Source organism: Saccopteryx leptura, chromosome 10 (assembly GCF_036850995.1).
Source record: "Saccopteryx leptura isolate mSacLep1 chromosome 10, mSacLep1_pri_phased_curated, whole genome shotgun sequence".
Lineage (NCBI taxonomy): Eukaryota > Metazoa > Chordata > Mammalia > Chiroptera > Emballonuridae > Saccopteryx > Saccopteryx leptura.
In genome coordinates, this window is record NC_089512.1 from 80302831 (window position 1) to 80374919 (window position 72089).

The following is a 72089-nucleotide window of genomic DNA, read 5'->3' on the forward strand; positions in this document are numbered from 1 at the left end:
GGATTAGTCACTCGACAGGTTTTTCAACAGTTCCTTTAGATTTTGCTTTCTTTCAAAGCAATTTGGTAAATGTCAGCTGAATCTGGACTTACATTCATGACTAAGAACTTTTTCTGAAGACACTGAGGTGTTCTTTTGCTTTTATTTTTGAAGTAATCTTTGATTTTCATATTAGTTTATTTTTTCAGCGTGTCACTAGCAAAGTACATACACAACACCTCTCCCACACATACATACTTACTTAATAGGGGGAAAAATTTTCCATAAAGCTGAAAGGATGTTTCAGTAGTTTCTCAAATGTTCCCAATCCCATCCCCTGCTTCAGTACCATTTTTAATAAACATCTATTTGAGAATAAATTTGGATTTATAGAAACACTGCAAATTGGTGAGCAAGTTCCTGAATAGCTCTCACTTGAGTTTTCTCTACTGTTTCCACATTACTGTGGTACATTGGTAAAAACTAGGTAATCAACTCTGATACATTATAGAAAGTCCTCAGGTAACAAATGAGACAGGTTCTATAGGTTTGTTCTTAAGTTGAATTTATATGTAAATTGGAACAGGTACATTTACCTATTAAATGCAACTTAGAGAGATGTTTTTCCTTTTCTTTTTAAGTGAGAGGAGGGGAGGCAGATGGACTCCTGCATGCACCATCACCAGGATCTACCCAGCAAGCCCCTACTAGATAATGCTCTTCCCATCTTGGGCCATTGCTTGACAACTGAGCTATTTTTAGTGCCAGAGGCAGAGGTTCCATGGAGCCATTCTCAGCTCCCAGGGCCAACTCACTCAAATGAAACAAGCCATGGCTATGGGAGAGGAAGAAAGAGAGAGAGAGAAAGTGAGAAAGTAAGAGAGAGGAAGAAAGAAAGAGAGAGGGAGAGAGAAAGAGAGAGACAGGGGAGGTGGAAGAGTAGAGAAGCAGATGGTCACTTCTCCTATGTGCCTCGACCAGGAATAGAACTCAGGACATCCATATGCCAGGCTAATTCTCTACCACTGAGCCAACCAGCCAGGGCCTGATGTTTGTCTTAACATAGTGTTTATTTTTGCCTTTCTGTGCATGTAAATACTTAAACATTTTCAAATACATTCTTAAACAATCTTGGGTGATGCAGAAGATGACAGACTTGTCAGAGAGGATGGGACTAGTGTTAGAGAGTCAGGGTTTGATTCTGCTGCTAGAGTCACTTTCTTGAAGTAGGCATCAAGGGAGGATTGTACAGAGCTCTTTCTCATCATAAATGGCCCTGTAGCATCACAGGCCTTTGGTAACTACATAGTAAACTTTGGTGAACTTTTCTGTATCAGGATCTTGCTCCTCTAACTTTGCCATTCCTGCTTCAATGAGACAAAAAACATCAGCTTTTTGTAGAAAGAATTTATAGTTCTAGAGTTTCTAGGTCCTGGTTTTCTTCTCTAAATGCTATCATCTGCTGCTCTAGTTCTTTGCTATGGGAGTCAAGTAACTCTATGATATCATTTTCACTGATGTCCAACTGCAGTTGATGACCAATAGACCTTACACCACTCCATTTGTAAGTATGAGTTGTATGTAAGTCAGATGTGTGTAACTTGAACACTTAGTGTATAGTTAACTAAAATCTAGATTGAATCCAAATGTCACTACTAGTTTTTCTATTTATATCCTCTTTTTGTTCCAAGATTCAATCCAGGGAACCACGTTGCATGTAGTCTTTAGTTTCTCAGTCTTTGTGATAACCCTCACATTCTGCAGTGCATTGGTCAGGGAGTTCATCGGATGTCCCTTGGTGAAAGTAAGTGTGATGCATTCTCATGATTACCTGGGTCTGGTGGGAGAGAGGCTGCAGGAGAACTGCCTTTCTATTACTCCACGTCAGTAGTGCATGCAGGCAAGTTGCCAGCTTTCTTCTCTGTGAACCATTTTTTTAAAGCAGCTGAACCTAAAATATAGTATAATATTCAGGTGGTATTTCTAAACATTGTTACTCAAGACATTAGAATATAAAGTGCCACAATTGTTGGTTTCCTTTACAGTCAGCCGAGAGAAGCTGAATGGGAAGGGGAAAGTGTTAGGGTAAGAAAGGAGGACAGAGGGAAAGGTGTCACGTGTTTCAAATTAAACTTTAATTTTCAAATTCTATACTAAATAAAGTTCTTTCAAATAAGATACTAACCTATGCTGGTCAACTGGTTGGTAAAGCCTTAAAGGATGCAGCATCAAAACCTTCTTCAGTTAACAACCAAGGCAAGCAGATCCACACCTCCAAACTCTTTAGATATTTTAAATTGAAATTAGCAATCACTAGCTTAAAGTGTACTTTACATTTGAAAAAAAATGAGAATATTACTTTTGTCACTGGTTCAGTGACATGGGGGTGGGGTGGAAAAGAATAGTTTAGTGAAAGTCTTATTGCTGTAATGCCTAGTAGATAAATGATGTTCCTTGTCTATTGGTAGAAAAACCTGCCCCATGCTAGAGTGCCTTGAAACCCAGGAAAAAGGCAGGGTCTCAGGTCCCTCCACAGACCTACTGCATCAGAAGCTACCTTTTGGCTAGATCCCTATGTTGTTAGTGTTCGGGGTCTCATGAAGAGGAGCCGCAAAAGAGTGAGACAGCAACAATACTGCAAGTGGAGGACCCCAATCTCTCCAGGATTGAGGTGCCTTAGAGAGATCAGTTATCCCATTTATTAAGTGGAAACATGACATCATGTGTGAGAAACTAACAAACAGAATACAGTGTAAAATCTTATTATTTAGTTTTGTAAAACTAATTAGGTTTTTCTTGTCCTTTCTGAGACATAACACCACACCATCTGCTGATTCCTGACCTACAGAAAACTTCAGCAGGACCCAGCATCCATGTCCTTGGGCCTTCCCTGGACACAACTGCTTTCAGTCAGGAGTGCTTGGTCTTGACCTTCACTTCCTCAGGATGGGAACAGAAAGTTACTCGGTGCTTTGGCTTTCCTGCAACACCCTAGGTCAGAGGTCAGCAAACTCATTAATCAACAGAGCCAAATATCAACAGTACAACGATTAAAATTTCTTTTGAGAGCCAAATTTTTTAAACTTAAACTATATAGGTAGGTATATTGTTATTAACTTAATTATGGTACTCCTAAAATGGCCTTTGCTAAAAAAGTCCTCAATCTGATTAAGCCATATGTGGTTCACGAGCTGCGGTTTGTCGACCACTGCCCTAGGTCACTGAAAGCACATTAAGGTTTGAGGAATACTGCTTTGGAGAATATCACTCATGAAACCTGGAATGTAGAAAATCAACATGGAGTCAATGAAAAGAATATGTGTATGGGCTTTTGTACATCTATCTTCCAGAAAATGATGATACCTGAGTGTTGAAAGTGCAGTTCGCTGAAGAAATTGGTAGTATTAGTCTGTAAATTATGTTAGCTGATTTACCTTGCAGAAGTAAAATTGTTCTTTTGAATAGCTATAATAATTAGTTATATCTTGACAGGTCTGATGCACAAAGATATATCCTTTAACATAATCTTTCTTTTTAAACAAAATGAGTAGAAAAATAAAGATCCAAACAGGACTTTAAAAGCATGCACCATAAAAAATAATCAGAGCCCTGGCCAGTGGCGTAGTAGATAGAGCATCGTCCTAGAGTGCCAAGGTTACCAGCTCAAGCCCAGTGTTGCTAATTGAGCCCCAGTCAGGGCTCACCTCTGAAGGTGCCAGCTCAATCCCAAGGGTCAACCACAGAAGTCGCCAGTTTAAGCCCTGGTCAAGGTACATATGAGAAGCAATTGATGGCACAATTATGTGGATCAACAAGTTGATGCTCTTTCTCTCCCCTTTTCTCACTCAAAAAAAAAAATTAGACCTTAAAATTAATGCATTACTTGCCCTGGCCAGTTGGCTCAGTGGTAGAGCATTGGCCTGGTGTACAGAAGTCCCGGGTTCGATTCCCGGCCAGGGCACACAGGAGAAGCGCCCATCTGCTTCTCCACCCCTCCCCCTCTCCTTCCTCTCTGTCTCTCTCTTCCCCTCCTGCAGCCAAGGCTCCATTGGAGTGAAGATGGCCCAGATGCTGGGGATGGCTCCTTGGCCTCTGCCCCAGGCGCTAGAGTGGCTCTGGTCGCGACAGAGCGACGCCCCCTGGTGGGCGTGCCGGGTGGATCCCAGTCGGGCGCATGCGGGAGTCTGTCTGACTGTCTCTCCCTGTTTCCAGCTTCAGAAAAATACAAAAAAAAAAAAATGAATACATTAAATATGTAGGATATACTTTTATAATCAATATAACTGATAATATATTCAAAATATATAAATAACTATAAATCAATAAGAAAAAAGGAGAGATTCCAATGTTTAAAATGGGAAAAAGATATGACTTCACAAAAGAAGATATTTAAATGGTGCTACACAGCTAAGAACATGCTTAATCTCATCAGAAATAAGGAAACACATTAAAGCCACCAATGCCAAGCCACGACTACTCAATCAATACAAAAATAAACAAACACAAGAACCAATACAATATCTGTCATTACCAAGAGCTGACAGAAATATGGAGCAGTAGAAGCTGTGTTAATATAAGCTGTATAATTTTTTAAAAATAAAATATATATTTTAAAATGGAGATATATAAGTAAGAAGATGGCAGCAGAGTAGGCGGATGCACAGACGCCCAGCTCTCAACACCAAACTGGAATACAAATCAATTTAGGAAAAACCAGCATGAAAAACCAACACTGAACTGCAAGAACAGCTCTCAAAAACCAAGGAGCAAAGAGGAAGCCACAATAATCCTGGTAAGGAGTGCCTGAATCTCCTCTGCTTACAGGAACATAAGGGGGGAAGGGTGAGGCTCAGAGCCCAGAGAGGATATCACAGAGGAAAAAGAGCAGAAACTACTGCTCACAGCCACTTACTTGGCGACCAGAGAGCAAGGTGGGTTGAAAAGACCAGTTTAAAGAAAATACAGAAAGGCAATTTAGGGAGCTCAGAAAACAACTCAATGAACACAAAGAATATATGTCCAAGGAAATTGAAACTATAAAAACAAATCAAACAGAGATGAAAAACTCAATTCACGAGCTGAAAAACGAAGTAACAAGCTTAGCTAATAGAACAGGTCAGATAGAAGAGAGGATTAGTGAAATAGAAGACAAGCAACTTGAGGCACAACAGAGAGAAGAAGAAAGAGACTCAAAAATTAAAAAAAATGAGATAGCCCTACAAGAATTATCTGACTCCATCAAAAAGAATAACATAAGAATAATAGGTATATCAGAGGGAGAAGAGAGAGAAAATGGAATGGAGAACATACTCAAACAAATAATAGATGAGAACTTCCCAAGCCTGTGGAAAGAACTAAAGCCTCAAGTTCAAGAAGCAAACAGAACTCCAAGTTTTCTTAACCCCAACAAACCTACTCCAAGGCATATAATAATGAAATTGACACAAACCAACAGCAAAGAAAAAATTCTCAAGGCAGCCAGGGAAAAGAAGAATACAACATATAAAGGAAGGCCCATTAGATTATCATCAGATTTCTCAGCAGAAACTCTACAAGCTAGAAGAGAGTGGACCCCAATATTTAAAGTCCTGAAAGAGAGGAACTTTCAGCCACGAATACTATACCCATCAAAGCTATCCTTCAAATATGAAGGAGAAATAAAAACATTCACAGATACAGAAAAGATGAGGGAATTTGTCATCAGAAAACCCCCACTCCAGGAATTACTAAAGGGGGTTCTCCAATCAGATACAAAGAACAAAAAAAAAAAACAGAGCCACAAGTAAAAGCTCCAAGAAGAACACAATAAAACCAAATTTAAACTGTGACAACAACAAAAAGAAAGAGGGGGAGAGGATGGAGATTAACAGTAGCAAAGGACGATGGAGTGCAAAAGTACTCACAAAATAGTTCGCTACAATGAACAGGGTAGGGACCCTTTTCATTACTCAAAGGTAACCACCATTGAAAAAACCACCACAGAAGCACATGAGATAAAAAAGATAGCAACAGTGGAAAGATGTATGGAATACAACCAAATAAAAACAAAAGATAGAAAAACAAAAGAGAAGGATCAAACAAGACACAAAACTAACAGAAAGCAAGATATAAAATGGCAATAGGGAACTCACAAGTATCAATAATTACACTAAATGTAAGCAGATTAAACTCACCAATAAAAAGGCACAGAGTAGCAGAATGGATTAAAAAAGAAAATCCAACTGTATGCTGCCTACAGGAAACTCATCTAAGTAACAAGGATAAAAACAAATTCAAAGTGAAAGGCTGGAAAACAATACTCCAAGCAAATAACATCCAAAAAAAAGCAGGTGTAGCAATACTCATATCAGATAATGCTGACTACAAGACAGGAAAAGTACTCAGAGACAAAAATGGCCATTTCATAATGGCTAAGGGGACACTGAATCAAGAAGACATAACAATTCTTAATATATATGCACCAAACCAAGGAGCACCAAAATATATAAGACAGCTACTTATTGATCTTAAAACAAAAACTGACAAAAATACAATCATACTTGGAGACCTCAATACACCGCTGACGGCTCTAGATCGGTCATCCAAACAGAGAATCAACAAAGACATAGTGGCCTTAAACAAAACACTAGAGCACCTGGATATGATAGACATCTACAGGACATTTCATCCCAAAGTGACTGAGTATACATTTTTCTCCAGTGTACATGGATCATTCTCAAGAATTGACCATATGTTGGGCCACAAAAACAACATCAGCAAATTCAGAAAAATTGAAGTTGTACCAAGCATATTTTCTGATCATAAAGCCTTGAAACAAGAATTCAACTGCAAAAAAGAGGAAAAAAATCCCAAAAAAATGTGGAAACTAAACAACATACTTTTAAAAAATGAATGGGTCAAAGAAGAAATAAGTGCAGAGATCAAAAGATATATACAGACTAATGAAAATGACAATACGACATATCAGAATCTATGGGATGCAGCAAAAGCAGTGATAAGAGGGAAGTTCATATCACTTCAGGCATATATGAACAAACAAGAGAGAGCCCAAGTGAACCACTTAACTTCCCACCTTAAGGAACTAGAAAAAGAAGAACAAAGACAACCCAAAACCAGCCGAAGAAAGGAGATAATAAAAATCAGAGCAGAAATAAATGAATTAGAGAACAGAAAAACTATAGAAAAAATTAATAGAACAAGGAGCTGGTTCTTTGAAAAGATCAACAAAATTGACAAACCCTTGGCAAGACTTACCAAGGAAAAAAGAGAAAGAACTCATATAAACAAAATCCAAAATGAAAGAGGAGAAATCACCACGGACACCGTAGATATACAAAGAATTATTGTAGAATACTATGAAAAACTTTATGCTACTAAATTCAACAACCTAGAAGAAATGGATAAATTCCTAGAAAAATACAACCTTTCTAGACTGAGTCAAGAAGAAGCAGAAAGCCAAAACAGACCTATTAGTAGAGAAGAAATAGAAAAAACATTAAAAACCTCCCCAAAAATAAAAGTCCAGGACCTGACGGCTATACCAGCGAATTTTATCAAACATTCAAAGAAGACTTGGTTCCTATTCTACTCAAAGTCTTCCAAAAAATTGAAGAAGAAGCAATACTTCCAAACACATTTTACGAAGCCAACATAACCCTCATACCAAAACCAGGCAAGGATGGCACAAAAAAAGAAAACTACAGACCAATATCTCTAATGAATACAGATGCTAAAATACTAAACAAAATACTAGCAAATCGAATACAACAACATATTAAAAAAATAATACATCATGATCAAGTGGGATTCATCCCAGAATCTCAAGGATGGTTCAACATACGTAAAACGGTTAATGTAATACACCATATCAACAAAACAAAGAACAAAAACCACATGATCTTATCAATAGACGCAGAAAAGGCTTTCGATAAAATACAACACAATTTTATGTTTAAGACTCTCAACAAAATGGGTATAGAAGGAAAATATCTCAACATGATAAAGGCCATATATGATAAAGCATCAGCTAACATCATATTAAATGGCACTAAACTGAAGGCTTTCCCCCTTAAATCAGGAACAAGACAGGGTTGTCCACTCTCTCCACTCTTATTTAATGTGGTACTAGAGGTTCTAGCCAGAGCAATCAGACAAGACAAAGAAATAAAAGGCATCCATATCGGAAAAGAAGAAGTAAAGGTATCACTTTTTGCAGATGATATGATCCTATACATCGAAAACCCCAAAGAATCCACAAAAAGACTACTAGAAACAATAAGCCAATACAGTAAGGTCGCAGGAGACAAAATTAACATACAGAAGTCAATAGCCTTTCTATATGCCAACAATGAAACAACTGAGAAGGAACTCAAAAGAATAATCCCCTTCACGATTGCAACAAAAAAAATAAAATACTTAGGAATAAACATAACAAAGAATGTAAAGGACTTATATAATGAAAACTATAAACCATTGTTAAGGGAAATCGAAAAAGATATAATGAGATGGAAGAATATACCTTGTTCTTGGCTAGGAAGAATAAATATAATCAAGATGGCTATATTACCCAAAGCAATATACAAATTTAATGCAATTCCCATCAAACTTCCAATGACATTTTTTAAAGAAATAGAGCAAAAAATCATCAGATTTATATGGAACTATAAAAAACCGCGAATAGTCAAAGCAATCCTAAAGAAAAAGAATGAAGCTGGGGGCATTTCAATACCTGACTTCAAACTCTATTATAGGGCCACGACAATCAAAACAGCATGGTATTGGCAGAAAAATAGACACTCAGACCAATGGAACAGAATAGAAAGTCCAGAAATAAAACCATATATATATAGTCAAATAATTTTTGATAAAGGGGCCAAGAACACACAATGGAGAAAAGAAAGCCTCTTCAATAAATGGTGCTGGGAAAACTGGAAAGCCACATGCAAAAGAATGAAACTGGACTACAGTCTCTCCCCCTGTACAAAAATTAACTCAAAATGGATCAAAGATCTAAACATAAGACCTGAAACAATTAAGTACATAGAAGAAGACATAGGTACTCAATTCATGGACCTGGGTTTTAAAGAGCATTTTATGAATTTGACTCCAATGGCAAGAGAAGTGAAGGCAAAAATTAATGAATGGGACTACATCAGACTAAGAAGTTTTTGCTCAGCAAGAGAAACTGATAACAAAATAAACAGAAAGCCAACTAAATGGGAAATGATTTTTTCAAACGACAGCTCAGATAAGGGCCTAATATCCAAAATATACAAAGAAATCATAAAACTCAACAACAAACAAACAAACAATCCAATAAAAAAATGGGAAGAGGATATGAATAGACACTTCTCCCAGGAAGAAATACAAATGGCCAACAGATATATGAAAAGATGCTCATCTTCTTTAGCTATTAGAGAAATGCAAATCAAAACGGCAATGAGATACCACCTCACACCTGTTCGATTAGCTGTTATTAGCAAGTCAGGTAACAGCAAATGTTGGAGAGGCTGTGGAGAAAAAGGAACCCTCATACACTGTTGGTGGGAATGTAAAGTAGTACAACCATTATGGAAGAAAGTATGGTGGTTCCTCAAAAAACTGAAAATAGAACTACCTTATGACCCAGCAATCCCTCTACTGGGTATATATCCCAAAAACTCAGAAACATTGATACGTAAAGACACATGCAGCCCCATGTTTATTGCAGCATTGTTCACAGTGGCCAGGACATGGAAACAACCAAAAAGCCCATCAATAGATGACTGGATAAAGAAGATGTGGCACATATACACCATGGAATACTACTCAGCCATAAGAAATGATGACATCGGAACATTTACAGCAAAATGGTGGGATCTTGATAACATGATACGAAGCGAAATAAGTAAATCAGAAAAAAACAGGAACTGTATTATTCCATACGTAGGTGGGACATAATAGTGAAACTAAGAGACATTTATAAGAGTGTGGTGGTTATGGGGGGGAGGGGGGAATGGGAGAGGGATAGGGGGTGGGGAGGGGCACAAAGAAAACAAGATAGAAGGTGACAGAGGACAATCTGACTTTGGGTGGTGGGTATGCAACATAATTGAACGACAAGATAACCTGGACTTGTTATCTTTGAATATATGTATCCTGATTTATTGATTTCACCCCATTAAAAAAATAAAATTATATAAAAAAAAAAAAAAAAAAAAGAAAAGACCAGTTTATCTCCCAAGTGGAAAGGACAGGGAGAGGGACAGACTGTGAGGGGCTAAGGTATGCAAGAAACGAAATAAAAAAGCTGACTCATTTGTGCTGGAGGCAGCCATAGCTGGGGGAGGGACTGAACCTTTCACAAAATAGAGCTGAAGTGCTTCTGGATCAGAGATCTCCGGACATCTATCCAGCTCCAATCAGCGCAACAAGACACAGCTGAAAACAAGAAATGGAGAGGAGGGGCAGTAACTCAGGTCTCCATGGAGATCTGAGATACACCTCCCCCTACTGAAGCTGAGAAAAAACCCTGCCCCCAGTGAGATTAGTTGGTGGAAGAGACCTTCAGAGTCTCAGGTTACACCCACAGCATTCCTGGTTACAGTTTCAAGGAAGCCCCCTGCTGAGATCAGTTAACAAGACTATCACCTGTTAAAAAAACAAACAAATCAAGACTTCAAAGCTGCCCAAACCCGAAAGCGGATTACAAATAATAGCTGATACCAACCCAAGAAGACCTAGAAATAACACAACTGAAAACTGGAGGCAGACAACACAAGCCTAGACTCATCCAACTCTACAAATAAAACAAACACAAAAAGAAGATGAGAAGACAAAGGAGTGCAATCCAAATGAAACCACAAGAGACACCTTCGAGAGATGAACTGAGTGATATGGAAATAATCAAACTTCCAGATGCGGAGTTCAAAATAATGATTGTAAGGATGCTTAGGGATCTTAGAACAACAATGGAGGGGCAGTTTGAAAACCTAAATAAAGAAATAGCAAGTATAAAAAAGACTCAGTTGGAGACGACAAATACAATATCAGAAATAAAGACCACAATAGAAGGAATTAAAAACAGGATAGATAGAGCAGAGGATCGAATCAGCGAGTTAGAGGACAACTGGAATGAAGGCATGGAAGCAGAGAAGAAAAGAGAAAAAAGACTCAAAAAGTCAGAGGAAACTCTTAGAGAGCTCTGTGACAACATGAAGAGAAATAACATCCGCATCATAGGGGTTCCTGAAGAAGAAGAAAAAGAACAAGGGATAGAGACTTTGTTCAATCATATCATAGCTGAAAACTTCCCTAAATTAATGCAAGAGAAACTCTCACAAATCCAAGAAGCACAGAGACTCCATTAAAGAGAAACCCAAAGAAACCTACACCAAGACACATCATAATTAAAATAAAAAAGCTAAGCAATAAAGAGAAAATATTAAAAGCTGCAGAGAAAAAAAAGTTATCACCTACAAAGGAGCCCCCATAAGGATGACATCTGATTTCTCAACAGAAACACTTGAGGCCAGAAGGGAATGGCAAGAAATATTCAAAGTAATGCAGAACAAGAACCTACAACCAAGACTACTTTATCCAGCAAGGCTATCGTTTAAAATCAAAGGAGAAATAAAAAGCTTCCCAGACAAAAAACAACTCAAGGAATTCATTACAACCAAATCAATGCTGCAGGAAATATTAAGGGGCCTGGTGTAAACAGATCAAAGTGGGAAAAGAATACAGGAAAAAAAAAAAAAAGGAATACACCTTTTAAGAAGAAAATGGCAATAAACAACTACATATCAATAATAACTATGGATGTAAATGGATTAAATGATCCAATCAAAAGACATAGGGTAGCTGCGTGGATAAGAAAACAAGACCCATACATATGTTGTCTACAAGAGACACACCTTAGAACAAAAGACACACATAGATTGAAGGTAAAAAGATGGAAAAAAATGTTTCATGCAAACGGAAATGAAAAGAAAGCTGGGGTAGCAATACTTATATCAGACAAATTGGACTTTAAAACAAAGGATATAGTAAGAGATAAAGAAGGCCACTACATAATGATAAAGGGAGTAATCCAACAGGAAGATATAACTATTATAAATATCTATGCACCTAATATAGGAGCACCCAAATATGTAAAACAGACTTTGATGGATTTAAAGGGCGAGATCAACAGCAATACTATTAGAGTAGGGGATTTCAATACCCCACTAACATCACTAAATAGATCCTCAAGAAAGAAAATTAACAAAGAAACAGCAGACTTATTGGAAACACTAGATCAACTCGATTTAATAGATATCTTCAGAACCTTTCACCCTAAAGCAGCAGAATATACATTCTTTCCAAGGGCTCATGGTACATTCTCTAGGATAGACCACATGTTAGGGCACAAAAGTGCTCTCAACAAATTTAAGAAGACTGAAATCATATCAAGCACTTTCTCCGATCACAACGGCATGAAACTAGAAATGAATCACAGCAGAAAAGCTCAAAAATTCTCAAACACATGGAAACTAAATAGCAGGGTGTTAAATAATGAATGGATTAAGAATGAGATCAAAGAAGAAATAAAAAAATTCCTAGAAATGAATGACAATGAGCATACAACAACTCAAAATTTATGGGACACAGCGAAAGCAGTGCTGAGAGGGAAGTTCATAGCACTACAGGCACACTTTCAGAAGCTAGAAAAAGCTCAAATAAACAACTTAACCCTGCATCTAAAAGAATTAGAAAAAGAACAGCAAGTAAAGCCCAAATGTAGTAGAAGTAAGGAAATAATAAAGATCAGAGCAGAAATAAATGACATAGAGGCTAAAGAAACAATACAGAGGATCAATGAAACTAGGAGCTGGTTCTTTGAAAAGGTAAACAAGATTGATGAACCTTTAAGTAGACTCACCAAGAAAAAGAGAGAGAGGACTCAAATAAATAAAATTAGAAATGAGAGAGGAGAAATAACAACTGACACAACAGAAATACAAATTATTGTAAGAAAATACTATGAAGAACTGTATGCCAAAAAACTAGACAACCTAGATGAAATGGACAAATTCCTTGAAACATACAATCTTCCAAAAATCAATCTGGAAGAATCAGAAAACCTAAACAGACCGATTACAACAAAGGAGATCGAAACAGTTATCAAAAAACTCCCAACAAAGAAAAGTCCAGGGCCCGATGGCTTCACAACGGAATTCTACCAAATATTCAAAGAAGAACTAACTCCTATCCTTCTCAAACTATTTCAAAAAATTCAAGAGGAAGGAAGACTTCCAAGCTCCTTTTATGAGGCGAGCATAATTCTGATTCCAAAACCAGGCAAAGACAACACAAAGAAAGAAAATTATAGGCCAATATCTCTGATGAATATAGATGCTAAAATCCTCAACAAAATATTAGCAAACCGAATACAACAATATATGGAAAAAATCATACACCATGATCAAGTGGGATTTATTCTGGGGAGGCAAGGCTGGTACAATATTTGTAAATCAATCAATGTGATTCATCACATAAACAAAAAGAAGGAGAAAAACCATTTGATAATTTCAATAGATGCAGAAAAAGCATTTGATAAAATCCAGCACCCATTCATGATCAAAACTCTCAGCAAAGTGGGAATACAGGGAACATACCTCAACATGATAAAAGCCATCTATGAGAAACCCACAGCCAACATCATACTCAATGGGAAAAAATTAAAAGCAATCCCCTTAAGATCAGAAACAAGACAGGGGTGCCCCCTTTCACCACTCTTATTTAACATAGTCCTGGAAGTCCTAGCCACAGCAATCAGACAAGAAGAAGAAATAAAAGGCATTCAAGTTGGAAAAGAAGAAGTAAAACTATCATTATTTGCTGATGATATGATATTGTATATAGAAAACCCTAAAGTCTCAGTCAAAAAACTACTGGACCTGATAAATGAATTCAGCAAAGTGGCAGGATATAAAATCAATACTCAGATATCAGAAGCATTTTTATACACCAACAATGAAGTCAGAAAGAGAAATTAAGGAAACAATCCCCTTCACAATTACAACCAAAAAAATAAAGTACCTAGGAGTAAACTTAACCAAGGAGACTAAAGATTTGTACTCGGAAAATTACAAAACATTGATAAAAGAAATCAAGGAAGATACAAACAAGTGGAAGCATATACCATGCTCATGGTTAGGAAGAATAAACATCATTAAAATGTCTATATTATCCAAAGCAATGTATAAATTCAATGCAATACCAATTAAAATACCAATGTCATACTTCAAAGATATAGAACACATATTCCAAAAATTTATATGGAACCAAAAGAGGACACGAATAGCCTCAGCAATCTTAAAAAAGAAGAATAAAGTGGGAGGTATCACACTTCCTGGTATCAAGTTATACTACAAGGCCGTTGTACTCAAAACAGCCTGGTACTGGCATAAGAACAGGCATATAGATCAATGGAACAGAACAGAGAACCCAGAAATAAACCCACAGTTCTATGGACAACTGATATTTGACAAAGGAGGTAAGGAAATACAATGGAGTAAAGACAGCCTATTTAACAAATGGTGTTGGGAAAATTGGACAGCTACCTGCAAAAAAATGAAACTAGATCACCAGCTTACACCACTCACAAAAATAAACTCAAAATGGATAAAAGACTTGAATGTAGGCCGTGAAACCATAAGCATCTTAGAAGAAAACATAGGCAGTAAGCTCTCTGACATCTCTCGGAGCAATATATTTGCTGATTTATCTCCACGGGGCAGTGAAATAAAAGACAGGATAAACAAATGGGACTATATCAAACTAAAAAGCTTTTGCACAGCTAAAGACAACAAGAACAGAATAAGAAGACAAACTTCACAATGGGAGAACATATTTGACAATACGTCCGATAAGGGGTTAATAACCAAAATTTATAAAGAACTTGTAAAACTCAACACCAGGAAGACAAACAACCCAATCCAAAAATGGGCAAAAGAGATGAATAGACACTTCTCCAAAGAGGACATACAGATGGCCAAAAGGCATATGAAAAAATGCTCAACATCACTAATCATTAGAGATATGCAAATTAAAACCACAATGAGATATCACCTCACACCAGTCAGAATGGCGCTTATCAACAAAACAACATAGAATAAGTGCTGGCGAGGATGTGGAGAAAAGGGAACCCTCCTGCACTGCTGGTGGGAATGCAGATTGGTGCAGCCACTGTGGAAAACAGTATGGAGATTCCTCAAAAAACTGAAAATCGAACTGCCTTTTGACCCAGCTATCCCACTTTTAGGAATATACCCCAAGGACACCATAGAACGGCTCGAGAAGGAGAAATGCACCCGCATGTTTGTGGTAGCATTGTTCACAATAGCCAAGATCTGGAAACAGTCCAAGTGTCCGTCAGAGGACGAGTGGATTAAAAAGCTTTGGTACATATATACTATGGAATACTACTCAGACATAAGAAATGATGACATCGGATCATTTACAATAACATGGATGGACCTTGACAACATTATACGGAGTGAAATAAGTAAATCAGAAAAAATACTAAGATGAATCCATACATAGAAGGGACATAAAAATGAGACTCAGAGACATGAACAAGAATGTGATGGCAACAGGGGCGGGGGGTTGGGGGAGGGGGGATGGGGCGAAGAAGGAGAGAGGGGTTAGGGGAGAGGAGGGGCACAAAGAAAACCAGATAGAAGGTGACAGAAGACAATTTAACTTTGCGGGAGGGGTATACAGCACAATCAAATGTCAAAATAATGAGATATTTTCTCTCAACATATGTACCCTGATTTATCAATGTCACTGCATTAAATTTAATAAAAATAAATAAATAAATAAATAAAAAGGAGATATAAAAAAGGTAAAGTTACATTATTGAATGTCATCTTATGACTGAGACACACAGGAGAGGTCTCTGGTGCCTAAGGTTTTTGTGACAAATCCTATCATTCTGCCCTGTTGTTACTTGTACTCCCAGCAGGTCTTCCAGACAACACTTTTTGTTTCAAATAATCTTTAGATGAGTTTTAAATGTGCATCAGTACCCCCAGACCCTATTTCCTTGAGAGCCTCTGAACGTTGGCTTCTCATCCCTCCTCAGATACGTCTCCCCTCTCCCCCTCGCTGAGGGAGTTCCTCCTAACACTCAGAAGAAGAATCCAGTCCCTGGGCTAAGACACACTGTTTATCAAAGAGAAATGACAAAAGTCACCCCAGAGACAACTTTTCTTAATAGGCAATTCTCTGGGCACCAGAGAAACCTCAGCTCAAATACCCTGTGGACATCCTGCATTTTGACAGCTATAATTCTTTCTTTTCATTCCAATTCTTATTGATTTTCAAGATTCTCATTTCAGAGATATATGCCATCTTTGTCCTACAGTGTTTAGCAATTTGTCTGAGCCTGCTTTTCTATGCTAGATTGCTTCTTCCCCCCGGACGCCCCCACCAGGCAAGCCTCAGCTGCTTCTCAGGTGCCATCACTGCTCACAAGTTACTAACCCCAGACATTTCAGCCTCTCACCTGAGGAAAATGCTTAACTGAGCCGACCACCCAGGGTGGGAGTGGGGTCACACTTGGTAATGAAACAGCAGAAGTTGGCAATGAACTACTTCTGAGAAGAAAGGCATGAATGGGGGAAGTTGAATCTGAAGTGGGCAAGGAAAACAGAGACATTGCTCTGTGTTCCCATTCAAAATATCCAGGTTTCCCTATGGGAAGATGGTGAGAGAACCATATTAACTAATTAAATACGTGCTTCATTCTGGTTATAGGGCAGAGATGGCAAGCATTTTCTAATAGGTGCAAATAAACAAATAGAAGAGATTTTAGGAAGTGTGGGAAAGACTAAGTAAATTAACCTGGAAGAGAATATGTTTCTTCAGGGACAATTTTTCCAAGAGAGATATTCTCAAATAAATAGTGGGGTTGACTTGAAGTAAATTAAAGCATTCATGGTGAATGTACTGGGAGAAAAAATGCTTCAAAATTTAAAGATTAAAAATTTCATGGACTACAATAATTACTTTTTTTTCTTTAGCCCCATTTCAACTATTTCATCTGTAGTGACTGTCATAACTCTGTCTAACTTTTGTTGGTGGTGGTTCTTCATTTCAAATCTGTTCTTCACACCTTCTTCTGATCCCCATGGGAAACTCTTCTCAAATCCCAGATAGCATTGAAGGGCTGTTAGTCACGGTCCTCCCTGCTCACCACCTAACTCAGTCCCCTCAGAAAAGTATTGCATGGGACATACTTATGCCAAAAAAACCCCCCCAAAAAAACATTGTTTATTAGAGATTCCAGTTTAAACTGGGCATGTTTGTGGTACATTTAAAAATTATTTGTTATCTGAAGTTCATATTCAACTGGGCATATTTGGGACATACTTTTATCAACACACTATTCATCTGAAGTTCAGATTTAACAAGAATCCTGTATTTTATCTGACAACTTTACATTGTACTCACCCTACAGGTGCCTTATTTTCCTTACAAAATGTACCTGCTGGGCTCTTATTCCAAAAAGCAGCAATTATCAAATACCCTCTCAGTGCCAACTGACTAGGAATTTCAGGTGAGCCAAGTTGTTCTTAATTAGCTGGGGAATAGAGTCCTCATTCCACTTTATCTTGTCTGCATCTGTGAGCAGACCTGCCGTGAGGGCACCACCAGAGAGGAGTTATCACCAAGAGGAGATACACACTGACTTAGGGAAGTTACAGTCTATTACTGTCTTACAGACAAAGGGTGGATAAGGTCCCCCAAACCTCAGGATATTTCTACAGCAAAATGGAGACAGTGCTTGGACTAAAGAAAGGTCACCTTTCACACCCAGCACATGCTGGAGAAGAGACTGTGGAACTCTAGGGGCAGAGTAAATGAAGGGCTCGCTAACAGTGCAGTCACCTTTGCTCCTACCCTACTCTGGGGTGACCACTTTGCTCAAAAGTGACCCGTTTCCAGTGCTGTTTAGTTTGGGTGGGAGTAATAAGTTTGCATGTGTGTACATGCTCAGGCATTTGTGTCCTTGGGCCAAGAGTGTCTTAGAACTCCCAACCTCCTCTTTAGTACTCTAAAGTATCCTTTATGGGTCTGGAAATTATGTTTTATATTATATTATATTATATTATATTATATTATATTATATTATATTATATTATATTATATTATACTATACTATATTATACTATATTATACTATATTATACTATATTATACTATATTATACTATATTATAATAGGTCAAGTTTTTTTACTCTTCTCTCAGCATCTTTTATTCAGAAGCATTTTATAATCTACACATGCACATCAAGAAGACATCCTGGGGATACTCTCTAGTCGTCAGCATGGGGAAACTGGCTCAATGGCGTGCATTTTCTTGACCTGCTGCATCCCACGTAGCCCCAGACAAGAAGAGTGACATTTAGATTCACTTCTTATAAGATCCTAATGATGTACATGGGGGATAGGTCTGCTAATGGGCTGAAATTTGAAAAGTTTCCAGATATTCTTTATGCAAGACTGACCTAGGAGCTGCATAAATGATCCATTTTACAAATAAATCTTTAGGATCTTACTCTCTGTGCCAAGTTAGAAAGGCAGAAAATTTACCTTTCCTTAGCATGTTTGAAGGTATAAACAAAACACAGCAAACTTATGGATATAGAAAACACACTAATAGTAGCCAAAGGGGAGAGGGTGAGGGGGCTGGGTGAAGAAGGTGAGGGATTTAGAAGTACAGATCAGTAGCTACGAAACAGTCATGTAAAGTACAACATAGGCAAAATAGTCAATAATATTCTAATAACTATGCTTGGTGTCAAATGGGTACTAGATTTATCTGGCTGATCACTTTATAAATTATATGACAATCTAACCACTATGCTATACACCTAAAACTAATACAAGATAATGCTGAATATAAACTTGAATTTTTTAAAAAATTTAATTTTAGAAAGGAAACTGATTTGGGAATATTTGCACAAGTGGAAGATGCACCAAATACATATCATGAGCTCGTTGAATGGAGATGGCCCTGAAGGGTGGACTTTATGGAACTTGAAGAACCCTCAACTATACTACTCACAAAAATTAGGGAATATTTCAAAATGAATATGAAGTGATAAAATACCCCCTAATTTTTGTGAGCAGTACATTTATCAAAACCAGTTAACTGAAAAGGGTGGTCTGGGACTTTTTCAGGCCTGCTGAATTTGATTCCTCTGAGAACTCTTGATTGCCATGCAAACAAATGGCAACATGTAATACTTAAAACATTTTATAGTTTTAAATGTTTCCGTATTCTTTATTTCTTTTGATTTTTTAAAGTAAACTTCAAAATATGATTAATCTCACGTTTAAATGGGGAGACAGATTTAAAAACGATTGGACAGATTTCCATTGCCACAAAGATAATAAATAATACACACTCCAGGTTTTCTGACCTGAAACCTTTCCCAGCAAATGTTAGATGTGCTGACTGTGTCCCATGCACTAATTCAGCCACTTGGTGAATAGGACAGACACACTCCTGCCTCAGAGAACTTAGTGTCATACCTCTGCATATACATTGAACAAGTTTAACTCAGTACTGTGAGGTGTACAAACTACTTCCCATACCTTCAGAAAGTAGAAACAGGCAACATAAAAAGACAGTCAAAACAGACATACTGAATCTAGAGTTCTTAGTGGCCAATTTAAAAGAGATAAAGAGAAGGAGGGACAGGAAAGGAAATTTGAGGCCTGACGAGAGAACTAGTGAGAGAAAAAGCTCATGGGAGGGGTTGGAGGAGGACTCCGCACAATATTCATACTCAGACATGCTAACATGATGGGGACAGGTGGGGACCTTCTTCTTACCCTTGCACTTTTCACCACCCCAAGTTCAAACACCTTTCTCCCGGGACATCCGGTCCTCCCTCTGCAGTACTCTCCCTGCAGGACACTGCCATCCAGAAGTTGTAGCCCCACCTCCCAGCTCCTTCACCTCTAATTATTCTTTTATTGTAGCTTAGATTTCTTTCTACTTCTACCAAACAAATCAGTCCTCCTAAAACTGTAAACTCTTTGAGGCCAAAAATTATATTTTTACTTACCTTATCATTTCTTAACCCCCTTGGAATAGTTTCCAGCATCTACTACCTCCTCAATAAATCTTCACTGAGTTGAGATTAAATTGAGGCTTCTAATTCCCAATTTACCATCTTGGGTGAATAAATACTTAAACAGGATTGATTTTTATATCTGTATTGCCAAAAGCTGTTCTATTCTAACTTGAGTTTTCATCAAGGAAAGGTACAGCACTAGATTCCGGAGAGGATGAAAGGGAAAACACAGAAAAAGCCCTTTAAGAACTCACAGTATGTCCCTCCCACAGTGTGTTTTTCATGTCAACTCAGAACTCACTGGGTCAATTTTATCTGGGTTACCCAGGGACAGTTACCCACTGAAGCATCAGGATTATCTACATCTTGTTACTGGCCAATGAGCTTCACTGAAGGGTGAAGAGGGGAAAGTTTACATGGGAAGACGGCATGCTAAATGCTGTGGGTTAAAGGTTTTATTGCCCTTGCACATGTTGAAATCTTAACCCCACAAAAGTGCAGTTATTAGTAGTTGGGGCCTATGGGAAATGATTAGGTCTTGTGGGTGGGTCCCTAAATGGGATTAGTGCTCATACAATAAAGATTCCAGAGAGCTCCTTGGCCCCTCTCACCATGCTAGAATACAGTGAGAAATCTGCAACCCAGAAGAAAGCACTCACCTGATCATGCTCCACCCTGATCTTGGATATCTAGCCTCCAGAACTGTGAGAAATAAATTTTGGTTTTTTATAAACTAACCAGTCTGTAGTATTTCATTATAGCAGCTCAAATGGACCAAGAAGGCAAATAAACAAAGACTGAAAGAAAGAATAAAACACACACACACACATCTCTGTATACGTATAGATGTATATACATATAAATATCTGAGATTTAAAAAATATCAAAAGTGCTATTTTATAATTTGTCAAATATTTTTCCAATGAGAAAGATACAATTTACTGAAGTAAGACCGTGGAGAATGTTCTCTACCTTGTATGATACTTTACAAATGAAGATGTCAGCTAAGAATTGAGACATGATGTCTAGTATATATATTGATGTTCAAAATAAAATTGCCTGCAGTTAGACCAGATAGAGAATGAAGATGAAGTATACTGATACATTTATGGTTCTCATTTGTTTCTTGTAGAATTCTGAATTATAAAAAATTAGGACTTCTCTGTAAGCATCATGATAAAGATGTTATCATTGTAATCTAGAATAATAAAACTCGTGGTTGTGTTAAAGTGAGTAAGGATGGCATGGCTTTTGCCATTAAAAGAGGCTCTAATGAATAAACAAACTGTTGGACATCCATTCAGTGGAATATTATTTAGTAATACAAAAAAAAAGAAGTTATCAAGCCACGAAAAGACAAGGTGGTGAAAATGTAAATAAATATTGTTAAGTGAAAGAAGCCTATCTGAAAAGATCAGTGCCATGTTGGGTTTTGAGTTTTTGTTTTTTTGAGGAGTGGGAGGATGAGTAAGTAAGGCATGAAGAATTTTGAGGTCAGTGAAACAATTCTGTACACTGTAATGGTGACATACTTTTGTCAAAACCCATAGAATGTACAATACAAAGAAAAGATCCCAATATAAACTAGGAACTTTAGTTAATAATGATGTATTGATGATAGCTTATCAATTATAACCAATGTAGTACACTAGATCAAGATGTGATAACTGGGGAATCTGAGGGGTGGGAAGGGCTGTGACTGAACACGTGGGAACTCTTTGTACTTTCTCTTCAATTTTTCTGTTAAGACAAAAATAGCCTATTAGTTTTTTTGTTTTGTTTTGTTTTGTTTTTTTGTATTTTTCTGAAGCTGGAAACAAGGAGAGACAGTCACCCGGCACGCCGACCAGGGGCCACGCTCTGCCCACCAGGGGGCGATGCTCTGCCCCTCGGGGGGTGGGGGTCGCTCTGCCGTGACCAGAGCCACTCTAGTGCCTGGGGCAGAGGCCAAGGAGCCATCCCCAGCGCCCGGGCCATCTTTGCTCCAATGGAGCCTTGGCTGCGGGAGGGGAAGAGAGAGACAGAGAAGAAGGAGGGGGGGTGGAGAAGCAAATGGGCGCTTCTCCTATGTGCCCTGGCCGGGAATCGAACCTGGGTCCCCCGCATGCCAGGCCGACGCTCTACCGCTGAGCCAACCGGCCAGGGCAAGCCTATTAGTTTTTAAGAACAGCCCTATAAGAAAATTATTTAATTACTCGAATGAGAATCTTAAGAAATCAAAATGAGTGTCAGGATTACAAACTTGTGTTTGGAGGGGAAACACAAGGCAGGCGTGTGGCCTGGAGCACTCTTATTGTCTTACTTATGACAGATGGTGTGAGTTCTGAGAGGCAGAAAGGCAAGTGTTAACAACTCACAAAAGGATAAAACTAAGGAACATACTCACAGACAGTGCAGGCTCATTGCACAGAAGCAATTCGAGCAGAGAAATAACACAAAGAACATGATAAAAGGTCATGACAAGAACAGAAGGCTCAGAGGTGCAAGGAAGATATGCATTAAAGGGGAGGAAATGTAAAAGAACTCAGAGAAATGTTGTTAACCACTGTATTTTCTTTATAGTTTCAAACACAGGGCGTTCTTGAACGTTTTCACAATCTTCTGAGTGTCGGGAAAGGGACTACCACAGGCTGTAACTGGACAGCTTTATAAAACTTTCTAGTGCTTTCTCACCCCTGGTGACTTTCTCTCACCCACTCTTAATTTTGCCTTCAGTAGGATGTTTTTCCACATTCAGCTGGTTTCCAGACACAGTATCTTTGGCCAGAAGATAAAGGCAATGAGAGGAACGGAAACAATTCTGACTTTTTCCTTCTCCAACTTCTCTCCCATACTGTGCACCAAGCCAGACCAGGTGGGGGGTGAGGAAATAACAGAAACTGGCCCCACTCCTGCAACCCTCTACATTAGCGCACAAATCTTCCTGGGAAAAATCAACACATATGTGTTATAATAAAAAAAAGTATTCAGTCTTTGTCCCTAGTTCCTGGCACAGAGCTCCTAAAACAGTTGAAATCTTAGGAGGAATAAAAATGTCTTTTGTATACTGATGAGATGGTTGGTGGTTGGGAGTCCCTGGGGGTTGGTCTCCAAAAGATCAGGCATAATTAGAGAGGTAGAGGGTGAGAAATTTTACCCCAACACCTGATCTCTGGGAAAGGAAGGGGACTGGAGATTGAGTTCAATCACCAGTGGCAAAGGATTTAATCACTTGTGCCTATCTAATAAAACCTCTATAAAAACTCCTAAATGACAGGGTTTGGAAAGCTTCAAAGTTAGTGAACACATCACATCAAGGTGCTGAGAGGGTGAAGTTCCCCCATCCCTTGCCCCAAACACCTCTTTTATTTGGCTGTTTCTAAGATGTATCCTTTATCATAAATGGGTAATAGCAAGTAAAGTGCTTTCCTGAGTTCTGTGAGTTACTGTAGACAATTATCAAACCTAAGAAGAAGGTTATACATACCCCTTAATTTATAGGTCAGATTATCAGTGACGACAACCTGGCATCTGAAGTGGGCTCAGTCTTCTGGCCTGAGCCTTACCTAATGGGATGTGATGCTAACCCTAAACAGAAGTGTTGGAACTGAACTGAATTGTAGAACAGTCAGCTGATGTTAGAGAACTGATTGCTGGTGTCAGAAAATATCACAGAATACCTTCTGTTGAGACTGAAAAAAATTATCTCTTACCTGACAAAGTTTATGGCAGCGTGTTAACTAAAATAGATACCTGTATCCCATCTTTGAGGACATGGCTCATTGCTTCTTACTCAGTGAATACAGAAATCTCTGGGCACCCAAGGTGCAGAAAAAATGTAGTAAAGTGAGGAAAACTTTGAGAGAAACTTCTCCAGCAAAAACAGGTAACTTAGACTCTTCTTCGGTGAGTACAAAGCCCAACTACACAAAAAGCATCTGCTAGTGAGACTAGTGCCTACTGCACTCACTCCTCCTGAGGAAGAAGGATGTTTCGATGGGAGATTTCTGGACACTCAGCAGTCATCTTCAAAGTGGGGTTACCACTTACCACAAGGGTCAGGAATAAATTTAGTGGGTCACAGCACATGATTCTGTTTGTTGTTAGGACTGTTTAATTTGGGATTTGTCCCTATGTTCACTTAAAATATTACTAAGATAATTGATATTAACTCTTTAAATAATATATAATAAGAATATTATTGCACAAAACTATATGTAATGTTGGAATCAAATTTGAAGAACAGTGCTCTGAATGAAAGGTCTGAAGTCACCAGAAATGGTTAGAACACATTTGGTTCTTGCCTGACCAGGTGATGGTGCTGTTCATAGAGCATCAGCCTGGGAAGCTGAGGACCCAGGTTTGAAACCCTGAGGTTGCCGGCTTGAGCGCGGGCTCACCAGCTTGAGCGTGGGATCATAGACATGACCCCACAGTCACTGGCTTGAAGCCCATGGTCACTAGCTTGAGCCCAAGATTGCTGGCCTGAGCAAGGGGTCACTGGCTAAGCTGGAGCCCCCCAGTCAAGGCACGTATGAGAAAGAAATCAATGAACAACTAAGATGCCACAACTATAGTATGAGTTGATGCATATTTCTCTCCCTTCCTGTCATCTGTCTCTGTCTGTCCCTCTCTCTCTTTCTCTAAGAAAAATTAAAAACTAAACAGAACTCATTTGGTTCTCTCACCTCTTGCTCCTTTGTCCCACCCCACCCCTCACTGGAGTGCAGGAGGAGTGCACGCTACCTCAACACCTCCTGGTGGAATGCGGGAGAGGGCTTGTGTCTCAGGGAAGGTGCCCTGCAGGGGGGATCATTCTTGTGTCTACTGATTTCTGATTAAAAGGAAAAGTCTCCATGCAACATGCTCTGGACCTATTCAAAAGCTATTGCCCAAGTGGCTGGTATTTGATCTTTTCTACTTTACCATAATCAGGAGCCACTGAGAGCCATAGCACCAAGAACTGACTGTCCTGGAGTCTGGAACAACCTGGTCCAGCTCCTAAAAGCATGACTGTGTGGGGATAGGAACAAGTCTTTTTCCTCTGCCAATGTGATTTTTGACTGGGGCCCTGTAAATTAGGTTAACAAGGGACAGGTTAATAAGAGAAAAACAAACGGAAGTGTACTAGCAGGCACATCACTCATATATATGGGAGTACCTAGAGATGAGTAACTCAAAGGCCTGGTTACAATTTGGGTTTATATATAATCTTAACAGAAGAGCAATAGATTTTTAGAGAAGAACAAGACAAAGGAAAAAGACTGACATTCTAGGAACAGCAAATTGTGAGAAGGCCAATATATAGGGAAAATAATTGTACATAAGGGTTACTTTTAGTCAAGTTTATTATGTAGATTCCACGGTGCTCCTTCTGGCTGATCAGGTTTCAGAGTTCTCTGTGGGGACGAACTTCTGTCTTCCTGGTAGAGCGAGGTGGGAATATACCTGCACACATTTAGATGCTGCATTTGGCCAAATCAGGGGAGGGCAGAGGGCTTTCCTTGTATTTGCTGCTTCTCAATTACTTTCAGTTCAAAATAATCCTTGTACTAAAGTGGCATATTTTGGTATGGCATTTTCTGCCACTCTTCAACTGGAATGGCTATGAGAAATGGCCTTGTGGATTATCTATTTAAATGTTTTTGGTCACCCTATATTTAGACCAAAATGCAGGATATTAAAATGAATAAACTTGTTTATTGTCAGAAAACATCAAAAGCCCTCAGACAGCTTTGAGCACAGAACTGGGAGTTTAAAAACTTCTCTAGGGTCAGGACTGGGGTAGTTTTCTTAATAGCACATCCTTGCCCCTCAGCCCTGGCTGAGAATGCCACAGTTTGCTTCCTCTAACTTTATTAGGTAGGTCTTATGTATGAAAGGCCACAGAAATCTTGGTGAAGGGCTGAAGTCTGGGATCATTCATGAAAATGATTCATTAAGTGACATACCACATATAAATATCACATTGGTAAAGATGGGGGTAGGAGGATCAGAAGAGAAATTGGGGAATTTCTGAAAAACAACTAACATTTATGAAGCACTTATGTACCAGGTACTATTCAAAGGGTTTTATATGCATTAAACGATCTAATCATTAGAAGTCTAAGAAACTTACTTTTCCTGATGTAAAAATTGAATGCCAAAATTCCATTCCAAGCTCAATCTTTAAAAATCACAATAAAGATAATCCATTCTCACTCTTGTTAAAAGACAACACTAGAGTTCACATAGGTATCAACAAACCAGAATACTAGACTCTGCACTGCCATTAAGAGAGAATGCCACAGTTTGCTTCCTCTAACTTTATTAGGTATATGGTAGGTCTTATGTATGAAAGGCCACAGAAATCTTGGTGAAGGGCTGAAGTCTGGGATCATTCATGAAAATGATTCATTAAGTGACATGCCACATATAAAAAATGTATGCAACTGGACATGAGGTATATTCGAAGTTAATTTGGGGGGTAACTTCAATACAATCAGGCAGAGAAAACAGAAACATTTTGTACCAGTACTCTCAAGTTTTTAGTTTTGATTTTTATATTTTATTTGCATAGCAATTTATTAATACAGTTTTGTATATGAACATACTTCATTCTCAACTTTTGTGCTAAGTATTGTTGTCCTTGCCCACAGCTGCATTTTGTAAACATTGGCTAGTGCTGGCCCTCAATCAGTGCTTGATAACTGAATGAAGAAATCTATTTTCCAACCACAAGATACCAGAAAATAAATTGAGGTATGATCATACAACACAATGCCATGGAGACACTGAAAATTACATTTACACAAACTCAAAAAAGAAAAAGTGGGGAGACTTACACGTCCAAATTTCAAATCTTTCTATAATTAAACAGTGTGGTTCTGACATAATGAGAACTATATAGATCAATGGAGTAGAGCAGAGAGTGCTGAAATAGGCCTGTACATCTATGGTCAATTGATTTCATCAAGGGTACCAAAACCATCCAATGGGGAAAGAATAGTCTCTTCAACAAAGGCTGCTGGGACGACTAGGTAAACACATGCAAAACAATTCATTTGGATTCCTACCTCACACCACACATAAAAATTAACTCAAAATAAAGATATAAATGTAAGAGCTAAAACTATAAAACTCCTAGAAGATAACTTAGGTAAATCTTGATCACCAAAATCTAATTAATACATTTGAAAATGTATTCTTAGATATGATACCAAAAGCACAAGCAAGAAAAAAAAAAGTAGATATATCATACTTTATAAAAATGTAAAATTTTTTGCCTGACCAGGCGGTGGCCCAATGGATAGAGCATTGGACTGGGATGCCGAGGACCCAGGTTCAAGACCCCGAGGTCGCAAGCTTGAGTGAGGGCTCAACTGGTTTGAGCAAAGTTCACCAGCTTGAGCCCAAGGTCACTGGCTTGAGCAAGAGGTCACTCAGTCTGCTGTAGCCCCCTGGTCAAGGCACATATGAGAAGGCAATCAATGAACAACTAAGGTGCTGCAATGAAGAATTGATGCTTCTTGTCTCCCTTCCTGTCTCTGACTCTCTCTGTCTCTGTCACAAAAAAAGTAAAACTTTTGTGCTTCAAAAGATATTACCAAGAAAGTTAAAAAGATAAACTACAGAATGGAAAATAAAATTTCCAAATCATATATCTAATAAAGGTTCAATATCCAGAATATATAAGGAACTCCCAAATTTTAAAAACTAAATTAAAAAGTGGTCAAAAGACTTAAATAGACATTCCTTCAAAGAAGACATACAAATAGCCAACAAGCACATGAAAAGATGCTTAACACTATTAAATATTATGTAAATGCAAATCAAAACCATAATAAGATACCACTTCACGCATGTTGGGATGATTATAAAATAAAGAAAAATAAGTATTGGTAAAAATGTGGCAAATTAGAACCCTCATATATTTCTGGAGGAAATGTAAAATGATATAGCCTCTAAGGAAAACAGTTTGGTGGTGCCTCAAAACTTAAACATAGAATTACCAATGTCTTAGCATTTCTATTTCTAGGCATAGACCCAAAATAATTGAAAACAAGTATTCAAAGTAGTACTATTCACAATAGCTAAAAGGTGGGAAAAGTCTAAACATCGATCAATCAATGAATGAAAAAACAAAATGTGTTATATTCATACAACAGAATATTTTTTCAGTTATTAAAAAGAAATGATGGGCCTGACCTGTGGTGGCACAGTGGATGAAGCGTCAACCTGGAATGCTGAGGTCGCCAGTTCAAAACCATGCACTTATCTAGCCAAGGTACATATAAGAGTTCATGCTTCCTGCTCTTCCCCCTTTCTCTCTCTCTCTCTCTCTCTCTCTCTCTCTCACTCACTTTCTCTTCTCTCTAAAATGAATTTTAAAAAATTTAAAAAAAGGAATGATGTACTGATACATGCTATAACATGGATCAACCTTGAAAATATTGTGCAAAATAACAGAAGCCAGACACTAAAAGCCACATGCTGTATGATTTCATTTACATGAACCATCCAGAATAGGTAAATTCATAGAGCAAAAAATAGACTGGTGGTTTCCAGGAGCTGGAGAAATTGGAGAAACAGGGAGCAAATTTTGGTCAATGGGAATGTTTTCCTTTTGAGTCGTGAAAGTGTTTTGGAACTAAAGATGATAGTTGCACACCATTGTGACTATACTAAATGTCACTGAATTACATACTTTAAAATGGTTAATTGTATAATATGTGAATTTGACTTCAATAAAACAATTAAGCTTACAAAAATACTCAGTAATACAATGTCATGTCTATGATTTACTGTTTAAAAAAGCAAAACACAGAATGACCTTAATATTATATTAAATTACATATATATATGCCTAGAACATAAGACCAGAGGAAATAATACAAAATTGTAATAATGGCAATCCTTAGTTATAAAATAGATTTGTTCTTCATATACTAGTTATTTTTAAAGTTTACCTCAACAGACATTATTATTAAAATCAGAAATAATAATTTTAAAAAATTTCTTTTTAATTAAATAAGGAAAGAGGATCCAGGATGGCAGTGCAGTAGGTGGAAACTATACTCACCTCACCCAGGATCAAACTGAAATTACAACTAAAATACAGAAGAATTAACCTGAATAACCAACTGAAGATTAGCTGAACAGAAGTCTTTTTTTATTGTGTTACCTTATAAGTTGTTTTTATATTTACTTATTTATTTTTATTTAATTAATTGTGTTTACATAGATTCTACGGTCACTCCGAATGCATCCCCCCTCCCCCATATTCCCCTCAACATCTCCCTTGCCCCCATCCCTACAGCGCCCTCCCCCCTTCCCTTCAGGTTTATCCCATTCTATTATCCCCTTTCCCTCTGTCCTCTTTTCCTCTGGTCCCTTTGATCCCTCCTCTGTCTCAATTCCATTCCTCAGTTCTCATTATTCCTTGGATTCCTCAAATGAGTGAGGTCATATGATATTTTTCATTCTCTGCCTGGCTTATTTCACTAAACATAATAGTTTCCAGGTCCCTCCATATTGTTGCAAAAGGTAATATTTCCTTCTTTTTCATGGCCCCATAGTATTCCATTGTATATATGTACCACAGCTTTTTGTTTTTAATTTTTTTCTAGATATTTTTATTTATGTTAGAGAGAGAGAGAGAGGAGGGGGGAGGAGCAGGAAGCATCAACTCCCATAAGTGCCTTGACCAGGCAAGCCCAGGGTTTCAAACCGGCAACCTCAGTGTTCCAGGTTGATGCTTTATCCACTGCACCACCACAGGTCAGGCCTGTACCACAGCTTTTTAATCCACTTGTCCACTGAAAGACACTTGGGCTGTTTCCAAATCTTCGCTATTGTGAACAATGCTGCCATAAACATGGGGGTGCATTTCTTTTTTTTTTTCAGTCAGTGATATGGTGTCCTTGGGATATATTCCTATAATATATCCCTCTCTCTCCTTCCTCACCCCATCCCCCCCAACTTCCAACCCCTATTACCATCACATCCTTGTCCATGTCTCTGAGTCTCATTTTTATGTCTCATCTATGAATGGGTTCATATAGTTCTTGGTTTTCTCTGATTTACTTATTTCACTCCATATAATGTTATCAAGGTCCATCCATGTTATTGTAAATGATCCGATGTCATCATTTCTTATGGCTGAGTAGTATTCTATAGTATATATGTACCAAAGCTTTTTAATCCACTTGTCCACTGACAGACACTTGGGTTGTTTCCAGATCTTCGCTATTGTGAACAATGCTGCCATAAACATGGGGGTGTACTTTTACTTTTGGAACAGTTCTATGGTGTTCTTAGGGTATATTCCTAAAAGTGGGATAGCTGGGTCAAAAGGCAGTTCGATTTTCAATTTTTTGAGGAATCTCCATACTGTTTTCCACAGAGGCTGCACCAGTCTGCATTCCCACCAGCAATGCAGGAGGGTTCCCTTTTCTCCACATTCTCGCCAGCACTTACTCTATGTTGTTTTGTTGATGAGCACCATTCTGACTGGTGTGAAGTGATATCTCATTGTGGTTTTAATTTGCATTTCTCTAATGATTAGTGATGTTGAGCATTTTTTCATATGCCTAATGACCATCTGTATGTCCTCTTTGGAGAAGTGCCTATTCATTTCTTGTGCCCATTTTTTGGTTGAATTGTTTTTCTTCCTGGTCTTGAGTTTTACAAGTTCTTTATAAATTTTGGTTATTAACCCCTTATCAGATGCATTGTCAAATATGTTCTTCCATTGTGTAGTTTGTCTTTTTATTCTGTTCATATTGTCTTTAGCTGTGCAAAAGCTTTTGTAGTTTGATGTAGTCCCATTTTTGTATCCTGTCTTTTATTTCATTTGCCTGTGGAGATAAATCAGCAAATATATTGCTGCAAGAGATGTCAGAGAACTTACTTCCTAACAAAAGATTTATGGAAGCCACATCGATACTGGTAGGAAGGGCAGAGACACAAAAAGGATTGGCTCTTCCTGCTCCCATAGGCAGTGGCTGAAATTCCAAAGGGATATCTCAGCTGCAATGATTCCCCCTGAAAACCATGGAGTCTCAACTCCATCCCAGGCTCCCCAGCCCAGAGCACCAGAGCTGGAAAAAGGAGCCACATAAAATCTGACTATAATTCAGTGGGGTTTCTGCCTGCCAGCGAGAGACTGGAATCTGCTAGAGACTTAGGAGCCCTCTTAAAGGGCCAATGCACAAAAACTCACTTGTAGCCACTTACCCTGGGCTCCATCAGAGGGAGGGCAGAGCAGAATAGAGTCACACGAGGAGATACTGGGGTTTAATGGATCTAAGGAGAGAGCTGAAGAGACAGTTGCCAAGATTTCAGTTCTGAGTCCCTCTCTCATACTGTAGACACTATCTTTCTTGAGGGTAGCACTGCTCTCCTTATAGCATCAGCCTGAGGGAATGCAATAGCCCCACCATATGGACTCTCTATTTCCCTACCCTGCAGAGCTCATACCCTGCTGAGGAATTAGCAGCCCAGGCAAGGAAGTAGAGGTCTGGGCAGACTCAAGGGTACTAGTGGCTGTGTTTTGCGGTGTAAGGGTGGTGGGTTCTCCTCCCTTCTTTCCCCAAGCCTAACCAGTTCTCTCCCTTAAGGGAAACCAAGTAACCCCAAGCTACCAACTCCTGGTGGCCCCACCTGCTGACCTTGGGTTCCCAGCAAAATTTGGAACATACTGAGTTGTGTGGCTCTAAGACAGGGGCCATTTTTCCCTCAGATGCCTGATTGGTGCTGAGCCCTCCCTTCATGCAGCCAAATTTTGGTCTGTCAAGTCTAAAAAACTCTTCTGGCCTCATCCTGATGGTTTCCTGAGACCCTGCCCCAACACAAAGGGCTGTAGACACCTGATGAGTGGCAGCTAGATTTGGGACTTCTGCTGTGGCCTCAGACCCAGCATCAGCTCTGAGTTTGAACATATATCAATCTGGTGAACACTACTCACTCTACCTGAGTCACTGAAAACCTTCCTCATACAATTTGGGTACTGCCAGTGGCTCTTTCAGTGACTGAGCCTAACAGGCAGCTGACAGACAGAGGCAGATCTCAGGGTGCCTTGAGACTTTGGTTCACTGGCCCTGAGCTCAGTGCTGGTAAAAGCCAGCCTTGGTGTGCAGCTTCACCCACGCCCAGCAAAGGCAGCCACAAAATGGGTATTGCTTGAAACTCCAAACACATTGCCAAGGATTAGTCACAGGCAACATCTTACATTGGCCAGCATCAAAGTCCCTCCTAGGAGACCCAGACCCAATGCACCCAGTGGCCAGCTACAGACAACATCAAAGAGGATCCAATAAGCTCCAAATCCTGCTGAGGTAAAGACTGCTTCATGTGGTCAGCACCTGCATAGCAGCTCAGATACCATAGTTGAGGTTGAGCCCATAGCCAGCCAGCCTGAGGATTGATCTCACACAGTAGTGGGCCAATAGCAATCCAGCCTCAGTTATAACAGAGTGGCTCACATAACCCACACAAAGGACAGTCCTAGAGTACTCAGCTCAGGTGATCAGAAGATTGCACCACTGGACCCCATAGGACATCTAATACATAAGACCATCCCACAAAGATCGGAAGTCATAGCATATCTATTTAATACACATAAACAAATATAAAGAGGCAGCCAAATGAAAAGATCAAGAAAAGTGCCCCAAATAAAAGAACAGGAGAAGTCTCCAGAAAAAGCACTACATGAAATAGAGGCAAGCAATTTACAAGATACAAAGTTCAAAATAATGGTTATAAGAATACTCAAGGAATTTAGTGAGAATAGCAACAGTATGAAAAATGACATAGAAACTATAAAAAAAGACCAGTCAGAAATGAAGAATACAGTATCTGACATTAAGAATACTGGAAGGAATAAACAATAGATTGAATGAAATAGAAGACTGAATCAGCAATTTGGAAAACAAGATAAAAAACATACCCAATCCAAGCAGAAAAGAAAAGAAAGTTAAAAAGAATGAGCATATTTTAAAGCATTGGTTTTCAACCCTCTGCTGTGTAGACAGGTCCACCAGAAGTTTCATGTTGGCCCATGAAGTAGTTATTCACCCTGATATGTGACAATTATAGAACCAATGATCTTAGTCAAATTTGCTTATGTTCAGAGTGATTTCTGCCTTAACAGTTCCCAGAATAATTCTTTAATTTTTATTAGTCCCTAAGTGTAAAAAGGTGGAAAATCACTGCCTTAAGAGACCTTTCAGACAACATGAATTGTAACAACATCCACATTATACAGGTATCAGAAGGAGAAGACAAAGAGTAAGGAATGAGAACCTATCTGAAGAAATAATGACAAAAATTTCCCTAACTGGTGAAAAAAAAAGACACACGAGTCCAGAAAGTACAGAGATTCCAAAACAAGATAAATCCAAAAAGGTCCACAAAAAGACACACAATTAAAATGGCAAATATTGAAGACAAAAAGAAAATCTTAAAAGCCACAAAAGAAAGACAATCAGTTACCTACCTACAAGAGACCTCCCATAGCTGATGTCTCAACAGAAAAATTTCAGGCCAGAAGGAACAGGCATGAAATATTCAAAGTGATTAAAAGAAAGAACCTATGCCTGACCAGGCAGTGGTGCAGTGGATAGAGCATTGAATTGGGATGTGAAGGACACAGATTCGAGACTCTGAGGTAGCCAGCTTGAGCGCAGGCTCAACTGGTTTGAGCAAAGCTCACAGCTAGGACTCAAGGTCGCTGGCTCAAGCAAGAGGTTACTCGGTCTGCTGTAGTCCCATGGTCAAGGCACATATGAGAAAGCAATCAATGAACAACTAAGGTGTCACAACAAAAAACTAATGGTTGATGCTTCTCATTTCTCTCTGTTCCTGTCTGTCTGTCCCTATCTATTCCTCTCTCTGACTCTCTCTCTGTCTCTGTAAAAAAAAAAGTTAAAAGAAAGAACCTACAATCAAGACTATTTTACCCAGCAAGGCTATTATGTAAAATTGAAGGAGAAATAAAAAGCTTCACAGACAAGGATAAGCTAAAGGAGTTTGTTACCACTAAACCAATATTACAAGAAATGTTAAAGGGTATGCTTTAAAAAGAAGAAACATATAAGAAAAAGAAAAAAAACAGAAACATACCATATTTTTCGCTCCATAAGACACACTTTTTCCCCCCAAAAGTGGAGGGGAAAATGCTCGTGAGTCTTATGGAGTGAATATTTATTTTTTTTAGCTGCTACAGGTTCCCAGACAACTAGAAGAGTATTTGAACATTAAGATCTCTTCTCATTTGTTAATAACAGTGCTAATGGTTGTTAATATTGCTGTTGAGTTTACATTGTTGAAATATTATTGTGGTATATTTTATAAAATATTTTAATACACCATTTGGTTCAGAATATTTTTTTCTTAATTTCCTCCTTAAAACCTTAGGTATGTCTTATGGTCAGGTGAGTCTTATGGAAAAAAATAATATGGTAGTTTAAAAAAATTAAATGGCAATAAATATCTATCAATCAATAATTTTAAAAAGCTGGGGTAGTAATACTTATATATGACAAAATAAACTTTTAAAAAAGGCTATAGTAAGAAACACAGAAGGACATTGCATACAGTGCTTCCTTGTCTATTGCAGCAGTTAGGTTCCAGAACCCCTTGCGATAAGCAAAAATCCACAAAGTAGCAAACTTATATTTATTTTATTATTTATATATATTTTAAGGGTTTATAAACCCTCCCCACACTTGTATAAATTTTTCCCACACTTATTTTGCTTATTTTACCACAAAGATAATTAAAATAAAAATATATAAAAATACCTATATACCGCAAAATCCCATGATATAGTGAAAAATCCATGACACAAAATTAGATATATACTATTTAAAAATTCATGATACAGTGAGACCATGAAAAGTGAACCGTGATGTGGTGAGGGACGACTGTAATTAAGGGAGCAAGCCAAAAAGATGCTATAACTATTGTAGACATTTATATACCCAACATAGGGGCACCTAAGTATGTAAAGCAAAGCTTGATGAACATAAAGGGTAAGAATGACAATAATGTAGTCATAGTAAGGAATTTATTTTTTTGACAGAGACAGAGAGAGTCAGAGATAGGGACAGAGGGAAAGGAAGGAAGAGAGATGAGAAGCATCAATTCTTTGTTGCAGCACCTTAGTTATTCAATGATTGCTTTCTCATATGTGCCTTGACTGGGGGGCTATAGCAGAGCAAATGACCCCCTTGCTCAAGCCAGCGACCTTGGGCTTCAAGCCAGCAACTTTTGGGCTCAAGCCAGCGACCATGGGGTCATGTCTATGATCCCAGGCTCAAGCCAGTGACTTTGTGCCCAAGCTGGTGAGCCCATGCTCAAGCCGGCAACCTCAGAGTTTTGAACTTGGGCTCTCTGTGTCCCCATCTAACACTCTATCTATTGTGCCACCATTGACATCAATAGATAGCTCCTACAGACAAAAATTACACAAGAAAACAATGGTCTTAAATGACAGTAAGTCAGCTAGATTTAACAGATATCTTCAGAAAATTTCATCTAAAAGCAGAATATACATTCTTTTCAAGGTGCACATAGAACATTTTCTAGGATAGACCACATGTTAGGATACAAAACTAGTCTCATTAAATTTAAGAAGACTGAAATTATATCATGCATCTTCTTTGAACATAATGGTATGAAACTAAAAATTAATTAACTAAAAAACCCTGAAAAACATACAGAGACATGTTTTGTAAAATGTTAGTAAACAATGAATAGATTAACAATTAGATCAAAGAAGAAATCAAAAGATACCTTCAAACAAATTAAAACACAACAACCTAAAATCTATGAGACACAGTAAAAGAAGTACTAAGCGGGAAATTCATAGCATTACAGGCCTACCCTAAGAAACAAAAATCTCAAATAAACAATCTAAATTTACATTTAAAGGAACTTGAGGAAAAAAAACATACAAAGCCCAAAGAGAGTGAAAGAAAGGAACTAATAAAAATCAGAGCAGAAATAATCAAAATAGAATTAAAAATATACAAAAGATCCATGAAACCTAGAGCCAGTTCTTTGAAAAGATAAACAAGATTAACAAACCTTTAACCAGATTCATGAAGAAAAAAAGAGAGAGGACTCAAAGAAATAAAATCAGAATTGAAAGGGAAGAAATAACAACTGTCATCAAAGAAATACAAAGGATTGAAAGAAAATATTATGATCAATCATATGGCAACAAAATGGACTATCTGGACAAAATGGATAAGTTCTTGGAAACATACAGTCTTCCAGAACTGAAACAGGAAGAATCAAAGAATGTGAATAATGGGATTACAACTAGTAAAATTGAAGTACTGTATTTTCCCATGCATAAGACGCATATTTTCAGAAAAATTTGGGGTCTAAAAACTGGGTGCATCTTATACAGTGGTTGTAGTTTTTTTTACTTGCATTTCCCACTTTTTTGCACTTGTTTTTGCTCTGATTATTGAAGAGAGCGATTCATCATCAGACACAGATGAGGACAAGCTAATAGATGGGAGTTATGAGAGTGATGAGTTCTGTGAATTTTATGATGAATAAAACTTGAGTTCAATAACTTTATGTAATACTTTCTTTTTTCAAATTTTGGGGCCCAAACTTGAGGTGCGTCTTATACATAGTAGCGTCTTCTCTATGGGGAAATACAGTAATAATCAAATGACTCCCAGAAAACAAACATTCTGGACCAGATGGCTTCACAGGTGAATTTTGCCATTCTAAGAAGAAATACCAACTGTCCTTCTCAAATTATTCCAAAATATTTAAAAGGAGGGAAGACGCCTGATCTGTGGTGGCGCAGTTGATAAAGCGTCAACCTGGGAACACTGAGTTCGCCGGTTCAAAACCCTGGGCTTGCCTGGTCAAGGCACATATGAGAGTTGATGCTTCTGGCTCCTCCCCTTTCTCTCTCTCTCTCTCTCTCTCTCTCTCTCTCTCCCCCCATCTCTCTCTCTCTCTCCCTCTCTTTCTCCTCTCAAAAATGAATAAATAAAAAAAAAATTAAAAAAAGAGGGAAGACTCCCATGCTCATTTTAAGAGGCCAGCATTATCCAAATTCCAAAACCACATAAAAACACTACAAAGAAAGAAAATTATAGGCCAATATCCCTGACGTACATAGATGCTAAAATCCTCAGCAAGCCTGACCAGACAGTGGTGCAGTGGATAGAGCATCGGACTGGGACACGGACGACCCAGGTTTGAAACCCCGAGGTTGCCAGCTTGAACAAGGGCTCATCTGGTTTGAGCAAGGCTCTCCAGCTTAAGCCCAAGATCTCTGCCTTGAGAAAGGGGTCACATGGTCTGCTGTAGCCCCCCCCTCCCGGGTCAAGGCACATATGAGAAAGCAATCAATGAACAACTAAGATACCGCAATGAAGAACTGATGTTTCTCATGTCTCTCCCTTCCTGTCTGTTCCTATCTGTCCCTTTCTCTGTCTCTCTCTGTCTTTGTCACACACAAAAAGAAATCCTCAACAAAATACTAGCAAACCAGATATATCAACACATTAACAAGATCATACACAATGATCAAATGGGATTTATTCTAGAATATGCAAGGTTGGTACAATACCGACAAATCAATAAATGTGATATACCACATAAAAAAATAAAGGATAAAACCACATGCTCATATCATTTGAGAAAATCATTTGATAAATTCCAGCATCCAGTTCTAATAAAACTTTCAGCAAAGTGGGAATAGAGGGAATATATCTTGACATAATAAAGGCCATATATGACAAACCCAAAGCCAACATCATATTCAATGAGCAAAAACTACAAGCATTTCCCTTAAGATCATAAATAAGAAAGTAGTGTCCACTTTCACCATGTTATTCAACATAGTACTGAAAGTTCTAGCCACAGCAATTAGACAAGAAGAAGATATACTAATTGGAAAGTAAGAAGTAAAACTGTCATTATTTGCCGATGACATGACAATATATGTAGAGAACCCTAATGGTTTCACCAGAAAACTACTAGCACTGATCAGTAAATTCGGTGAAGTAGCAGGATACAAAAAAAATATCCAGAAATCAGTTGCATTTTTACAAACCAATAATGAACTATCAGGAGAAACTAAGAAAACAATCCCACTCAGAATTGCTTCAAAAAGAATAAAATACCTAAGAATAAATTTAACCAAATATAAAAGACTTGTACCTAAAAAATTAAAAGTTACTGAAGAAATAAATTGAAGAAGATACAAATAAGTGGAATACCTTATTCATGGATAGGAAGAATTAATATAATTAAAACATTCATACTAACCAAAGCAATCTATAGACTCAGTGCAATTCCTATCAAGATACCTATGGCATATTCAAAACTACAACATATATTTCAAAAATTTTATGAAACCACAAAAGACCCCAAATAGTCACAGCAATCTTAAAAAATAAAAACAAACTTAGAAGAATCATATTACCTGATATTAAATTATACTACAAGGTGATAGAAATTAAAACCACATGGTAGTATCATAAAAACAGAAAGAGGGATGAATACAACAGAATAGATAGCCCAGAAATAAATGTACACTTTTATAGTCAGTTAATATTTGACAAAGGATGCAAATATAATGGGTACAATGGATAAAAGATACGTACTGGGTACAGATAGTACAATGGGTAAAGATAATCTATTCAAGAAATAGTGTTGAGATAATTGGACAGATATGAGCAAAAGAAAAAATGAAAATAGACAACTTTCTTACAACATACACAAGAATAAATTTAAAATGTATTAAAGACTTGAACATTAGACTTGAAACTATAAAAAATCCTAGAAGAAAACATAGGCAGTAAAATCTCAGACATTTTTTATAGCAATATTTTTTTTTCTGATATATCTCCTCAGGCAAGGGAACCAAGAGAAAAGACAAATAAATGTGTCTATATCTAACTAAAAAGTTTTTGCACAGGAAAGGAAACCATTAACAAAATGTAAAGACAATTCATTGAATGGGAGAAAATAGCCACCAATACATCTTATAAGGTGTTAATGTCCAAAATTTATAAAGAACATATAAAAGAAAAAAACATAAAATTCAACACCAAAAAAATAAACAATCCAATTTAAAAAGTGGGCAAAGGACCTGAATAGACATTTCTCCAAGGAGGACATAAAGATGGCCAATAGACATATGAAAAGATGCAAAATGTCACTAATCATCAGATAAATGCAAATTAAAACCACAATGAGATATCAGCTCATACCTGTCAGATATTGTCAATAAATCACCCAACAACAAGTGTTGACAAGGATGTGAAGAAAAGGGAAACCGTGTGCACTGTTCGTGGGATTGCAGACTGGTGCAGCCGCTGTGGAAAGCAGTATCAAGATTCCTCAAAAAATTAAAAATGAAACTGCCTTACAACCCAGTAATTCCACTTCTGAGAATATGTCTAAAGAAACCTGAAACCCTAATTTGAAAGAACATATGCACCCTATGTTTATTGTAATGTTACAATAGCCAAGATTTGGAAGCAGCCCAAGTGTCCACCAGTAGATGGGTGGGTAAAATAGTTGTGGTACATTTATTTGCACAATGAAATACTACTTGGCCATGAGAAAGCAGGAAATCTTACATTTTGGAACAACATGAGTGGACCTCAAGAGCATTATGCTAAGTGAAATAGTCACACAGAAAAAGAAAAATACCACATTATTTCTCTTATACAGTATAGGAAATCCAAGGAATAAAAACTAACAAGATAGAAACAGGCTCCAGATAGAGAACCATCTGACAGCTGTCAGAAGGAAAGGGACTGGGGAGTGGGCAAAAGGTGAAGGGATTGAGCAAAGAAATAAAATTCATTAACACAAACCACAAGTGGTGTTTAGCAGAGGGAAAAGGAGGGTAGAGGGAGTAAGAAAAGGGTAAAAGGAGGGTAAATAGTGACAGAGGCAGATTCAACTAATGGGTGGTGAGCACACCATACAATATACAATACAGATGATATATTATAGAATTGTACACTTAAAACTTATATAATTTTATTCATACTAATAAATTCAATAAAATCATTTTTAATGAATTAAATAAGGGAAAACCTAAAGCTTTTTTCACTCTAGCATGGTAGACCTGAAAAGCAAGCAATGTGAGGGGAAAGAGAGGAAGAGGAGGTCACTGAGCAGTTTGTCTTTAAATAAGAGAATAAGGTGAGAAGAGCAGACTCATCTCCAAAAAGTATGACTGGAGGGGTTTTGCAGAACATCTAGGAACAGCCCCTGCCAGCCCCCACCAAGTTAGACCCTCTCCTTTACAAAGCCAGCACCATGGTGACACAGGCAGGGGTTTGAGGGAGAGGGAAATTCAGAGGAGTGCTGGGTTATTTGGGAAAACAGAAGGGATTTGAACACTATCTGTACTTTCATAAGGGAACAACAGGTTAGCAGTGGGTTGCTCAAGTGTTGACACTCGATGGCAGAGACACATCATCATTCGTAGACTTCACTATTGATTTCCAGCCTTCCTTTAAGTTAGGCTGGTTCTCTGTGTCTGGTTCTGGCTAATAGACTCTGAGTAGAAGTGATCTGTGACACTTCTAGACTGAGACATTTGCTGTAGGGAACGTAGAGATCACACGTTTCAAATGGCACATCTATTGTTGGAGAGGGCCATTTTGGCTTTACTGTGTTAAAGTTCCGAAATTTTATTATCAATTATACTTACACAGAGATTGGAATCCGGAAGCAGGGTGCTATCATAAAAGCCATACGACATATACAGTAGTATAGCTGTAGGGCAGTAGGCAACAAGGGACTGGGAGGCAGAGGGCAGAGAAATGGGCCCATGACTGCGGAGGCAGCACGCTCCGTGGCCTGCGCCTGCACTGGCCTAGCAGGCAGACTGTGTGCCTGTCATACCAAAAACTGATGAGCAGTGTGTGTTGGCTGCACTGGCTGCTTACAGCAAGACGTTGCTAGAAAGGTGAACTGGGGAAGAATGGGCCAGCTTACAAAAATAAACAAATACAAGGAAATATGCAGGATCTCTCAAAATTCAGGGCCTTGCATCCCAGATGCTTAATTAAAACTCTCAATTTGATAAAAGACTCATAGCAAAGACTAAATTAAGGATGTGGCAGGATGAATAAGTCTAGCGATCTAATGTACAGGCATGCTTACTATAGTTAATAAAATGAATACTGAGAATCTACTGAGAGTAGACTTTAGATGCTCTCACCACAAAAATAAAGCTAACAGTGAGATGACATGTTAATTAGCTTGGTTATAGTAATCATTTTACTATGTATATGTAGAGCATTATATTGTACACCTTAAATATATATAATTTTTATTAAAATACATATAAATTTAAATCTATAACAAGCTAATAGGTAGAGAATATATCTCATTTTAATTTCAAAAATTTGTGATGATGAACATGTTTTTCTTATATTTACTGGCCAATTGCATTTTTGTGTGTGTGTGAAATGTCTCCTCATATACTTTGTCTTATTTCTACTGAGTTATCTATCTTGATCTTCCATACATTAAAAGTCTTAGGCCCTTTCCTGAAAATAGGACAGGAAGGTGAGATGTGGCTTTCCTACTTTTTGTTCCCCAAAGCTTCCATATTTCTGGTCATTATCTGGAAAGAAAAAAACAAGGATGAGAAGGCACACAAACCAGATTTGAGAACTGTCTGGAAAAATGTGTGTATGGTTCCTGATTGAGAGAATATACTGGAAGCAATGATCAGAAGCCAACTTGATTCTGAAGGGAAATGCATTGCCCAAAGAAACTTGGTGCTAAGAGTTTTAAAAAGCCTCTGTCTGAGACCAGCAAGGACTCTCAGATCTGCCCCTCTCGCAAATAGGAAGTAGATTGAGAAAGCTTCCCAGCTCTTGAGGAGGGAGTGTTAGCCCACGCATACTTCAGTCACGGCCAGAGAAGACAAAGAAAGAAGGAGGAATCTCCTCTAGGGCAGGCCAGGGTCTCCTGGAGAACAGAGGACAAAGGACTCCTTTCAGAGAGCCTAAGGAAGGGTTCATCCAGGAGGCTAGGATGCCTTCCAACATCTGGAAGACATCACATTACTGAGGCGCAGTGGCTGCTAGGTGACTATAGTCTTTTCCTTTTCAAATAACAGGAAATTACATGGAACCCCAATCAGTGTGCTTGTGATTATCCTGTCTGCCTCAGATACTGATGAGTAGGAGAAAGCAGACAATTTGTTTTCTAGTTCTTAGGTCTCCAAACCAAGGGGAGCTCATCCAGAACTGAGAGACTGTTTGTGGGGCATTATCAAGAGATGTTGGACTTTGAGTTGGATGCTGTCCAGACATCCACATATTCTTCTGCATCCCACCTGCACCCAGACACTGAGGTCAGGGCCATATAGCTAGTTTTACCAATGAACTGTGACCAAATGACCCTTCTATATTTCTACCTGTCATTATGTGCCCTATGCTGATGTGTGATTACCAGTTGTGGCAACTGTGAACTATTATAGTGTTCCACTTGTCTGCAATTTCTTCCCTGTTTTATCATATATCAAACAATTTCACTTATGTGATGTTTCATAGGGAATTTTCTTTGTAATCAGTACTAATAGATGTAAAGAATTTTACTGCTCTTAAAGAATAGCTGTCTTTCAGAATTCTAGTAGTGTTCTAAGGGCTGGGAAGGGATCTGGATTGTTTCCTGTAGAAGCCAGATGGCTTGTCAGCTGCTTCCTTCTGGTGTGCAGCAGACAGGCCTGTTTTTGCTATTAGGATGTTGACTACAACTGGAGTTTAACCCAGTGACAGGCTGGAATTACACAGACAGCAGTTTACTTTTATACCTCCCGCCCAGTAGTCAATTTCCTAGGGTAAGCCACACTTTCAGGAAGTGTGTAATTTTGATACCTGTTTAATTTCAATACTCTTGTTTCACAGAGCAATTTCTCAGCCTTTAGATGATGCCATGCACCCCTCAATTGGGTTACATCTACCTGCTGTTATAGTTTGCTCCTGCCTAAAATATTTCGAGTAACAGTTCTCCAAAAACAGTAATTTAACTGCCACTGCACATGTGCACACATACATACTGCTTTTTTCCTTTTCCTCACACACAAAGAAACTGTGTACTATTATTTCCCAGTTTGTTAAATATTTATATGGGGGTCAGCAAAAGTAGGTTTACAGTTGTGAGTACATGAAACACAGAGTTTATTCTTGGATTTTTATTAATTATTGTGTTACTTATTTGTAACACCCCTATACTGTGTGCTCAAAAAGCAAACTTTCGCATACTTAGGTAAAAAACTCATAATCTCTAGATTTTTTTTTGAAGGAACATCTAAAAATAGTATTGACCAATAGAATTTTCTTCTGAATTGAAATAGTCTACCACAATTAAGAAAGTGCCACAATTTGTAATCTACCATCAAGTTCATTTATAAATGATTCTTGAAGCTGTAGAAAATCCAGCTCAGTGATTCAGCAAAGCTGGAAGCCTTCAGATCTCTGAGCAGGTCTCAGCCCTGTTACTGGAGAGCAGCCAGTGCCCTCAGAGGGGTGAGAATACCAGAAGGAGGGTGCTGAGTGAATGATGCACATGTGCGCACACACACAAACAGCACATCCCTCTTTTTATGGGTTATATTCAAATTGGAGACAAAACCAAAAGGAAAACCCATCCCAAAGTCTCTCCTGATCTAGAAGTCTCATTCTTGCTAGCAACGCTATGCTTGCTCTCACAGCTCATTCCTCTTTTGCTCTTTTTTTGGGAAGGAGGTGCTGGTTGGAAAGGAATTCTTCTCACAAATCTCCATAGCAGACAGTTGATTGGACAAGTCACTTCATTTCCCTGTCTATTTATCTCTAATGGCATCTCTACTTGAGTGTGTCTTTGGGGATGCCAATAAAGAAATTTGTCTTCTGCAAAATCAACTTCAACATGTTTTGGTTCTAAAAAGATTTTTCCCCTTTTCTCAGTATTCTACCTGCTGAGAATGTTTATAAATGGAGTGAAGTATATACAGAGTGCCTGCAGAGGGGATGTGTGTGTTGGGGGTAGGGATGGTAGTCATCCATGTTTGTGTAAGTCAAATACAATGTGGGGCCCCACATGACTCAGTCTCATTACTGTCACATCAAAGAGACATGGGTCCACCAGCTAAAGCACCCGAAAAGTTTCAGTCTTATAGCTCTCAAAGAACCTTGATGAAACCCTAATTCATGACTCAGATTGATACTTAAAATCCTCTCTCCTTTCATCTCAATTCATAAACTCCACAACTACACCAGGACCTCTACAAATTCCTAACTTTCAATCTTTCACCAGAAGTTCTCTTTCATCTCTCGGCCACATGAGCCTGACAGAGACAGCCATATATCTACATAGAAGCACACAAGAAAACATGTATAAACATATCACTCTTATACATGTTAGGCATCTGTATACATAAGTGTGTGTCTCTATATGTACACACATGTATACATGTACTTATATACTGTACATACATGCACACCATCACATTTCTTTATCCTTTCTAATTTTTTTGGAGGATTTCAAGCTACTTTTTCCACATTAGGCTCCTACCTCCTTACCTATTTTAATTTTATGCAAGTGTTTTTATTTTTTCAAGTAGCCTCTAGATCCTTATGGTTATATCTAGAGTGGGGTTATTATCTTATTTATAGATCCTTCCCTACTAATCAGGAGACCTCCGCAGGTACACCAAAACCTATTTTTCCATTATCCAACATGAGTTGCCAACAGGTTAGATAGGATTATTATTAGCTGCACCAGACTGATGCCTAGCTAGGTTTCTTCTAGGTCTTGTGTAATAGGAGTAATCTCAAAAGCCATAACAATTTATCCATTCATTCAGCTCACACAGCCTGTCTGCCACTGCTGGGAAGAAAGTCCTAACCCTCACAGGCTGCCCTTCCTCCTGGATTGGGGATGTCACTGACTCTTGAATCTGTGATCTAATCCATCTGAGTCTATACAGGACAATTACTTAGACCAGCATCAGCTCAAAGTGTTGATGACTAAAGCTAAGCCCAGTTGTGCCACTCGACTGAGCTCACAATAAGCCACGCACAGGGAGGCAGCTTGCCTTTTCAAATGAAAACATTTGTCAAGATCACTCATGCTAAAACAGACAGAAGGCAGAGACTTTGAAGTTGAGTACAAGTCTGGCAGAGGCCATATAGGAATGACAGTGGATGACCAGGGGTGGAAACGAATGCAATTTACTGACTGTGAAGCCAGAACTTCATCAGGTGACTAGACCGTACTTTGCAGGTTTGGGAACAAAATTACCTGCAACCAAGGTGCCCCTTAGGTTAGCTCAGTTGATTCAGCAGGGTTTTAAGGTTCTGGCATGAATGCCTACCTGGAAAAAATCTGATGAAGTAGCAGCCATGGGAGTCAGCCTTCTGTCCCAGCTCTGTCCACCACTAGTTGTTGAACAGTAGTAAGGGGATTGCCTCTACTGAGCCTTAGTTTCCTCATCTCTAACATGCTTAAAATATTAACAGATTACTTAATGAGCTCGTAAGGATCTGATGTGTTAATACAGGAATACATCTGCCTCAAAGCAGGGACTCAGCAGTGATGGCTGTTGCTCTTCTGAAGGGCCAGGCACTCGGCCAGAACAGTTGGCTAGCCCAATCCCAACATGCAGTGTCACCTACAAAGTGTTACCTGCAGCTTTCTGGTGGAGTCAAACCCTGGGGTTGAATTTTTAGCAAGTTCAACCAGTGCCTTATGTATCTCAAGGATGAGATATGGAGACCATGGCTGAAGCACCTTTGGTGCTGAAACTATGTTAAGTCATACATTCTTGTATGATGGCTTGTAGAAGAGTATACATCACACAGACACACACACACACATACACACACACAATTTAGAGCTTTAGCAAATACTTTGTCTTTTAAAATTATTTTTTATTTAAAATATCCTAAATTTTAAAAATTCATGATTTAGAACTCAGAACTACATTCTTATAGAAATACTTTTTTAAAAGGTGGTTAACTATCCAGAAACATTTCCAAAATCCTTGATATAGAGAAAATATAGGACATTAATTTGCATTGGTATGGGTTAAAATTACTTTTTAAAAATATATTATATTACACAGTAAATGCTGAATATGGCACTAAAGGCAAAATAATACTAAAGTAAATATCAGTATATCCAGAATAAGAAGTAAAGACTTCCTTGGGTCTCTAGTTAACTACTCAAGTCATACAGTTGGCGTTTTAGTTCTGTGAAAGCTCAGCTAATCAGCATGGGTCAAAAAATGCTAGTTGATCTCATGGGCATCTGTCAGCCCACTCAGCTTCTGGAAGCTATTTAGCACTTTGAACACCATTTAGTTGAGCTGGTGAATTTAAAGACCTCTTTAAGAAATTTTTTTTTGCAATGAAAGTCAATGCCAGCCAACTTATTTTGTTGCTACTTAGATATAATAATAATAATTACGGCTCTGATATAACTATAAAACACACACTCAAAATGAACAAAATTGCAAAAGTTATATAAAAGTAACATAATATTAACAAAATAGGATGTTTTTCATTAAATGAAATTGTCACTTATGGTGTGAATATGAAGAGTTCTCTTTTGTTTCATTGTGAATTTGGTGGGTTTATGTCAACTTTGTGTTTACAAAATTTCGTGGAATCACTTGCCTTCAGTTCATCCAAACGCACAATTTATGTGAAGTCTGCTTCTGTTCTTATTTTCACTGACACGCTGCCCGTTCCTGGCTCTGTGGCAAGAGGAGCCCCAGAGACTCTGAGGGAAGGCAGACAAGAGAGACCTAATGTCCCACATGCCTTCTGCCTTCTGTATGGGGAGCCTCGCCCCCTAAGGGCAGGCTTCTGCCATTGTTTCATGGACTAAGTATTTCTGAAACTTCTTATGTAGATGTTGACACAGAAAATATATAATTTTTTACAATTCAGCCTTCTGAGACTAAAAGAGCAGACTTCCTAACTGTTAGGAGAAAGAAGACAGCTGTCTGAGGGGTGAAGGACTGGTGAGGTCACCGTGCTAGGTCTCAGGGTACTCCGATCTGGGCCAACCAAGCCTGCACTGTCCAACACGTGGACTGAGCACTGGCAAATGGAGCTTATATGAGTTGTGAAGGGTTATAAATGTAAAACCAACATTGAATTTCAAAGGCTTAGAATGAAAAAAAAAAAGAATGTAAAATTATCAGTAATAATTTTATGATGATTACATATTAAAATACACTTTATTCAAGCCAACATGCTTAAAATGTCATCAAAATTAAATTTATTTTTCATATGACTATTAGAAAACTTAGCTATAAATGTGGCCTGCATTCCATCTGCACTCAGCAGTGCTGCTCTAGGCTTTACTTGTGCCTTCATTCCAGCCCATCAGTCAGTCTGACTGGCCCGCTCCCTTCTCCGGGCTGTCACCAGAGTCCAAGCCACCATTGCTCAACCTGGACAAATGCGAGACACTTCTAACTGGCCCTGAAAGTCTGTTTCTATACAGCTGCCAGTATACCTTCTCAAACCCCTCACAGCATGTTTCACTCCTGCTCAAAGTCCTTCAGTGGTTTCTCATTACTGTTAGAATAAAAGCTAAGCATGTTGCTATGGCAACAAGATCCACATGCTCTGCCCCTGCCTACCTCTTCCACTTTATCTGTATCAGAATTGTCTCTTCAATACCCAGTTATATTGGCCTTTTCTTTCTCCTCAAAAGAACCCAAGCTGACTCTACCTCAGAGCCTATGCACTAGTGTTTCCATTTGCCTGAAAATCTCTTTTCCCTAATAGTCACATGAATGGCTTATCATTAAGCTTGTGGTTTGCCTGACCAGCCAGTGGTGCGGTAGATAGAGCGTAGGACTGGGACTGAGAGGACCCAGGTTTGAAACTCCGAGGTCACCGGCTTGAGCGCAGGCTCATCTTGTTTGAGCAAAAGCTCACCAGCTTGAGCCCAAGGTCACTGGCTTGAGCAAGGGGTCACTCGGTCTGCTGTATCCCCACAGTCAAGGCACATATGAGAAAGCAATCAATAAATAACTAAGTTGCCACAATGAAGAATTAATGCTTCTCATCTCTCTCCTTTTCTGTCTGTCTGTCCCTATTTGTCCTTCTTTCTGTCTCTCTCTTTCTGTCACACACACAAAAAAGATTGTGGTTTAAAATATGCCTCTTCAGAGAGGCTGTCCTTGACCTTCCAATCAAAAACAGGCAAACTTAGTTATATCCTTGAGATTTTTCTTTGTTATACATATCAGTTTTTGTATTTTATTCCTGTGTTTATTTGTTTACTATCTTTTTTCCTACTCTGGAATGTGAGTTCCATCAGACCAATAGCAGTTTATCGACATTTTACTGGTTTACTGGTATTGCTAGTATCTAATAGTCTACCTGGCTGGATTTCCTGTGTACAACAGATATATGCCCCTGTATATATGTGTAGATATGTATACACACACACACATATGTATATTTTCAGTGAATAACATTATCTTGGGCAGAACTAAGGTGTTTCATTCTGTACACACAGGAGGTTTGGAAAAGTACCTCCAGCACACAGTGAAGAGTCCCTGCCTATCCAGTCCAAGGGGAGTTGCTGCATAAGGTCACTTAAAATTTTATTGCTTGAAACATCAACTACTTTTCACTGTCAGAGTGTAAGTGAGAGGAGGAGGCGGGGGTATCTTTAAATAAGTGATTCTTAATAAGCAAGGCTGTCTTGTCTTGCTCTAAGCTAACAAGGGATCCCCCTCCCAGGATGTTATAAGCGGTCATGGGACATGATATATCTGATTATCATCTCTGGGGCGTGCTCCTGAATTTTTCTAAAAATTATACCTAAGTTCCTTCCCATTTATGCTTATATTGACCCAGTTTAGTTTGAACATGAAAAAAAGAGGGATTAAGATTTAAGATGTCGTTTCAAATCTCATATTTGAAACTGTACTTAATATAGACCTTCTTGCACCCTTCACTTTAAAATCTTGGGTGTTGAGGGGCACTAATTTAAACATGTTTAACATCAATTTTTGAACATGAATACAGAATAGAATAACATAAGAACTTTGCATGAGTTGTTTTTTTTTTTTTTGTTTTTTTTTTGTTTGTTTGTTTTTTTCAGCTAAACGTTGGCTCTTCGAGACAATTTTGCACTTGGCAGGCTGCTCTGGCTCCTCTCCCAGACCCTCAGCAGTAACTTTAACGCTTTTCAGCATCAGGGCACTGAAGGAGAAGATTTTAGGATCATTACAGCAGCTATTCTGCCCAAAGCCTGGCTGCTGAGTTCTCACGAGTGAGCCATACAGTCTTCCGATATGGAGATGAGGTTGAGAAGTCTGACAAATTTAGAAAGCCATGAGGTTCACTATCAAGAAGGCAAATTCATTCTATTTGCAGAGCAGTAACAAGAAATAGGTACTTTTCTCAGCTACTCTAAAATGACTTCAGGTTTAGGTCACTAAGATACAAAGCTTCTATCTCTATCTCCATCCCACTGTGGGATAGAGATATATTAACATTTAATATTAATATTTAAACCAAATGGTACGATCATCAAACATCAGATGGAGACATAAAAAATGCAAGCACTGTAGTTTTAATCTCTCAAAGCGCCACATGGAACCCTTTGGGCCCTGGGAAAATGTTACAACTTTGTGTAACATAGCTATGTGTTGGGTGTTCATACCCACCAGGGGCTGCTCAAAGAGCCCTGTACACATCTTCTCCCAGGATCCCTCACGGAGCCAGAGAAACAGGCACTAGTCTCCCTCCCACTTTATGATTAAAAACCCTGAGCCTTGGTAATTCTGTTTAGAGTTGCACATGCCTATCTTTTCTCTTTCCAGAGAGCCACATTGCAAGGAATGAGAAGGCAATGACCTCTCTTCTTTCTGCCTCTTAATCCACAATCTTCTGGGTTTATGTAGCATGTCCAGAAACACACTGCAATATTAGGGACATTTTCCAATGGGGAATGCATTTCTTCTGGGCTTAAACAGAGACGTTTACCAGGGCAATTCTTATTGTCCTCACACAAAGGACAGAGGGTAAAAGTCACTGCTATGGTAAGATTTTGTTGCTTGACAGAATGCTTCAAGAGCTGTTATGAGCAGTTGGATATAAATAACATCATTTAAACTAGGATGTGACTTGGCAACATAACTAATTCGAATAGCAATCACTTTGCCAGAACAGCTTTCAATCCTGTTTCATGTGATTTCAAACCCCTTTGCATTGCACAGGCTTTCTTCACCCCCGCAGAGGCAGTAAACGACTTTTGAGAACACTTGCAAGGTCGGTTGGCAAAAGTCAAACTGGTGGAACGTAAGCTGTCCAGAGGCCTTTCCCCATTTGCACAGCTGTGCCCTGGTGTGTGGAGGGCAGCTGGCAAGTGGGCGGCTGTCATCTCCCAGAAACCCCGACTTCTCCACTGCTGTGTGGGTTGCCCCAATTTCATCAGGGGAGAAAAACAAAATGGAAGTGCCTCAGGTTCACGGCAGTGGGAAGACACAGAGCTGAATTTCCTGCCTGCAACAGATGTGGGACCCTGTTCATAGCTCTTCATATCATCTACACACAAACAACGTGTACATGTCATGTGTGCATTTGCTAAGACTCATGCCAGGAATTTAATTCCTGGATATGTGAAGTGTCTGTGCTTCCAGTGTATAGAATGCTGGCATCTTCTCCTCTCCTACTACCTCCCAACCATCTTTTAACTAAGAATTGCTACGTGTTCTAATACAAAGAGACGCTAACATCCCACATTGTGTAATCTGAGACAAATAGATATCAAGACAGAACTATTCAGAAATTCATAATCTGCATAGTCCCAAACAAGATTTTTAAAAGTCGTGTCTTGTGACTACTCTATGGTGGTGGCTTCCACAGCATATAAAGTGACTATGTCCCATAGGAATTTATTAGTAGTCTAAGGAGAACTCTATGAATAAATTACACAAACCGTAAGACAAAGTGTCAAATAGGACAGAACTATTTGCTGAAAAATTCTGGTAAATAGCTTTAATCATATGTGTTACCAGTGGATTAGCAGTGCAGATAGAATTCAACCATCCAACAAATATTTCTTGCCAGGCACCAGGAGTAGAAAGGTTAGCACCATGGTGTGGCCCTGGCTCATCGAGTTCAGCCTGGTGGGAGAGGTGGTTTGCAGGGACAAATGTGCACCGCTGTGACACAGAAGAGTGGCAGGACGGGAAGTAGAGCCCCATCTCTTGCTCTAACGTGCAAACCTGATTCAGTGATACTTCTCTTTAATGCTTCAGACTACTCTTCAGGATGTGGCAGTGGACTTGAGTTACCTTTAGGACCCCAATCACTGTACTGAACAGGCAGTGAATAGAAGCTATGAGATGTTAGCAAAGTCAGGTCAGCCTAACTGGACACCTCGAGCACAGTGTCTTCAGAGGCAGTGTGGGACAGTATAGAGAGCTAGCTTGGGTGTTGGGGAGACTTGGATGCTTTGCTACGTACCTCCTGGGTGTTCCCCGGACAAGGCACTTGACCTCAGAAGGCCTCAGATTCATCACATGATAAATGGGAAAGTTGTACCTACTTCAAAGGGTTTTTTTCAGAATGAGCTAATAAAATATAAAATATCTGTTCATTGCTGGTTGCACAAAGTAGAGATTCAAATACTTAGTTGTGGTTCCCTTTAAGGAAATTCAATCTTACTTGTCTAGAGGGACAGCATGAAAAATACCCACATGCTTCTAGCAAGGTGGGCTCTCTGGAAGCCAGGACAGAGACTCTCCTTGTCCTTCTTCCCTCCCAGAGTGATGGGATATTACAGTAGTACAGGAAATCAAATATATAGAAATAAGTTAGGCTATAATATTTGAAGCCATTAAGGCAAGTGAATAAGGCTACACCCTCTGGGCAAGAGCTAACCTAGTGTGTAGAGATGTGATAGGCAGGCCATGCCCTCTGTGCAGGGCCCAGTCAGTGTGTGTGTGAAATGATACGTAGGTTAAAAGAGCTCCCTGAGGCCTGACCTGTGGTGGCGCAATGGGATAAAGCGTCGACCTGGAACACTGAGGTTGCCGGCCCGAAACCTTGGGCTTGCCTGGTCAAGGCACATATGGGAGTTGATGCTTCCTGCTCCTCCCCCTTCTCTTTCTCTCTCTCTCTCTCTCCCCTCTCTCTAAAAATCAATAAATAAAATATTTTAAAAAAATTAAAAATAAATAAAATAAATAAAAGAGCTCCCTGCGAGGAACTCCCTAAAAGTGGCTTGATGTGATAATCCCATAAATTAACACCTGTTAGAAGGTCTATGCCAGAAAGGATACTTAAGCCAATCGGGCCTCAGCTGCAGTCAGTTGTCCAGACTCCAACGTTGAGCACAGATTGTCTCCATGCTGCTCTGACCACAGACCAAAAGACAGCTGAGAGGAGCAAGCTGACGGGGCCCCATTAAGCTGTACCCAGGCACGCCTTAGGATTTGTGAGTAATAAACTGCCTGTGTGATTCTTGCAACTAACTTGTGTGCCAGTCGTGTCTTTCCTCCGGCAGTGATTGGTCTCGGTACCAATAAGTAGAATCCTCATAGCAGCCTCAAGAGTAGTCTCGAAGAGGCTGCCAGCCTTGCTGTTAAGCAGGAGAGTCCCACTGCACAGGGAAGTCAAATCTGGGATGCCTGATTGACGTAGAGCTCAGGCTCTACTGGGACATGGAGGTATGTCTGGTCACTCATGACAATTCCATAATTCAACACTTCTCTGTCTTCTGCTTTTAATATAATAGAGAAGATGGAGTTACTTATACAATCTTTCCCAAATTACAAGTCATAGTCCTTTGATCAGGAGAAAAAATGATGAGTCCTTAGGTTAATATGTCAGCTGTAAAATCTCTTAAAGCAGGAATAATAGTCTATTTTAAAAAATAAGAGACTGCACCCATCATCATCCACAAATTGAGCTTGCAGTGTTATGCACCTAAAATGGACTCAATATTATATTTGTTGACAACCTATGCAACCCTGTGTTCTCAGCTTAGTTAAAAAATGTACAAAAAAAATAATAAGGCCCTGGCCGGTTGGCTAAGTGGTAGAGTGTTGGCCCAGCATGTGGATGTCCCAGGTTTGATTCACAGTCAGGGCACACAGAAGCACCATCTGCTTCTCTACCCCTCCCTCTCTCACTTTTCTCTCTTTCTTCCCCTCCTACAGCCATGGCTCAAGTTGGCCCTGGGCCCTGAGGATGGCTCAATGGCCCCACCTCAGGCTCTAAAAAGAAAGCTCAGTTGCTGAGCAACGGAACAATGCCCCAGATGGGCAGAGTATCACCCCCTAGTGGGCTTGCCAAGTGGATCCTGGTCAGGGTGCATGCGGGAGTCTGTCTCTGCCTCCCTTCCTCCCACTGTTTAAAAAATAAGAGTTATACAAAGAACAATGTGTCATATAAAAAAATTGTTGTGAAATGTGTGCATGGATTGATCTGTCCACTGCTTGTGGCAGTTTCTGTTTGCTCTGAACACCTCCACTCCTTCCATAGCTCCTGCTTGGCTGTGTTTAGTCCCCTCCAAACTATATGTCATCACAGCCCTGTCACTTAGATGGTGTATATACCAAATGGTCTCAATCAAATATGAATTTTTCCTTTTCCTAGAAAGACAGTGTCTAGCCTTTCTCTAGCTAGTGACTACTCCCCTCCACCCACCATCTCTCATGTATGCTGAGCCCATATATTTGGTGCCAGAAACTACTACATGCCCTTATTTGTAGCATCTTGACCCCTTGCAATAACCCTTTGAAGGGAATATGCAATGGAGGTCATTTCCCAGGAAAGAGTGGCCTCACAACACAGGAAAGTTTCATCCAATGGTAAACCAGTGACTATTACATAGTGTGTGTGTGTGTGTGTGTGTATGTGTGTGTGTGTAAATATTTTACTGATGGGGACTCTAAAGTTCATAGCTTCCCAAAAAGGGTTCAGTTTTAAAGGGTCTCTGCAAGCCTTAGGTGACCTGGGGACAGAGATCACATTGTTTTACATATTACATTATGTCTAGTACCTAGCATGTATATAGAATTGTGTAGGTTTTGATCACTAATTTGTTTAATTAGAGATTGAGTAGAGGCTTCCCCATAATACATAAAAGAAAGCACAATCACAAAACAAGCTAGAACATGATCAACTCCCAGAAGGAAGGGCCAACTGGTAACAAATGTGATTCACGCACATGACAGGCCTGAAACGAGTCTCAGCTCAGCCAGGAACGTGGGGATGTTCCGTTTTCTGTGCCCAAGAGGAGATGTGGAGAAGGACGCACAGGGTTTGGGGAAAATGTTACAGTGATATAATGTTACAGTAATTACATATGTAGAAATATAGAAATATATGGAAGATACATAGAAATAAGTTAAGATATAATATTAAAAGTCATTAAGGCAAGTGAATAAGGCTATGTATGCCCTCTGGGTGGGAATTAATCTAGTGTGTACAGATATGACAGGCAGACTATGCCTTTTGCGCAGGGCCCGTTAGTGTGTGTGTGAAGTTATATATAGATAAAAGGTGGCTTCCCTAGGAACACCTTAAAAGTGGCTTGATATGGCATTTTTGTAGATTAACATAAAAAGGGCTCCCTGCTAGGAACTCCCCCCCAAAAAGGATGGTTTGATACGATAATCTTACAGATTGACACCTATTAGAAGGTGTTGGCCAGAAAAGGTACTAAAGCAAAGCACCCCCTGCTGCGGGTAGTTGCCCAGACTCCAGCTATGAAAGTGGACTGTTACCATGCCACTCTGACCAAGGATAGCTGAGAAGAGCTTGCTGACGCTGATGGGGCCCCCTTAAGCTGTACCCAGGCATGCCTTAAGGATTTGTGAGTAATAAACCGCCTGTGTGATCCTTGCAACTAACTTGTGTGTTGGTTGTGTCTTTCCTCCAGTGGCAGTTGGTCTCGGCACTGATAAGTAGCCTCATAGCTGCCTCAAGAGTAGTCTGGAAGAGGCTGCCAGCCCTGCTGATAAACAAAAGTGTCCCACTGCACGGGGAAGTCGAATCGGGGATGCTTGATTGACGTAGAGCTTAAACTCTACTGGGACTACAAATTAAAACAAATATTAAGGGAGCCATCTGGCACTCAGAGGAGGAGTCAATGTATCAGTGAGGACTTGCTAAACAAAGCAGTGTTGGATGGGGACCAAAGTTAATGTGGAGACTGAGGAAGTGTTCATTTTAAGCAGAAGAAATAACCAAACTACAGACTGAAGGTAGGGAACTATAGGGCAGGAACAAGAAACAGGATGAAGCTTGTTGTTCTGCAACAAAAGGTGTGAGGGAGAAGCCAGGATGGGAAGGGCGAGTGAAAATCCAGTCCAGCTTCAATCATACACAAGGGATGTGGGAGGCTGTTCGATAAAAAGGCATTTCCCAGAGTGGGGAACGTGTGTCCACACAGGGTGCCGGGTGGGACAGAGACAGTACCTCTATCAATTTCCCTCCACTCTTTGATGAAGCCAAGGAACGCTTCAGTTGATGCAGATCCTTCTAGAACATCCAGCCTATGACAACTGTCTTAGGCAGGGTCTCCCAGGGATGGGTATAAGGATGCACAAGTTCCAGCACAGTAACCCAGGGCTGGAAAAGGCCCAGATGTCACCATCTCTATGCCAAAAGAGACAAGAGGAGAGAGTTTACCATAACCGAGAAGGGTAGAGCCATGCAAGCCACCTTAAAGCAAGCAGCTGCCTTTGGTCAGCCTGGTACTGCCAGGCTCTGGTGATCCTGCAGGAGGGTTAGGGAAGGAACACAGCCAGGACCCATGGCTTCTCTCCCTCTGATATTTTGCTGGGCTCCCATAGGCTGAGCCCCACTGGAAACCAGAAGGAGAGAGATTAGCCCATGGCAAAGAGCAAAGAGAAGGGAAGAAAATAGATCTGGAGGTGCAAATAAAAGAAAGCTGAATAAATCAACCCTTTTGTAAACAGGGAGAACAGCCCTGGGCTTACAGCTAGAAAATACTAGTACTTTTGTATTGTTTTCATTGTATTTATTGTTAGCTTCTGTTTATGATAGATGATACTGGTTTTCCACTTACTTAGAGACAAAGTTTTCTTTTAGAATACATTTAAGTTAAAAAAAAGTGAGCCCATTTAAAGAAAATATGAAGTAAACAACAGCACAAATGGAAGGCAAATAGCAAAGATAATGGAGGTGGTATTGAGATGACTGATGTTTGTGAAAAGCCCCCTAGAAAACAGGCAATGGTTGACAGTTTCTGAGCAGGAGAGTGATAGGATCAAGGCTATGCCTCAGGAAGCTTAATGTGCTGCAGCCACACGACAGACAGGGGGGGCAGTGGTGACTGGCTGCACAGTGGGGCCATGAGGGGTGGAGAAGAAAGGTATGAGCAACAATATTTGGTAATTCATTGTATGGAGGGCAAGCAAGATATGAAGCAAAAAAATAATAGCTGCTCCCAACATGGCCTTTAAACAGCATCTATTGCCAGGAATACTAGACTGATGTGGGGAAATGTGACAACCAAGGCCCGCTAGCAAGTAGAGTTTTATATAATTCATCTTCTGTGAGGCTGTCTGCTAGGAAAGGAAAACATGAACGTTTTGTCTAATGTGTGCCTGTACCTGATGTTTCTCCAAACAGCTGAGTTTGTTTTCCGGATTTGTAGCAGAACCACGGGGAAGGCCGACCAGTCTTGGCATCCTGCACCGGGAGGGCAATTGTCCTGCCCTGGATCAGCGTCACGGAGGAGGTGATTTCACAGTGCTCAGCTACTTCGTATGTTTATTGAAAGTTTTGGAGTAAGCTAGGAAATCTATTTCCTGAAAAGACTGTTCAGTTAGAAAAATGAAGTCAAATAGACGTACTCATCCAAGTGTCACATAAAAATAATTTGAAACAAGAGGTTCGAAATAGTGACAGCTCATCAGGGGGAAGCAAAGCTTTGGTCTGGTGTGGATTTTGAGACTAGTTGCTTCCTTTATCCTGTATTTAAAAAAATAATCAGACACACAATGAATTTCTAAATCATGCTTCACTTGTATGAAAATTACTTTCAATTAAATTCTCCATTTCTGGTTCCCAGAGAGTTTTAACCATCCTGTTTTCAAATGAGCCAGTGATTCACAGGCTTTGAGAGAAAGAATTATAAGAGATCAGATTGTCAAGTCCATCCCAGAAGATATCCAGGGGAGTGTTTCCCGCAGCTCATTTCCCGTTGCATTGTTCGGATCTGGCTTTCAGTGGCTCCAGCAATGGGACTCATCATCAGTTTAAGAGGCCCGAGGGAGCTCTTTCCCAGTCTAAGAGGCTTCATTTAGAAAGAATATTCTGATATTAAGTCTTGTAATAACAGTTGCCTCTCCCAGTGGAACTCTACTTTTCTCTGCTCTCCTGCCCTTCAGACCCTCCAAATGCTAGAAAGTGGCAGTGTTTTTCTTCAGTGGTTACTTTTTCTTTCCCCTTTATTGTTTCTTATTCTTTTTCTTTTCATCAAAAGTTCTAGGCCCTGGCCAGTTGGCTCAATGGTAGAGTGTCAGCCTGGCGTGCAAGAGTCCCGGGTTCGATTCCAGGCCAGGGCACACAGGAGAAGCACCCATCTGCTTCTCCACCCCTCCCCCTCTCCTTCCTCTCTGTCTCTCTCTTCCCCTCCCACAGTAGAGGCTCCATTGGAGCAAAGTTGGCCCGGGCACTGAGGATGGCTCTGTAGACTCTACCTCAGGTGCTAGAATGGCTCTGGTTGCAACAGAGTGACACCCCAGATGGGCAGAGCATCGCCCCCTGGTGGGTATGCCAGGTGGATCCTGGTCGGGTGCATGCGGGAGTCTGTCTGACTGTCTCCCCATTTCCAACTTCAGAAAAATACAAAAAAAAAAAAAAAAAAAAAGATCAAACAACAAAAAAAAGTTTTATGCTTTTCTTTGCTTCTCTGGTCCCTATCACCATAGTGACTGAAGACTTTGACAAGGCTGTCACTGTGAACTTGTCCTTCCACTGTGGTCTTCCACTCCAGTCCAGCACAATACTTTCCTGAATCCTGAGCATTTCAGATCTGATTCAGGCCCCTGGGTGACCAGATGTTACAGTAATATAATGTTATGGTAAATAAATATATAGAAATATAGAAAATATATACAAATAAGTTAGAATATAAACCATTAAGGCAAGTGAATAAGGCTACGCCCTCTGGGCAAGAGCTAACCTAGTGTGTAGAGATGTGATAGGAAAACCTGTCCTCTGCACAAGGCCCAGTCAGTGTGTGCATAAAATTATACATAAAAAAGCTCCCTGCAAAGAACTCCATAAAAGTGGCTTGATGTAATGATTCTGTAGATTAAAATAAAGAAAGAGCTCCCTGCAGGAACTCCTCAAAAGTGGCTTGATGTGATAATCTTGTAGATTAACACCTGTTAGAAGGCCTATGCCAGAAATGTTACTTAAAACAAGGGGGCCCCAGCTTCAGTCAGTCATCCAGACTCCAACATTGAACGTGAACTGTCTCCACACCACTCTGACCAAGGACAGCCGACAGGAGCACGCCGATGGGGCCACATTAAGCTGTACCCAGGAACGTTTTAGGATTTGTGAATAATAAACTGCCTGTGTGAGTCTTGCAACTAACATCTGGGTCTGTCGTGTCTTTCCTCCGGTGGCGATTGGTCTTGATACTGTAAGGTATTTTTCCCCTACTGAGGAAGAAGGAAGGGTGTAGCCACAAAGTGTGGAATAATAAAAGCTTCATTTAGTACAGCACATCCCGGATGATGTTCCCTGGTCTGGGGGACATGGGCCAGGGAAGTCGTGCAGATGAAACTGTGTGTGGGATATTTAAAGGGTCACGTCTAGGGTGGTTGAGCTAATATGATGTGGTGAAATCTCACTGGCTGACAGTCACTCTTTTCCCAAGGACTCCTGGGAAGTATCTTTTGGCACGCCTGAGTGTAGGCGGTTCTAGCCAAAGCTTCCAGGTCTGGTTTCTCACGTGACCGTCCCCCATTGCTGACAACCTTACGTTCCAACCTTTTGTGTTAAATAGAATAGGGGCACCACTATTCGTTTGGCTACTTCCTGCTGGTTAGGGGTGTTGTGGGGAGGGGAGATTGGAAGGTGGTGGCTTTGAGGGAAGTTGGGAGGAACATCTGTTTGACTGTGACCGGAGAAACTTCACGGATGCGGTCCTGTTAGGATTTAAAAAAACAGTGGAGTAATAGGGGGATCTGCAGGGTCCAGCCTGTTGGTGAGCCAGAGATGGGTGGGGCCCAGTGGTTCCGACTGCCAGTGGTCCTGTATGGGAGTAAGCTTGAAGCAAAACTGCATGTCAGGAGTGGCGTACAAAGGGGAAAAAAAGGGGTCCCATCCATTCTCATAACCGAGACCCATGAGGGAACTAGAGGTCCAGAGTGTGATGGCAAAACAGAGAAGGCAGCTCCTGTGTCTACAAGAACTAAGGTGGACTTACCATTACTGCAGCATTACCCTGGGTTTGGTGAGGGTGATGGGGGGGGGGTCTCTGACTACAGGCCGTGTCAGTCGTCCATGAGGTCTAGGAGTTTGAGCGGAGGGCTCACCTGGCTGACCTGGCCTCCCATTTAGGTGGCTTTTTCTCCATGTAAAGGCGCTGAGGCCCTGGCCGGTTGGCTCAGCGGTAGAGCATCAGCCTGGTGTGCGGGGGACCCGGGTTCGATTCCCAGCCAGGGCACACAGGAGAAGCGCCCATTTGCTTCTCCACCCACCCTTTCCTCTCTGTCTCTCTCTTCCCCTCCCACAGTCAAGGCTCCATTGGAGCAAAGATGGCCTGGGCACTGGGGATGGCTCCTTGGCCTCTGCCCCAGGCGCTAAGAGTGGCTCTGGTCATGGCAGAGCGATGCCCCGGAGGGGCAGAGCATTGCCCCCTGGTGGGCAGAGCGTCGCCCCTGGTGGGCGTGCCGGGCGGATCCCGGTTGGGCGCATGCAGGAGTCTGTCTGTCTCTCCCCGTTTCCAGCTTCAGAAAAATACAAACAAACAAACAAAAAAAGGTGCTGAGGATGAGCCTGTTGCCCAAAAGGGGCAAACTCTCTCAGTGACCGGGCTGCTTGCAGTTAGGGTAGGGCTCAGTGGGCAACTGCGGGCAAGGGCCCTGCTGGTACCAGTGACCCTGCTTGCCACATTTAAAGAAAGCTTCTGGTGAGATTCCTCCTTGCGGCTTGGACTTGGGTCGGGCACTTCCTGTGCCTTGCCCCTGTTGTTCTGCTGGCCTCAGGGCTACCACAAGAGCCTGGGTTTGGAGAGTTACCTTCTGCTGCATGCAGGCCTTGCGAATAGCCTTGGCCTTTTTCTACTAGCTGCAACCATTAAAAACTTTAAATGCCATGTTCACAGGTCTCAGATAGGAGTTTGGGGGTTAGAATAAAAGGAGAGGGGCCCCTGGGGAGCCCAGCACCCAGATCCAGCCAGAAACACAGGAGCCAGAGGCTGGACAGGGCCTGGCCTTGCTGTGAGAAGATTAGGGTTGGGTGTCCTGCAAACTGGTGTAAGGGCCAATGGCAGGCTGAGAATGGCCTGATGGAGGAGGGGCTTAAGAACACAGTGGAGAAGGGAGGGGCCCCTGGCCAGCAGTGGAGGAGAAAGAGAGACTGGTATTTGCAGGTGAATGAGAAACAGGATCCAGTGAAGGGAGGAGAGGGGGCTCTTGGATGGAAGAGACCCAAGCAAAAGAAGTCCACAGAGGGACCAGAGAGGCGTCCTGAGAGAGGGGCGCCCCTGGGGGTCAGGCAGGAGGGGGAGAGAGTTGGGGGTTGGGCGAAGGAGGAAAGATCAGGAGCAGAGGGTTTTTAGGTGAGGTTTCTCTGGCCAAAAAGGGCCTGCATGTAGAACAGGCAGCACAGAGATTAGGACAGGAGCGCTAATACTAGAGGCCCTGAATGTAAGGGATCTCCAACTAGTTCCCAGTTCTTTTGGTGATAGTTAAATTGGTGAGGATGTTAAAACCGAAAGTCCCTTCAGAAGGCCACCTGGTTTGAGTATCCAGTGGGGTTTGTGTCCTGGCCTTAGCGGAGAAGAAGAACAGTTTCTTCTTCTTTAGGGAGGGAGAGATTTTTGAATAAGGCAACTCCAGGAGTGTTTTTGGATTAGGTTTAGATTCCTGTACCTCTATGACCATCCTCAGTTCTTGGATTGGTCAGAATTGAGAATTGGCATCCTGCAACTCAATCTCTGTCCACTGGACGGTTAAGTAAAGTGGGAGTGACTGGAATGTCTCCACGGGCACACACGCACTTGGAACAGAAAAGAGGTCCCTGATGCAGCTGCGGTTTCGGACAGGGAGTCTCGGTGGAAAGAACTGAGGGGAGGCTGGAGGCAGAGGACTTATCACACTGTGTGCCAAAGTGGGAGGAAAGTTGGAGATCCTGGTTCTTTCTCGGAGGGGAAGGGAAGAGGAGTGGTCCCAGTGGACTTCCAACTCCTCCCGGGTTTTGGCACCAAATGTAAGGTATTTTTCCCCACCAAGGAAGAAGGAAGGGCGTAGCCATGAAGTGTGGAATAATAAAAGCTTTATTTAGTATAGCACTCCTGGATGATGTTCCCTGGTTTGGGGGACACAGGCCAGGGAAGTCGCATGAATGAAACCATGTGTGGGATATTTAAAGGATCCCATCTAGGGTGGTAGAGCTAATATGACATGGCGAAATCTCACTGGCTGACAGACAGTCGCTCTTTTCCCAAGGACTCCTGGGAAGTTTCTTTTGGTGGGCATGGATGTGGGCAGTTCTAGCCAATGTTCACAGGTCTGGTTTCCCACGGACTTTCCCCCATTGCCCACCACCTTACAGGTACCAATAAGTAGAATCCTCACAGCTGCCTCAAGAGTAGTCTCAAAGAGGCTGCAAGCCCTGCTATTAAGCCGGTGTGTCTCACTGCATGGGAAAGTTGAATCGGGGATTCCTGGTCAACATAGAGCTTGGGCTCTACTGGGATACCAGATATTGGCCTGGTGTCCAGGACCATGACAGAACTGCACATGTCCAAAGGTTTGTGTTGATATGGTAGTGGTCCTTTCCTCTCCACAATAAGAGAATAATAAGAAGGTGGTTGTATATTTGTGCATATTTAAAAGCATTAGAAAGAACACTGGATCAGAAATCATTCAGTATCTGCCCTTAACCAACTCTTAGCCTCTGGATCTCAGTTTCCACATCTGCCAAGAAAAGATGTTAGCATGCCATCAAGGGACAATTTATGCACTAAGTCATGACAACACAATTTCCTTCTGAAGAAATGACAGCAATACCTCCCACCAAGGATGGCCAGATTTAGCAAATACAAACATAGGATGCCCAGTTATGATGTATTTACTACCTGAAACTCAAATTTAATATCTCTCATGCAATATTTGGAACATACACTGAAAATCCATTCATGGTTTACCTGAGACTCAGTGTTAGCTGGGCGTTCTGTATTTTATCTGGCAGTCCTCCTCTCACCTCCACACATCATCATCTTGGTGTCTAGGTGTCATGGACACTGAGCAGAAGATTCTGGTCCTCTTACCTGTCACCTCACATCCTGATGGAGCTCCCAAGGCTCAGCTGAAGCTCCAGTCTCAGATATTTGAAAATAAGTATGCTTACTTGCTGCTCAAATTCCTAAACAATCTAAGTATGACCAAGTGAGTGTAAAGTACTATATTTGTGCTTTATTAACATTAAGCATGAAAGTGTGCAACAAATGTGCGGGTAGTGAGTGCAGTCCTTCCCCTCAGGACCCCAGCTCTCTGCACAGCAGGGCGGCTCCATCTCAGTTCTAACAACAATAAAACTCCTCATTTATTATTGAAAACTCCCCATGTGCCAGGCACTGTGCTGTGGACTTACATGCACTAATTCATTTAATCTTTAGAAAAATTCTGTAAAAATGGAATTATACTCCTTCCAATTTGTAGAGAAAAGCCAGGCCAGAGGGGCAAAGTGACTCATCTGACTCCACACAGCTCAGGTGAGAAAATGGAAGGGCCACCAGAGTATTTCAGATATGAAAAACTGATTTTCAAATTTATATCTGAAAGCAAAGAGCTAAATATATCAAGAAATTTCTTTGAAAGAAGCAAGCCAAGAGTCTTGCCCCATTCAAGTAAAGAGGGTTAAAGCTATTGTAATGAAGACAGTGTGGTATTTGAAAAGAGGTAGACAAACAGACAAGTGGAAGAGAAGAGAGACCAATAGCACCTAGGCCCGTAACGGGGACTGGCCTAGTTCCTGAGTGTGCCAGGCAGAGAGTGGGATAAAAGGGCCTGTTCAATACAGACTTAGACAGTCGGTTATATGGAAAAGTAAGATCGATTCTCCATCTCAGAAACACCCAAAGATTGAGTCCATATGCATTAAGACCTTAAATGTGAATAAAACTTTTAAGACTTTTAGACAAAAATAAAGGATGGTATTTGTATCACTTTAGCAAAGAGAAGATTTATTAAACAAAATACAAAAATATATCACTAAGAAAGATTGACCTAATGTAACTACATTACAGTGAAGAACTTCTGTTCATAAAAAGAAAGCACAAAAAGCGTGAAAACACAAATAGGGGTAGGAAGAAAATGCAGTGAGGAAGACCAACTCCCAGCATGCCCGGCTCTGCTGCAACCTTGAGACATGTGGCTACTGAGCAATGAAATGTGGCCAGTATGGACTGAGGCTTGCCAGAAGTATCACATACATGGCACATTTCAAAGACTTCATTAATAATTTTATATTGATATTTTAATAATTATTTGGATAAATATAAGCAAAATTAAATAAAATAATAAGTTGTTAAAACCAATTATATCAATTTTGGTTTTGGTTTTTTTTAACATGGATACTAGAAAATTTTGCATTATGTTTTGTCTTGTATTATATTTCAATTGGGAAGCTCTGATCTAGAATATATAAAGAGCTCCTATAAGTAAATAACAAAAAATAAAACTCAATTTAAAAAAGGTCACGAAGAGGTTTTCTACAGAAAAAACAAATACTTTAGCCAACTTGAGAAGATGTTCTTATCTTATAAACAATCCAAACTAATTACAAACTAAAACTGCAATAAAATATCCTTTACACAATCAGATTAGCAACACAGGTATGAAGCAGTAGGAGCTCTGATTTACTGCTCCTAGGAGGAAAAGTAAGCATTGGGCAATGAAACAGAATGTGCAAATACCCTGTGAGATATACTCACTCCTGGATATTCAACTGAGAGAACTCTTGCGTGTGTGTGATGTGAGACATTTACAGCAGTGCTTGTGGAAGCCTTATTTGTGATCATAAAAACTGAAAATGACTCAAGTTTTCATCAACTTCAGAGTGGATAAATCAGTTTTGGTTTAAAAAGCTATATAAAATTTTTTTTTTAAAGAATTAACAGAAGCTATATACATTAAAAAATTTTAAAGATATATAGAGATAACTATCTCTTAAAGATGAAATGATCATGGAAGATTCAGAGGGTACCCTCTCTGGGAGGGAAGGAAAGAAGGAAGAAGGGAGGAAAAGAGGAAGGGAGAGAGAGAGAGAGGAAGGGAGAGAGGGAGAGAGGGAGAAAGGAGGTGGCGTGTTACAGTAATATAAAGTTATAGTGATTAAATATAGAAGAATATAGAAGATATATGGAAATAAATTAGGATATAATATTAAAAGCCATTAAGGCAAGTGAATAAGGCTACACCCTCTGGGTGGGCTAATCTAGCATGTAGGGATATAATAGGCAAGACTATGTCCTCTGAGCAGGGCCCAGTCAGTGTGTGTGTGAAATTATATATATATAGATAAAAATAACTCCCCACAAGGAACTCCTCAAAAGTGTCTTGATGTGATAATCTGTAGATTAACACCTGTTAGAAGGTTTATGCCAGAAAGGGTACTTAAACCAAGGGGCCCCAGCTGTAGTCAGTCGTCTAGACTCCAGTGTTGTACGTGGACTGTCTCTACACTGCGCTGACCAAGGACAGCCGAGAGGAGCACGCCGATGAGGCTCCATTAAGCTGTACTCAGGCACACCATAGGATTTGTGAGCAATAAACTGCCTGCGTGGTTCTTGCAACTAACTTGTGTGTCAGTTGTGACTTTCCTACAATGGCAATTGGTCTCAGTACCAATAAGTAGAATCCTCACAGCCACCTCAAGAGTAGTCTCGAAGAGGTGCCGGCCCTGCTGTTAAGCAGGAGTGTCCCACTGCACAGGGAAGTTGAATCAGGGACACCTGATCACGTAGAGCTGGGGCTCCACTGGGATAGGGCATGGCTGGGAATGAGTCTTGAAGATTGAAGACATCAGTCATGTTCTATCTCTTAATCTGGGTGGCAACTCCACAGCTGTGACTTTTCTCCAACAAAAGTGTAAATATACATTGATTATCCTGATTTTACATCATGCTATTTCACAATTTAAAGGGGCTTAAAAGGTGAAAAAGCAAAGCATTCTTCTGTGTGCCTGTGTTTTGACCCCCTCAGTCACTTTCTCTGTGAATAGCACAGACCAGAAAAGCTGACTCTGTGCAGCTGACTTAGGGCCCCAGGGAGCAGGTGGCCACCCAGAAGCCCGGTGCCTCTACCTTCCCAAAACCAGCAGCCCAATCCTGCTTTCATTGCCCTATTTGAGTTGTCACAGCTAATGCAGGTAATTGGAGATGCTCTTGCGAGCTGTGTCCTCTTGTGAATAGTCTTAAGATGTATAAGAAAATAAGAAAGGGCAGACTGATCGCCATGTGTTTGGAGTGGGCTGATTCACAGATGGTTCTACAGCCCTCAACCCACATGAGGCAAGAACATCAAAACAGCACATTTAGTCAACTTGAAAATTGGACCTCCATCTTGGGCCTCAACACAATTATGAGATTTAAAAAAAATAGGTAAAAAACCCTAGCAGATATTTTTTCTCAAATATTTAATTTCTCCCTTCCTTATAGAAATGCCAAATTGAATCTTTCATCAAAATGTACAGAACATCAGGTATAGCTCATCTTCCTTAGATAGAACAAAAACTCCTATTAGCTGTGTGTGTGTGTGCGTTTTAAGTTCCTGTACCTGCAGCATCCCAAGGTCATCTTCACCTTGAAAATATTCCCTCCACCTGAGGGCAACTGAGTCCTTCCGTGAGCTAAAGTGCTGAATCCTTAGCAGGGAGTTTATGGCACCTGCAAACCTCATTGATTTCAGGCAGCCTCCTTGTGGCTTCCAAAACCCTGATATGTCTCCTCCAGGTAAGTCCCAACTCCAGGACATGAGGAATCGATATACAAACCATTATTCTCATGAAGGAACAGAACAATTACTAAAACCTATTCGCTAGTAAATGTGCCCTGTCTTGTAAATCATTGGGTCGTTAACCTTAACAATGGCACTGTGCCATCTCTATCCAATTCAATTAAAGTAGAGAGGAAGGTAATGTTTAAGAATACATTTCAGGCAAAGGAATAAGCTATTATAGTATTAGACGCTCATAAATTAAACAATACATTTATTTTCCTTCTTAGAAGAAGAACACTACATAGTAAACACAGGGTAGAAAAGAAACAAAGTTAAGGATTCTAAGACAATCTCAGAAGGATTAGAGAGAAGAAAAGAATCCAAAAGCACGAAGCAAGTCACCTCTTCCTCTGGCATCTCTGCAGAATTTCTGGGCCTAGTGAAGGGTGGAACCAGAGGGTACCCTCAAAATGTTAGGGACTGTGGATAGAGAGATGACTCAATTGTACTAAAAGTCAAAAAGAGTCCACTACCTGCTCCTAGTCTGGCATGACTGTAGCTGGGAAAATTCAATGCCAACAGTAAGTGGAAAGCTGAGCCCTGATTCTCCAGGATCTGGAAGGGAGCCTTCTCTTTCATAAACATTTTGAGAGTCCATCAAGAGAAGCTTCCATCACAGCACTCGATCTTTTCCGGTTTCCTGTTGTGAGTTTAGGTGCAAATTAAGCAGGGAAACATAATAGGGAACATGTCTCAAGAGTTATGGTGGCTGTCACGAGATTAGATAACATAACTAACTAAGTACATGCGTGTTCTCACAAGGGGCTCAAGATGAAGCTTCTCTGCCATCTTTTCTCCCATACTTCCTCCAACCCGACCACTTTCTAGCTACAACCATCAGAGCTGAATTCACACGATGTCTGTGTTCTACTGCTGCCCAAACCAACTGCCACAAACTAAAAGGCTAAAACCAACCCAATCTTATTACCTGACAGTTCTACAGGTCAGAGGTGCACTGCAAAGCTCACCAGGCTACAATCACAGTAGAGGAGGACTGTCTGGACTCCTTCCTGGAGACTCAGGGGATACACTGTTTCCTTGCTCATTCAGGTTGTTGGCTAAATTCAGTTCCTTATATTTGAAGACTGAGGTCCCACTTTCCTCCCTGGCTGACAGTGGAGGGCTGTCCCCAGCTGCCAGAGAACACCTGCATTTCTTAGGTCACTGCCTCCTCCCTGCTTCTTAAATCCAGCAACAGCAGGTCAAGTCTCTCTCATGCTTCAAATCTCTCCTGGCTCTTCTTACTTTGAGGAATCTCTCTAAATTTAGCCAGAAAAGGTTTTCTGCTTTTAAGGTTTATCTGATTAAATTGGGTCCAGACAGATAATACAGGGTAATTTCATCATCTCAAGTTCTAGAAAATCCCTTTGCCATGTAGGATTACATAGTCCTAAATTCCAGGGACTGGGGCATGGTCATCATGAGGGAGGGGAGTCACATTACTCGACCTTCCACGTGAGTATGGTGTTCAGACTACAAGGACCGATGCTGAGGATGAAGGAAGAGATGAGACCCGACCATCTCCTCCTTCCCAACACTTCCCTTCTGTACTGTGAAAGCAAAGCGTGGCTACTCACCACACTCACATTCTGCAAAGGACAACCTGGCTACAGGTCTGCCCCTCCAGCCACCCAGGGAGACCAGTCTGTGCCTCCACAGCTTTCTCCGGGTAAAATGCTCTTCCCAGCTTCTACTCAGTGGTTTCCAAACATATGCTTACCTAAAAATCGCCTGACCAGATTTTGGAATCTGGTCCAGATGTGCTGCTGTTGGAAACTGAGTTCACCTGGCGTTCAGTGAATGGGGTGATGAGTCGTTTGGGAAGTCTGTAGGCCATCCTGCACCCCACGGGCTGGGAGCGATGGAGGCACCCGTGGCCCAGAGAAACTCCAGCCCTGGCAGGTGCTCCTGGGTCCTGAGGCTCTCCAGACACCTCACGAGACTTGTGTCTTCAGAGAAGCCACACTGTCACTTCCAGCACCACAAGCCCCTGAGGACAGTCTCAAGACAGAGCTAGCACTCAAGACACTTTGATGCTGTTAGAGCTTCAAAGGGCACTCACCCAGGTGGAGTCAGCAGAAGGTCGCATGATCTTGGACAGTTTTCTATTCGAGATCCTACTTATCTCATCTGTCAGGTGGGGTAATTATAGTTTTAGCCCAGAAGGCAGTTACTGGGAGATGCCACCTGAAAAACATAGAGCATTTTTTTTTCTGTGACCTCATCTGGGCATGAAGTTAAAAGGTACAGGTCATCTAGAGCAGTGGTCCTCAACCCCCGGGCCATGGACCGGTACTGGTCTGTGGGCCATTTGGTACCGGTCCACAGAGAAAGAATAAATAACTTACATTATTCTGTTTTATTTACATTTAAGTCTGAACGATGTTTTATTTTTAAAAAATGAGCAGATTTCCTCTGTTACATCCGTCTAACTGAACGGTTTCTAGAAAGTAACCAGTTTGAGAAATTCACTCTTGATGCTTGTCTCGGTCACGTGACACATTTATCCGTCCCACCCTAAAGGCCGGTCCATGAAAATATTTTATGACATTAAACCGGTCTGTGGCCCAAAAAAGGTTGGGGACCACTGATCTAGAAAAACAGCTATTTTTCAAACACCGAAATTTTGCTTTTAGTTAGTGTCTTAGTCTATTTGAGCTCCCATAACAACCTATCAAAGACTGGGTGGCTTACAAAACACAGAAATTTTTTCTCATAATTGTAGATCAAGTTCAGTGTGTGGGCACAGCCACCTCCTGGCTCACAGACCGCTGTCTTCCTGCCATCCTCACATGACGGGCAGCTGAGAGCTCCCTGGGGCCTCTTTAAAATGAGAGCTGATGCCATTCATGAGGGCTCCATTCTCTGATCCCACTTTCCAAATACAGTGACATTGGGGATTAGGTTTCAACGTATGAAATCTGGGGGAACAAACATCCAGTCAAAGTAGGCAACCTATAAAATTCTCTTTTTGTGTGTGAGTTTTTCTCCAAATTTTAAAAGTTAAAAAACAAACTTATTCTGATAAAAAAAAGAGGCACAGAGAACCATGTTTAAGCACTGTATGCTTAAACTGGATAAAGGTGACAGCTTCGTCATCACTGATGCCCTCATTACCCAGTACTGCCCCAACCTGCTCTAGGACCTGGAGTGAGTGGCTTGGCCCCTCCAATACTGGCTCACCCTTCCAGTCAAGATAAGAAGACCTCTACTCACAGGTGGTGAAATGGGAATTTCACCAAGGCATTTATTAGCCCTGGTGGTTTGCTTCATTGTCAAAATCTGGGAAACACAGCAGGAGTGGTTATAGAATTGGGGAAATTATATATGTTCTATGTTTATGGTATTCATTTTTGTTGTTTGTCTTTTTCTTTCTTTTTTTTTTTTAGACCAAAGTTCAGCAAACTTTTTCTATAAATGACCAAAGAGAAAATATGTTTGGTTTTGCAGAACATACAATCTTTGTTTTAGACCAACATATGGAACATTAAGATTTAGTTGTGGTTACAGAATCTCTATTCTGCCCCTTATTTTATTGTCTTTTCTCAGATAGTTGTGAATTTACTGCCTTGAAAGCAAATTTCAATCAATGTTTATATCCATGGACTTGCCTGGAAATTTTTCATTGAAGTTCAAGTTTATGCTTGGGACATTCTGAAACCCACAAAAGACTTTAGTACTCAAGGAACAGGTATTTTGTTAAATAATGATTTTTGTCTGGAAGATTTTAAAACTACAAAGCTGTGTGACTTTAGGCAAGTTACTTACCTTCTCTACTCATCACTTACCTCCTCAGTTAAATTGAAGGCTCTAGTGCTACCTATTTCATGAGGATTAAAAGAACTGAGCATATGAAATAAAATAAAAAATATAAAGCTCTTAGCTCAGGTACTGGTGCATGGAAGACCCTAAGACTCGTTACCCTTGCCTGTCACCATTAGAAACCCTCCCATCAAGAGCGTCTCTCATCTGTAATAAATAAGTCAGCATCTATAGAAAGAAGGCAGTTTGAGGAAACTAAAAAATAGTCTCAAGATTAAAAGCAATTCAGAAAACCCATTTCACAGCTTACAAACTGGAGGCCAACAGGCCCCTCAGTTAGCTTATGCTTCATTAATGTGGCTTTTTTAAATTTATTTGAATGTATTTGAGCCACAACCTTTCAGGTAACCACAACTCACTGCTGTCTTAATAGAAAGTAGCTACACACCGTTATGTTATCATTCTGGCCCTGGAAGTATCTGAGTGTGTGACCTCTTGTCTAAATTTGTGATTCTAGGTTTTACTTTTAAAACCCTGGCTTCTCATGTCATGATCTCATTGCCATCAATATATCTGGAGGAAGATTCCTTATCTTTTCAAAAAGATATGGCCAGTTCCCAGAACTAATGTCACCCAAGGCTGCCAACAAATGATTTAATGGGACAGATTAACTACAAAATGAGATGTTTCCTTCCTTCCGTGCTTGTAGCTGCCAGGCCTCACATATAAAAAGCTGTTTGAGATTCATTTCATACTAGGGGTTGGGGACTAGCGAAAGAGAGAGGAATCTGTTACATTAAAAGTATCCAGTCATTTTGAGAATTACTGCTGACATTCATTACTGAGCACCAGGGGTCTTTGAGGACATGCTCACAGGAGATTATCAGAGGAAACTCTTCTTTGTGAGGTAACCTGACTTTGGGAGTGGCTCAGGTGGGGCCTGAGGTTTTCTCTTCCATGATCAGGGTCAAAGAGGCAAACGGCAGAGGTCAGGCTAGCTGGGGTCCTGGATGAATGTCCCCATTATGTGATGTTCTGTGTGTTACTCCTAAAATTAAGCAGATGGTGCAGCCACTCTGGACCCATCACCCCAGTGAGCAGAAAAAGGCCCTCGCTGATCCACGTTCAGGATCTTCTTATCCCCTTACTTGGCTCCAGACCTTTCAGCTGGCAAGCACATGATGGACATTGGTGTCCTGAATTCACTCCACACAAACAGCAGAGTCAAGAGAATGGTAACATTGGTAATAATATTCTTGATATGAGCAAGGGGCAATGTTGGGCTGATAAAATATATTATGCTCACTTTGTTAAAGATGACACTGCCCATGTGGAGGCTCGTCGCCCAGGTGATGATATTAGTTGCCCTTCTTGCTTGGGATAGGCATGATTATATTAATGTATGTTGGGGGAGGGCTTTCATGCCAAAAGGTTTTAAAAGGAGAAGAGATCATGTTGTTCTGGGGGAGAAAAGTGATTACATTCTGGGAGGAGCCCATGTTGTAGGAGAGAAGAGAAAGGCCACATGGAGGAGGCCAGGAGAAGCAGCCAAGATGGCAGAGTGCTAAAGTTTGTGCAGAGAGAAGGAGATGGGGAACAGAGGTGAATAAGGCTGGTGAGGTTGATTCTAGGAAACTTGCATAAGTCAGTGGCTTTGTGAGCGCTGAATGAGTGGCTTTTGAAGCCCAGTGTGTGTTTTTACTTGCCTGCCAAGTGCAAGCTAGGATTAAAGATAATGGCCCACCAGTTCATGGCTCTGTTGTTTCATTACTGTGTTTCCAAATCCAATGCAAACCTGCATGGGCCAGGCAGTTGTGATGGTAGCCGTGGCTACTGACTTTACAGGCAATAAGCACTATTCTTAGAATGTCAATCAGATCATATCACTTTTCTGCCTTGAAACTCCCAATGTTCTCCAATTTCTCTGAAATAAAATCAAACTCTCTGTGAAGACTGAGAGACACTGCAGCATCAGGCTGGCCCTCCCCTGCCCACCTCTCCCTTTTTTCC